We start from the raw sequence: 71790 nt of genomic DNA, 5'->3' as shown, positions 1-71790 counted from the left end.
TATTGTCCCTTGATCAGTAGTAATGGTTTGAGGAATTCCCAAAATGATAAACAATATGCTCCTCGACAAAATCAACTATATTCTTTGAAGTTACTATTTTCAAAGGAATGGCCTCAACCCACTTAGTAAAATAATCTATAGCTACCAATACAAACTTGTACCCTTTACTTGAAGGTGGAAAAATATGGCCAATCAAATCAATTCCCCAGCCTCGGAATGGCCATGGCTTAATTATTGGGTTCACAGCTGATGCAGGCAATTTCTGAACATTACCAAAACACCGACAATCCTGACACCCCTTGTAATATTCAAAATAATCTTCTAATATTGTTGGCCAGAAATATCCAGACCTACGAATAACCCATTTCATTTTATAAGCCGATTGATGAGCTCTACATATTCCCTCATGCACTTCTCCCATCAATACTCTTGCTTCTTGACTTAAACATTTAAACAAAACCCTATTGACTATTTTGTAATACAACAGATTATCCAACAAAATGTACTTAGTCGATTTATATCTCAATTTTCTGGTAACCTTCTGTGATAGATTCTAGAGGTAATCGGCTATTTCAACTCTCCAATCATTAGCCAAGGTCCCACTACTTAAGATTTCTTGGATCACTCGATAGCCTGACGCATTCTGAGCTATCCGATTGGCCTCTTGATTCTGTGCTCTTGGAATATGCTGAAGAGAAGTAAGAGGAAACCCCTCAAGTAACCTTCGACATTAACCATGGTATCCCTTTAGAATATCATCTTTACATTCATATAGGCTGATCAACTGATTAAAAACTAACTATGAATCTCCAAATATTTCAATTGACTCGGCCTTTACTTCTTGAAGAAGTTGAAGTCCCTTAACAATAGCTTCATACTCTACTTGATTATTGGTGGTCATTGGTTTGGTTTGAAAGGCAAACTCAAAACTTGCCCCCAAGGTGAAATAATACTAATACCAATGCCACTACCTTGCTTAAACGATGATCCATCAAAGAACAATGTCCAAGGCATAGGTTCCACATAGCCGATGCTTGGTTTATGATGTTGAGTAATAAAATCAGCCATCACTTGCCCTTTGACTGCTTTAGCCGATTCATACCACAAATCAAATTCTGATAATGCAAGAATCCACTTATCCATTCTTCCATTTAATATCGGCATTGATAACATGTGTTTGATCACATCAGGTTTAGACACAACTATACACTCAGCCGATAATAAATAATGTCGTAACTTAGTGCAGGAGAAATATAAGCACAAGCATAACTTTTCAATAGGAGAATATCTTGTTTCTGGATCCAAAAGTCTTCTACTTAAATAAAAACAATGCATTCCTTTCCTTCAGACTCTTGCATCAAGGCCGATCCAATTGTTTGGCTATCGGCTGACACTGTACAACTTAAAAGGCAAAGCTTGCTATGGAGGAACCAACACAAGTGGAGATTTCATATACTCTTTTATCTCCTCAAACACTTTTTGTTGTATGTCACCCCATTTAAATTCTTGATCATTTTTCAACTTCAACAAAGGAGAAAATGGTAGAATCCTTTCTGACATATTTGAAATAAATCTTCTGATGAAATTAATCTTACCGAGCAGAGATTGTAATTCTATTTTATTAGTTGGAGGCATTGCCTCATCAATTGCTTTCATACTTTTCTGACCAATCTCAATTCCTCTCTCGTGGACCATAAAACCCAAAAATTGTCCAGCTCAAACTCCAATGGCACACTTATTGGGATTCATCTTTAAACCATGTTTTCTTGTGCACTCTAAAGTCTCCTGCAGATTAGCCAGATGTTCTTTGTATCCTTTGGATTTCACCACCACATCATTAATATAGATTTCAACAATCTTACCGATCAACTTATGAAAAATATAATTCATCACCCTCTAATAAGTTGCACCAACATTCTTCAATCCAAAAGTCATTACAACCCATTCAAATAAGCCGATTGCACCGGGGCACCTAAATGTTGTTTTTGCTATGTCTTCTTTAGCCATAAAAATTTGATTATAACCTGCATTACCATCTATAAAACTAATTACCTTATGCTCGGCCGCTGCATCTACCAACATATTGGCTATTAGCATCGGATAACCATCCATCGGTGTAGCCCTATTCAAATCTCTGAAATCAATACAGACTCTCAACTTCCTATTTTTCTTATACACAGGAACTACACTCAATATCTACTCTGCATATCGGCAAGGTCGGATAAATTTTGCTTCTAGTAGTCTTTTAGTCTCCTTAATGTCATCAAGAACATTTGGATTAAATCTTCTTGGAGCTTGTTTAAATGGCCGATATCTAGGTTTGATTGGCAACAGATGTTCAACAATTAGATCAGATCTAAACCAGGCATTTCATAATATTCTGAAGCAAAACAATCTTTAAATTCCTTTAACAAATCTATCAATTCTTGTTTATACTCAGTACCCAACTTAGCACTTACATACGTCGGCCTAGGCCTATCTCTAGGACCAATTTCTATTTCTTCTAACTCATCGGCCAATGTAAAGCCATGTTCTAGTTTACTATCTGTACCATCTAATGGATTATCCATTAAAAAAACTTTTAGAGCCGACTGCTCGGATTGGCTGTTGGCCTTCATCATTGATTCTAATGAAGCCTCCTTCCCATCGCTTGCCAGAAAAACACTTAAAATCTTCTAGTTCCCAATATATTGGATCAGCTGTTGTTATACTCATAGAATCATCGGCATGAACTAGCTCAACATTGTCTCCATGTCACTAAATCAAGCATTGATGCATAGTCGATGGTACACAACAATTGGCATGAATCCAATCATGACCAAGGAGTAAACTGTATGAACCCTTTCCATCAATGACAAAGAATGTAGTGAGCAAAGTTTTGCTTCCAATTGTCAATTCAACATTTATTACCCCCTGGTCTTGGACGCATTACCCCCAAAATCCTTAAGCATCATGTCAGTCTCAATCAGATCTTCTGGTCCTTTACCAAGCTTGCAAAAAGTAGTATAAGGCATCAGATTAACAGAAGCACCTCCATCAACCAACATTTTACTCATCGGCTTCCTATCGACAAAACCTTTCACATATAAAGCCTTCAAATGACGATGCTTAATTAGTTTATCAAATATAGCTTGTTGTATCAATGTCAACTGGGCTGCCATCTCTTCATACTCCGATTCATCAAAATCTGAATAAACTTCTTGATCTACTGGAGCTTTAAATTCAGATGGTAAAAGAAAAGCCATTTGAATATTAACCAATGGTTGACCCTTATCGACTATTTGTTTAGCACACCATACTTGCGGTTTACTAGACTTTTGAGCCTGTTCTAATTCTCTGCTCCTTAGGCAGTTGTACTCTTCTCTTCTGACTTGTTAAACCTCTAGGGACACCATTACCCTTTCTGCCAAACATACTCTTCATCATCCTCTTCTTCATAATCGGCCCGCGTTCTGATCAACAACTCGCTTTCCAAGCCGATCATGAATGCTTCTATTTTTAAGCATCGATCCACATCATTATGTTAATATTCAATTAGATCATGGATAGAGCGGCGATTAACTTGAGATTACCTAAACTCCCAATATTTGTGACAGAACTGCCCAATTTATACAAGATCAAGTACGGTTGTCCCCACTAACATGTTGACACGCGCATACTCTCACTTATATAAACCTAGTAGTCCACCGAGTGTCACGCAGGACCTCGGTAAATCAACATCACAACCAAGATCGCTATGATTAAGCAAATACACATCACATACGTAGAGTTGAAGTGGAAATAATATTACAAATGGTTTCACAAATAATAGTATAAGTTTGGGTTTCAAAACCAATTAGTGAAAACAACATAGCTTTCAAATGATTACATTAATATAAGTTTCAAATACATTGCTAATATAAGTGACATCCTCAGATACAAGTATATGGATGAGAGATAACATAGAGTCACCGAGCCCACCGGCGGTTAGCCACCATCTTTAGCAGGTCAAAACCTCACCTGCAACATGGTGGGATAAACCCTGAGTACTCGAATGTACTTAGCTAGACTTATCCATCATAACCAGAATAAAATTGACTCCAAGGATCATGCAAGGCTGTATAAGTGGATGTAGCTTGACAACATTTTGCATAAAAAGCAATTAACTAAATTATACAATTATAATTCTGTTATCAAGTTAATTATGACTATCCATCTCTAAATTAGCAACTATCCTGTGCCAAACATGTGGTATATCATTTTAATAGCATACAATAGTAACCATAGCAGGTATTGCAATTCCCTATTCATTCGAACCATCATGTTCCACAATACAGTTACTACGATGTTGGAGCTAGCCAAGTTTCTCACTATCCAGGAGAGACGGCGATTCGAATCGATTTCAACCAGCTGGGAATTTATTCCTAACACAAACCCAGGTCTACCAGCCACGGTGGCCTTAGGTCACCTTTGGTACAACTCAGGTACACATTTCGCGGGTTCGTACCGTGCCGCACAATTGGGGATACCAAATGCCAGGACGTTCAGGACTACCCTACCCTTGGGCTCAGTTTGGCTCCCTGCAAGGAGCGCACAACAGAACGGGACCCGGCCTGAGTTGAGCTACTCAGCTTCGCGGTCAGAATGAGTTATCCAGGCCAGCTAAGTGATAGGCATGCGTTCAATCTTAGTCAGAAGTTCCAACAATGGTACGGTCCTTAACCAGCACAGACGGAATCACATGAGTCAACCTACACATAGACTCCGTCCGGCCTCGATTTACATCACCCTATGGTTCTGTTCCACGATAGCAATTATAGCCAACCGTGCTCCGGTATCCACCTATATCTCGCAGGTGACAGGAAATCACCCAACTTCTACCGGTCTAAGCATGGCTAAGCATATGTTCGATCTTGGACCTACATAGGGTTAACGGTGTATATGTCTGGACAAGGAATTTATATGCATCAAGTGGTTCCATTCAACTCTTATAACCTAATGCATCAATCATAAGGAACTCGAGTAATATTTTGTAAAACACTGGGAGACTTAGAATGCTCCTGGGGCTTGCCTGGAATCCAACACTAGATCAGGTGCTTGTTAGATGACACTCGCTTGGTGAGCATCCCCTATTCAGGCATGTACTCCAGGGATCCTTCCATCTTCGGGAAAAATCCACCATACACCGTCTTCAGGTCTGGTTCCAACCTCACATCCTTCACGTGGTTCATCTAGTGTACCTAGATGAGATGCAAGATGCAAGTGCATGAATATGAAGAATGGTAATATAAGATGCATCATATAATAGCATTCAAGGCAAACACAAGATTATGCAAGACATAGACACCAACAGCTATTTAACTAACATCACACAACTAACTATAGGGAGCAAGCACATCAAGCATGACACAAGTTTAACAAGGTCACAAGTATCATAACTTGACCATCAACAAGGGCATAAGCCACACTTAGCAACATATGGAGTAAACAAACACAACTAGCATCTGTCTATTTCTGGACTGCAAACAACCGCTTCATGTTTGGATCATAACTAGAGTTATACAAATCCAATATCCATGCAACGAGACATTCTGGAAAGCTTATGAAATTTTCTACAATTCATATTTAATCATCTTAGCATGATTCTCAAGTTAACTAAGTCAATTATACCCATTTACTAGAAACTGGTCTAAACAAGACAGAGAGCAATCAATTCTGTAACCCAACTTTAAACAGGCATAACTCACAAAATATTTGCCCAATTGCCAGGAAAATTTAACACAAGATGTTTAAGTGAGTTATCTACAACTTTCTTATTATCATCTAGGTGTGATTCAAATCCTAACTAGATCAAACACTAGCATCTTTCAGATCTGCTCCTGAATATAATCAAAACTTGACAGAAGACTTAAAAGTCATGTAACTCCTAAACTATCAGGCCTATGGTCATACAATTTGAACACAAGCAAGATTATGAAATTTGCTATAACTTTTGTATTCACTACAACCATAGCAACATCATTTACACCATGAAAATAATTGCACAAGCAAAACTGCACATGCAGCCCAATAGCAGTGGTATAGAAAACTGATAGAATCTTCAGAGAAGCATAACTAGAGTTCTAGACCTCCAACAAACATGAATCATAACTTTTTGAAAATCTTATAAAGTTACCTACAACTTTATTATTCTCCTATTAAGATGATTCTACAGTTAGCAAGGTCAATTAATCCAATGAATGAATCTCTATCTAAAACATGGATAGATACTGATATGCCACTTCAAACAGCTACAAATGGAGTTATACATGTCGAATAAATATGGTTCTAGACTTTTTAGAAAGCTTAGAAAATCCTAAACAACTTTGTTGTAAACACCTAAAGCTAATTCTACTAGTAAGAAGGCCCCACAGTAAGAACAAGGAAACCCTGTCTGGGTTTGGACAGAAACAGCCACAGAGATTTAAGCAAGTATAACTCAAGATCTACTTAGCCAAAAATCATGATATTTAACTTTTTGGAAATCTTAAGAAAAGTAATACAACTCATGTATTTTCATCAAGTCATGATTCATAACTTAACTGAGCCAATTAATTCAAACATGCAGAACTATTCAGAGTAGGAGCAAAGCATTATAGGGCATTTGTTATTTTTATAACTCTTAAAATATAAATCATAAACTCATGAAATTTTTACCAGAAAACAACAATCACCTGATGAGCATCCCATAAAAATTTCACATTTATTTGAGCAAAGTAACTTCAGTTATGAAAAAGACAAGACACAACTAGTATTACAAACCTAACTGCATAAATTTATTTTTACAGCAAAAACTTTAAACTAAATCATGCCATATTATAGATCTAGCGCATAGATAATTTCACAAGTATTCCAAAAAGTCCTCATTTATTATTTTACGAATTTCCTATGAATTACTATGAATTTTCAAAGTGGATCATTCAAATCTGCCTAAATCAAAGAAAAAGAGATCTAAATCTTGCATCGGGGACCCTGGAGTTTCCATAAATTAAAAGCAAACAAACTGATCCTTTCTGGCACTATTCATATGAGTCTACGGTTTGCAGATACACCCTTCCCATTTGTCGAATTTCTGTGCGAAGTCCTTGCCGTGGATTGGAGCAGAGGATGCGCAGGAGCTCGTCGTCGCCGACCGGAGAAGGCTCGTCAACGGCGTAGGAATGGCGGGGGAGCACTAGGGGGTCCATTGGCACCCTAAGGTTGCCGTGGATGGCTGGGAGACAGACTGTGCTTCACTGGCCATGCACGGCGGTGGCATGCAGCGGTGGCGGCGGCGGTCCTCCGGCCTCCTGGCCTAGGTTGGCTCGACGAAGGAGCGCACGAGAACGAGGAGAGGTTGGCGGAGCCGGTGGCGCACGTGGGGGAACACGAAGGAGCTCGGGGCAGCAGGGACGTTGCGGCGGCAAGTTTGGCCAGCCGGCCATGGTGGCCCCGGCGCTGGGCGCGAGCGGCAGTGCGAGGAAGGGAGCAGCAAAGCGAGTGGGGAAAGGCATGGGGCAGCTCTGGCGAGTGTTATGGAGGAGCAGGGCACAAGGAGGCGCGTGGCACTAAGGTGGGACGTGCGTCGGCCATGGCGGAGCGCACTCGGTGCATGGCGGCCACGCAGGCAAACCGTCGAGCACGTGGCGAGCGTCGGTGTGGGCAAGGTGGGCGCCGAATTGGGCTAGATCTGGGCCGATTTAGACCTCGAGCTCAAAACTAAGTTTGTTCACCTCGACATGCTCTATATTTCTCATTTAATTTGCCAAGTCATTAGAGCTCTAGATCAGCGGATAATTAGTGTCCCATTAGCAAGTGTCAATGCATTGACAGCGATTACCAAACTCCAAAAATCGATGGTCAAGACAAGGTCCAACGAGTGCCATCTTTATACATGCTCTTTGCCATCATGTACACTTCAACTTTTATCTTTGGACCAAAATGAGTTGCTTAACAAAATTTGGAGAACGCGAGATGTCAATGCCAATGTCGATGAATTTCTAGACTTAGAATATTTCTAAGTGCTGAAATCAGCAGCAGGTTCCAACTTTGAGCCACTGCTAGACTTGGTTCCAAGCCGATCCATGGTATACTCCAAAAACAAAGTTTCTTCTACATAACATGAGCTTCAACTTTTATTTAATGTCCAACTTTAAAACAGGTGCAGAAGCTATAGTTCTACTTTGACCAAAGTAGGATCACGATAAAGCTTAAATTATCCTTTGTGACCCATTGGAGCATTTTCTTAGCATTTGCTCAACATGAACCTTTCATGACTTTTGTTGTAAAGTTCATCAAGAGTCATTTGGGCAAGGTTGCAAGGTTTGGTTGATGAGCTAGAATTCCATTCGCTTTATAAAACAATTCAAGTAAGGACATAACTTGTCATTTCATGTGACTTCTTGATTCCAAACTTCACGAAACTTTTCCATGGATCAATATAGATGGATATTGATGCGAGACACATGAAACAAGTACATCCAGCATTACTCAAGCATACTTTTTAGAAAGGCAGTATGTAAGCAATGGTGCATGGTCTAAGTTTAAGCGGTGGCTCATTTTCATATGTTTGACCTAACGTCTCCATCACCACTTAACATGCCATGGTTGAGTTTAAACCCATTGCTTAACTGGTGACAAACACCTGGGGTGTTACAATATTATTCATTACATTCTAGGAAATTATTCCTAGTAGGCAATCTCAAACCTTCGTTCCAACAATGTCTGAAGAAAAGGCAATTCCAATATGACTCAGCTTGTTCTCTTTCATATCTCTCTTCTTCTTATTGATGTTGATATTCCTTCTCTTCTAACCAGCGCTGATAATCTTTCTCCTTCTACCATTGCCATTTATTCAATAGAATTCAAGATGTAACATGTGGTCTCATCGCACCATCTCTCGATGTTTATCCCTGCTCATATCGGCTCTTTTGTTGGTCACGACGCCTTTTGATTTCTCTATATTCATCAGCCGATATTTGCATCTCTAGATCAATTGTTCTAGTTTCTTTTGCCCTGGCTGATGTAAAAACTTTAGCTTTCCCTTTGAACAACTTAGCATCAACCATATTCTGATCCTTTGGGAAAGGATTATCATCAACTTTTATTTTCCGAGCTGTATCAAATTTAAGCTTCCCTTGTTGAATAGCCCTCTGAATATACTACCAAAAAATCATGTAATCATTAGTAGTATGAGAAGTAGTATTATGGTACTTGCAGAACTTCTTATTCTTCAATTGATCGGGAGGTAATATAACATGATTGGCAGACAATTTAATCTGTCCCTTCTCAAGCAAGAAATAAAAAAGTTTGTCTGCTTTTGTAACATCAAAATCATAACTTTCTTCAACTTATTTTCCCAAGGATTTGGAACCATCACTATCTTTTTACCACAACTCCATTCAGCTACGGTAATTTCCTCCTCTTCATCATCATCGACTAAATATGGATTATAAGCTTCAGCGATTGCAGCATTCTTCTGGAATCGGGTATCTCTGCGCATATTCTGGATTTGGCTATTAAGTGCTACCACCTATTGAGCTAATTGACCTAAATTATCAAATTCTTGTCCAAGCAACTTTTCTCTCCATGTGGGCAACATTCCTTGAACGACCAACGCAGTTAGCTAATCATCAATCAAATTCAACGAAAAACATAAGTTTCTTATTTCTTAGAACCTTTGAAGGAATTCAGCATCCGATTCATTAGTTTTTTGCTTTATAGTTGTCAAATTTGTGATCTTTCTTTCCCCTATCCCGATGTAGAAATATGTATGAAATTTCTTTTCAAGATAACTCCAATTGGCAATAGAATTAACCGCTAGTAATAAAAACCAAGTGAAAGCTGGTCTTGATAGGGACAAAGAGAAGAAACGAACTCGATGCGCTTCTTTAATAGAGGCTTCACCCAACTAAGTAAGATATCGACTGACATGCTTTATTGTTCTTGTGCTATCTTGACCAGTGAACTGAGCAAATTCTAGAAGCCTATAATTCGTAGGAAGGGCCACTAAATCATACCACTCTGGATATGGACGTTTGTATGAAAAGGTATGCCCTTTTGGTTTTAAACCAAACTGACTCTTCATTATTTCGGTTACTCTAAGCAACAATTCATTAGCATTTGAGTTTGAATTTCTTGGCAATTGCTGACCCATCTATAGAGTGAAATTCTAAGTGCCTTTATATCCTAGGATTTGGAATCATATTGAGGATATTATAATCTGAACCATAATGATATCCTTGTGGAATATCTATCTGTCGAGCCCCTTGCTAATTTACTGTTTGAAGTCTCTGATTAAAAATATTAGGATCTACATCTCTATGAATCCTTTGAACCGATGGTGCTATTTTTTGAGCCGATGGTGGTATTTGGCCTGATGTACCAAAATTAATCATCTGATTCTGAGCTTGCCCTATCGGTTGTTGCACATGCTGCACTGATGATCCAGGATTATATTGCATTTGATTAGTAGTAGCACCCCGAATTTGCTCAGATGAATTCTAAATTGCCTAGGCATCATCATTCTTAGCTAGTGCTACTAATTGATGGCTAGTACTGGCTTGATTTGTCCCCTGAGTCGACTGGATGCAGAATATTGTAATAAGCCGGTCCAACCTGATCAAGTGGAAATCCATGAAACACCTCCTTCATGGTATTGTGGAATGTATTCAAGAAAGCTGTATTATGATTCAGCATTGCATCATAAACAGATTTGTTGACAGCTTCTACAAAGAAATGTCCATCATCAGCTTTGTCTATATCTGACTGTCCATGCATCAAAACTCTCAACAGTGGATATTTCTGTACAACTTTATTGTCATGTGTTTTGGTGTATGACAACAAGCACTTGTTCTGAAACTCCTCTATAGCCTTACCAATGACATCTTTATCCTCATCAGGTAAGTCTCCATAAGGCACCATAAGAATGTCCTTGTTGTGAACCGCCATGACGATTGTTGTCCTACCAGGCGTGCCAAAAAGTGTGTTGACATAAAAATATGGCGATGTGATCAACACACAGCAAGCCGAAAGATCTGAGTGGAACAAGACCAGAGATCTACTTGGCTTCAACTACAGAACTAGCCGATTTTGAAAACCCAACAACATGCCAGTCAATTTGACCTGCAATTGACAAGGATAGAAAATCTTATCAGTAATTTAAGGTGGAACATGATGGTGTTGCACCAAACAGTTCCAAATGTATGGCTAGATAGCCGATTCAATGAGGCTATCGACTAAATAGTCGATATCCAGCGTATTCATGAAATGAAGATCTTTAAATCAAGGATCATTGGCTAATATTAAATGATAATGATACCAATCAAAATAACCGATGCTCATGGAACATCAGAAAACATCATCGGCTAAATGGAACATGATTGATATAAAGCATCGAGCTGATAAGTTTGATGAAAAGAGTATAACATGTGAACAGATCGACTGTCTAATATAAATAAATCTACAAATAGTTTTGAGTCTAATCTATTATCATCGACAGTGAGGTTCGATCAGATCGATGCAGCTATGATAATGATAATAAATTAAAGCCAAAGAATCTATAAAATGATCTATGTGTTGATAGATTCATGAAAACATGCTATACGCATGAGAGTATAGCCAAATTGGCTAAAATAGTCCGATGCAGTCATAGCAAACAAACAGAGTACATGTCTTGATCATGAATAAGACTACTAATCGATAATTTCTAATCTAAAGTCTTACTAGTGAGGTTCAACCGGATTGATGCAGCTTATGGTAGTGTCATTAGATTAGATCTCATTAACTAGTGAATTTATTCAAGATTGAAATATGTCTTTGGATGCATACTATGTTTTATTGGAATAGAGATAAAACAGCCGATCTAGCGGAATTAAGCCATCAATTATAAGATTTGTAGTGTGACCAGATCAGAGGATGACCAATTAAGATGGTATGATGATGATCTATATCTATCTCCATTGAGTGATTTTGTTATAATTAATAAAACATTAATTATAGCAAGATCGATAACTGGTGAATCAACCAAAAACAGCAAGGAAAGTCTTACTAATCTTAGCAGATTCGATAGCAGGTGATATTGTACTAAACAACAAGTTATTTAACACAAGATCGATAACTTTGATATATATTATGATTCATAAGAGATCAATCAGCTGATGTAGCCTTACAAACTACGATACATATCAATAACTAACTTATATTATGGCTCATAAAAGATCAATCAGTTGATGCAGCTTTACATGCACAATACAAGTCATGACGGCACTCACAAGCAAGCTAGAGGTCGATCTATCGATGCAAGCCCTATTTGCTGAAGAACTCGTCGAGATCTATAGTACTCCTACTCCTAATGTGATGGTGAAAGCCGAAAAGATTGTATTGATTGAGTGTTCATCCCTTTTTTTACAATAACCAGGGTCTAATATTTATACCCGGAACCTAAACATGAATCCTACTCAAATACGACTCATTACAATTCTTGGAATAAAAGAAAACTTCCTAACTTAATAATAACCTGGTAATGGAAACATGGATCCCGATCTTCTATTAGGTAGAGGTAACTATCGTTGTGGCGGAGAATGACACACCAATCCAGCTTCAGATCGAAAGATTGAACCATGCAATCTTAGCACCATAGCTCCTCTAGTTATCAACTAAGTCACGGACTAGGTTGACCTCGCCAAGAAGGCTAATCCCTGCCTACGCAATGAAGAACACAAGCAAGAACAAGAAAGAACACAACCAAATTGCAGATGAATGATTAATCTCACGAAGTTGGGGTCTCACAAACCGATGAACGGCGAAACTATTCTTGACAGAATAATCTAAGCAAAACCCAAACCCTAATGGAGGAGCACTGGCTATTTATGAACACTCTAGGGTTGTGCAAGACCCCTAGACGCGCCCCTAATGGGCCCAAACACAATACATGGTCCAACGGACCAAAAGACGGTATCACAGCACCCTGGCAGATTCTAGACGCTGACTTGTGACCACAATTCCCATTGATTCCTTATCAAATTAGCCTTCCATCCATATATGGATCGTCGAAAACAGAGTCCGGATGCGTCCTAGGTGACCAGTTTAAGGCAGACTGGTCCTGGAGGCCGAGGCAGACTCAAAATCATGTTGGATCGGGCCTCCAGTTTCTATTGGACGTCCTTGCTGGTCATCATTGCCTCCACCATGTCCTCTAAGTCCCTCATGACCCTCTCCAATGTTCCTAAGAAAAATAACTTCATTAGGTAGTAGTCTATTCTCAAAAGTATGAAAATGATCGCTTAAGAACGAGCTCACCTCTAAATTGAGTTGACGCATTCAAGCCTGGGTCATTGGACCTTGCATGATGGTTGGAGGATCAGCTGGTACATCCGAAGGAGTGATGTCCTCATCACCTGGACCCTATTTTTCCTTATTTGTAGAGTTTGACACATCTTCCTGGCGCCACTCAAGCATAGCCCATTGACGCTGTCTGCTGACATCATCCATAAAGTAGCCGATTCTGACATCACATCTAAATCAGCTGATACCAATTCACATCTAATCAAGTCCTTGATGACACAATCCTAGAAGCTTTGAGTTCTCGTGTTCTTCTTCCCCAAATTTTGGTGTAAACAGTTTCATATCCTGCCTGGGCGAAAAGGGACTCCCCTTCTTCAAGCTACTTAAAGCGCAAGAGAAATTCATCTAGTCGAAGGACGCTGACAAGGCATTCGCCGAGCTCAAGCAGTTCCTCCCCACACCTTCTGATCATGATCGCACCCTAAAAGGATGAGACCCTGCTAATCTACATAGCAGCGACCAACCAGGGTAGTCAGCACCGCCATCAGTCGTTGAGCGAGATGAGGCCAGCCATGCATACAAAGTCCAGCGCCCAATCTACTTCATCAGCGAGGTCTTAAACGAGTCTAAGACTTGCTACCCGCAAGTCCTAGAAGCTACTATATGCCATCCTTATCATATCCCAGAAGCTCCGCCATGACTTCGACGCCTACCACATAGCGGTCATCACAGAGTACCCACTCAGCGACATTCTCCGCAACAAGGAAGCCAGCGGCCAGCAACATCAAATGGGCGGTCGAGCTCAGGCACCTATACCATCGATTTTAGGCCACGCCACATGATCAAATCATAGGCACTCACTGATTTCATCGCTGAGTGGACTGATATGTAGACTCCTATCTTGGTTGACCACCCCGAGCACTGGACCATGTACTTCAATGGATCTCTCAACCTCGACAGTGCTGGGGTAGGCATATATTTCATCTCGCCATCAGGGGGATAAGCTTCACTATGTCCTCCGCCTACACTTCCCAGCATCTAACAATATCACTGAATACGAAGTGGCACTTCACAGTCTCAGTATAGCTATCGAGCTCGGCATCAAACACCTCTAGGTGTACGGTGACTCCACACTCATGATCAATCAGCTCAACAAAGATTGGAATTGCACCAACCAGAAGATGGATGCTTATTGTGCTGCGATAAGAAAGTTAGAAGACAAGTTCTATGGCATCGAATACCACCACATGGTTCAGGCCAATAATCGAGCAGCTGATTAGCTGTTAAAGATAGGATCGACCCTGAGCCGATGTTCTAGCTAGAGTGTTTGTCCAGGACCTTGTGGCTCCTTCCACCAAGTAGGGACAAGAAGCTATTGAAGACAAACCACCTGTCGAGCAGATAGTTCGCAGTGGTCCTTGCTCCTAGCAGTGATTGGAGACAACCTTTCATTAGGTATATAACCACTGCAGACAGTCCTAGCCGACAACACAGAGAGAGAACACCTTACCCGCTGTAGTAAGCTCTACGTCCTCGTTGATAGGAGGTTGTATCGCAAAAATGCCAAAGGCGAGCTACTATAGAAATGTGTCTCAATGGTAGAAGATGAGAAGATACTTAAGGATATCCACATAGGGACTTACGACAACTATGCCGCCTCTAGAATACTAGTTGAAAAGGCTTTCTGAGCTGGTTTCTATTGGCCCTTAGCCATAGCTGATGCTGAAGCACTTGTTCACCGATGTGAGAACTGTCAGTTTTTTGCCAAGCAAATCCACATCCCAGCTCAGGTCTTGCAAACGATCCCTGCATCATGGCCCTTTGCATGCTGGGGTTTGGATATGATTGGGCCATTCAAGCCTGCGCCGGGGGGTTTCCGCTGGGTCTACGTCTACAATGACAAATTCTCCAAGTGGATCGAATATAAACCCCTGGTCCAAGCTACAGCGAAGAAAGCAGCCGAGCTGCTCGATGACATAATCCACTGGTTTGGCTTGCCGAATAGCAACATCACTGACCTTAGGTCCACATTCATCGGCAGTGACTTTTGGGATTTCTGTAGCGACAGATGCATCTTAGTCAAGTATGTCTCCGTCGCACACCCAAGGGCCAACGGCCAAGTCAAGCGCGCTGACGGCATGATCCTAGATGCATTAAAGAAATGACTCTATGAGAAGGAATAGAAGCACCTGGGAAAATGGCTCAAGGAGCTACCGGTCGTGGTCTAGGGATTAAGGACCCAGCCCAGTCATAACACCAGTGTCTCCCCATACTTTATGGCTTTCGGCTCTGAGGCCATACTGCCTGCCCATGTTGCCTTTTGGGCTCCCAGGGTGGAGAACTACAAGGAGGAGAACTCTGACCATGCTCGCCTCGTTAAAATAGATAGCCTAGAAGAGGAACGTCTGGTCACCTGTGTTTGGACAGCAAAATACCTCGATGGCTTGCGTAGATACTACAATTGCTATGACAACGACCGATTCTTTGTGGTCGAGGATTTAGTACTCCATAGGAAATAGAGGACAGATGGGATGCACAAGCTCTCCTCACCTTGGGAAGGTCCCTTCATCATTAAGGCGGTCACCCGACCAGGTTCCTACGGATTGTGCGATATGGATAAAAGAGACATCCCAAACTCTTGGCACATCGACCTGCTTAGACGTTTCTACCCCTAAAGCATCCATTTCAAAGATATGTACCTTTCATATTTATGTATTCAATAAAGTTTTTTACACTGATGTTTCTCCATATTGTCTTCTCCACACTTTTTCGCTAAGCGATTCTGATTCTGTGTACAACATCTCAAAGATGACATGCCAACTATGCCTAATACCCAATCAAACACGTTGATGCTCGACGCCTCTAGAAACGACCTTGTCTCTGACTTCTCCCTACATGTGCATGAGCGTCCACCCTCTGTGTCATGGGTGGTTGGCAGTGGTTCCCTATTCTTTCCACACACACACGGCCCTAGCACCTTGCGTTATGGTTAATAGGCTAGCTAGGGCTAGGGACTCTGCTACACACCACTGATTGGATGGTTTATATCAAATATAAACATAAACATACCATACCTACAAGCATTCAGTAAAAAATGCCAAGTACCCAACACAAGTTTTTCTTAATCTATAGATCACTGCTCTGCCCCTCAACAAACAACTCAACATCTTTGGCCAACCTCTTCATTGGCTCCACCGCCTCGTCTTCTAGCCTAGCAATCTTCTCCATGTTTGTACCCTACGTGTATCCGGTTGCCACCCGTTGGAGATCCACCAAAGGGTAGTGTGACCTTACCTGCGTGAGTGCATGGACGATGGCTCCATGGGCCACGCTACGCGCGAACTCCTTGAAATCTGCCCACACTGTCCGACAATGATCCACGACCAATCGGTATGACCTATCACCGGGCAAACGTCCCCCTCGGGTTGCTCTAGACCGACACAGTCCAGCACGGGCAAGATCCCCATGATCATTGTCTCTAGCTTATCATCTCAAGTCTTTACCTACTCCATGAGCACTTGGAATTACGCTTGAGACTGATGTTAATACTCTACAAATGACACAGGTACAGGTTAAACGCATGCCTAAGGTCGCTTATGTTAAAACTACATGAAAAAACACTCACGGCAAAGGTCCTTAATGGCCTTCTTAGCCTTCTCCTTCACTTTCTCCTTCACCTCCAGAAGCTGGCTGATGTCTTCCTGGGACAGGCTGAGCACCATCTCCAAGGCTACACACAACAGACAGACGTGTCACAGCACTAAATAACAGCAAAGCAAAATTTCGAGCCAAAACTTTTTCCCGATCGGTGCTACGGCCAAGTTGCTTGGTCATCAACTAGCCCTCAGCCTCCATCTATTAGCGCTCCTTCTCCAACGCCACAACCTTCACCTCCAAGTCCTCCCTGCGGTGGCGCTCTTGGAGCAGGAGCGCCTAAAGGTCGACCACCGATGCCTGCAAATTCTTGTTCTCTTCTAGCACCAGGGCCACTTCCTCAAGCTGCCGCCGGCACTGCTCGAACACCTTCATCACATTCTGCAGTGAGCAAATAGATTAGCTGACCCTTCCTCTCTAAAAATCCCTCAAGCTTACTTCAATGCGGGCTAGCATTGAAGTCAGATCAGTCCTTAGCTTTTTCACCTCCGAGCACGCCTCCCTCTCTAGCATCTCAAACTCTTCACCATGCTGAATGATGGTGCAGAGGAGTTGGGGTGGTAGGGTGGGCTCCCGCACTATCTCTTCGAGCACAGTGACGATCGACGGCAAAGACGCCCTCCTTGACAGCCGCCATTCTTGGACAGGGCCTCCGAGCACCACCTCCGCTATTGACACACCCGCAGATGGCGCTTGTTCAGCAGCTACAGGCGGACCTTATGCCGCACTACTCAGCACGTCCCCCGTGAGCTCCATAGTTGCCCCCGCACAGCTACTCGATGTCGCCGCTACATCCCACATTTTCTCCACACCAGGATCGCCCTCGTAGTGCAACTCACCGCCAGGCGACACTAGTCTAGCTATCGAGGGCTCTCCCATGGCACGGCCAGTTGGCCCTATAGCTGTTGATTATTCCAAGGTAGGGGCAACTAGATCTGCTCTTGTCTACATTGGGTTAGCGGGGGGAGCCACCGACTCCCACGCACGCCTTTCGTCACTAGCAGCCGATGGCTATAGTTCCTCCATCGACTCCACGCTTCAACAAGAAACAATAAGTTAAAGAAGCAAACTACCATACCGAAGCAACAAAGCAAGTAAACAAGGTACTTACAACTATGACCCCCATTGCGTTGCTCAGAACTGACGCCCCCACCTGCTACCTATCGGCCCACCACCCAAACTGCTCTATGTGTCCATCGCCACCACCGGAGTCATCCGCGTGATCTTGGGGACTGCGGTGGTTGCTGCGCTGTTACCACATGGGGTGTAACCGTGATCTCGGAGGCTTTAGTAGGTGCTAAGGCTATTGACACTGGCATTGGTCGAGTCGTCACCGCTGACAATGCCCGAACACCGCCGGGCGTCGTGGCCATGGCTCACCACGTCCATCAGATCTCATGGGTCTCAGCTCCAGCTAGCATGGCCGGTGGTGGACACCTGTCCCTCAGAGATGGTAGTGCTACCAACCAATCATCATCTAATGAGCTTGAAACCACCATTCTCCATCTTTAGGGGTGAGCAGGAGCACCAATTTCCACCGGCCACTCTTCTCGATGGGGCGATCCCACCGTCTTCCTTCTCTTTAGGGACAGCTCCTTGCTAGTAGGCCATTTACCCCAAAGTTTTTCATGGACATCTGATGTCTGCTCACCCCCTACTTCATCGTCATCATCATCCAAGCCATCCCCACTAGCCCTCAAGCTGGCTCAACGTCGAGGACTGCTTGGCCAAGCATCAACACCCCTCGGCCAGTCCACCGATGGCATGGCTGGGAAGTATGTTGCTCGCTCCTGCCCATGAATTTTCAAGAGCACGAGTGAGTATACCGCAACAAAAAAGGAATTAGGCCAAACTAATACAAAGACTCTTACTGCTGGTGGGAGGTTCCCAACACTGAAGGCCCTCTACTAGTCATCAACCTTGCGATGCCCCATGAGGTTAAACAACACCCCAATCCACCGCTTGATTTCCTCTCGGGCAATCGGCTCAGGCACCTCTCGAGTCCCGTCAGTATCCCCTCAGAATTCATATGCGGGGTGTGCTCTCTCCTTGCTGGGCTGGCATCACCAAAAAGTAAAGTTCGTCACCACTATAACCCCATCTACTCTCCTTCGGTCAATCAAAGCCAGGAGCTCCCTCACCTACTCCATTCCACTAGCACCAGGTCTCTCCGACCACCTGGCGTTGCTCATGGGAATCTGATCAATGTCGCATGCCACGTAATGTTCCCCCTATGGTGTGTAGAACTATCGTTGTGCCCAATACTTCATGTTTGTGTTCAACGGGGTAGCGAAGTACTACCCAACCATCCCATCCTGCAGCTGCAAGTATGCGCTACCCACGACCCTAGATCCAAATCCCCCATGAGATTTCAAACAAAAAAGTGGCATAAGAGATCAAAATGTGGGAGAACGCCAAGATAGGCTTTGTAGAAATGGATGAAGACAGAAACATGAAGGATGGAGTTCGGGCCTAGATTACAAAGACTAATGGCGTAATACTCAATCAATCCACGGAGGAATGGATGGATCAGAACGCCAAGTCCACAATAGAAATAATCTTCAAACACGACCAATTCATCACCGTAGGGAGTTGGAAAGCTCTCACCATGAGCAGGATGCCATCTTGTTGGCACCTTATCCGGTAGCATGCCATCCACCACCAACTGGTTAAGTGTCGCCTCATTGTTGATAGAGCTCACCCATTCCTTGGCGCGATTGAGCTCGCGTAATGCCCTGCTCGAGCTGCTATGGCTTATCTTGGGCGCCATCTTGTAGATCTAAGAAATGGTGGGAGATTACAAGCTTGCAGTTGCTAAGATGGCGGAGCCATTGTCGGGTGATGTAGTGTGGGCGCGAGGAATAAGACGAAGAGGCAGAAGCAAGGTAGAGAATGCGCATCGGGCCTACAACACTTTATAACTGTTCGACCCCTGACCCTTTGCCTTCTAGGGATTTTGGGAACCCGCACCTGACCCACTACATTTCCTCCTGAAACCTCCGCATGCTGATGGGTTGCAAAGGCACAAGGTGGGCCACAACGTTAAATCGGGTCGAATGCGGAACGACAAAACGAATCTCCATACTCAGCGCTGGATCAATGGAATTCATTCTGCATCTTTGCCTAGATATTTTTCTTTGACCCCACCATAAGATTCCTTCATCATCTTCTAGCAGGCTCGGGGACTAAGTGTGTACACTTCACCGTGTGGTGAATGTACTGGTTCCCTGATTGCTCGATCTTTCGGTAATGATGGTGACCGCATATTTTTCTTTGACCCTACTATAAGATCCCTTCGTCATCTTCCAGCAGGCTCGGGGACTACATTGTGTACAATGCACCTTGTGGTGCATGTACTTTTTCTTCTTCATGGTGTGTCGACTTCGTCAAATCTCTGCCTATGCTCTACCCTGATGACCACATCGTAAGGACCATCGCAATTGGCACTTAAGTGTGTACACTTCACCGACCAAGACTTCAATATTTTTTACTTGAGCTTCTTACATCCTTATGGCAAACCATGACTTTCAGTGAGTCCAAGCTTGACGCCTAGTTAAACTGGTTAGACGCCTATCCCAGCGGCTCGGACACCCACTTTGATAGCTCGGACACTTGCTTCAACAACTCGATCCCTATTTGAACTGGTTGGAAGACTGATCCTAATGAGTTGCTGCAAGTTGGACAGCTTGGATGGACGCAAGATGGTGTTGCTTAGCAAATGCAAGGTGCTTGGGGACCAGCAGTGGGGGTACGACCCCTACCCGCAAGACTCTACATGGGCCGAGCCGCTAGGGGAGGCCTAGCCTACAAGACTATGCACGAGTCACGCCACCGCTCGGGGACCATCTCGCAAAACAATGCCATATGAAGTATGCCACAGGATGGCACTTCACAAGGCAATGTAAAGATTATCGGTGATCGATGAAATCTGCTCGGATATGATAGGTATTATACGATCTGTAACTTCCTATCTTGTAAACCGATCAGAATGGAAATATCTGATCTATAACCCTACCCCCCAAGCTATAAAAGGTGGGTAGGGACCCCCTTGTTTGGATCGAATCATACGCAATACAAACCACAGAGACATAGGACATAGGGTATTACGTCGAGTTTATGGCCTGAACCTGTCTAAATCACTGTCTCTTACGTTCTGTGTCACCATCTAGTTCCCTCATGCGCACCTCCACTGATTCATCTAGTACCATGAGTATATCCCTCGGTAGACTGCCGACCAGATTTCGTCGACAGAGATTAAAACCTCTATTCCAAAAGGGAAAGTATTTAGATTTGAGAATTGTTGGATGGCTCATGAGAGTTTCGTGCCTTTGGTTGCAAGTATCTATAATAGGGTTTATCATCAGGATGATGCAGCAAAACTGTTAACTGCCAAGTTGCTGGTATTTATTAACTTATCACTTGTTCTATGTCGCACTCGGTTTTTCAAAGAATACCAAGCGCTAACTATATGTGTGCCTAGGATGTCCACACAACACATATAGCGACAAATATGGAGAATATCAAGAACAATGCTTTATTTTATATCGAACATAATTACAACAGGATTTACAACTATTACAGAAGCATAACGAAAACTATTCTTAATCTTCTCTTTGGGACTCCATACTCCACAGGGATGGTTGACTGGGGGAAACACTCGCCTAGTACTCATGGACTCCACAAGAAACTCTTTACTTGATCCACCATCTGGTACCCATCCGGGATTTTTGTTGATTGTAAAGCAAGTGTGAGCGCACCATACTCAACAAGTATAACATGAGGGGATGCAAGGCTCAAAAGGCTAGACACGGTTGAACTGCGGTAAGCACTTTTAGTTGGTCATATTTTATTTGTTAAACCTGTGTCGCTAGGTTATGCTTAAGCTCCCAAGGTGAAAGTATATTTAACATCAAGGTTGATCATATCCCAAACCATCCATAGAACCATCTATCTTGAAAAGGATCCAGACCGCTCGTGTCTGTGAGCACGGCTGATATATTAGTTTTATACAGAGTTTGTACACTTTCACCACGAGTCGTGATTGGCCTTTGCCCGAGGTGATCAGCCTCTTGACTCACTTCCAAGATAAGTCGGCAGAGATCACTACAAAGCTTTTCACCAGTCGTTCTAATAAGTAGCAGTCGCTAAGGTTTCAGACGTATGCAGCCCTCCTCTAGGAGTGGCACTTATGGTCACGGCATAGTACACACCCTGGTAGGAAAAGAAACATACCAACTAGACCCTCCCTCTTGCCCTTTCGATAAGCTATTGATGAACTAGAATAGATCAAGATACTAGGCTACGACCAGAGCCATGTAGTTCTCGTGGCTATACGGAAAGTCCTGGTTTGCCACTTTAAGATTTAGTCCTTACGGAGGGCAGACTAGAGCACCCAAAAAGGCCCAATGCTCTAGCCCCTTCTGTCCATATTGCTAAAAAACATCTTTTAATACCATCTTGCATATATCTTTAGTTGTATTCTTTAGTCAATATTAGTTGGAGCAAACTGAGCATACTACCCACATGCAAAACCCATAGGTAAATTAAGGACATGATAATCAATATCAAGGTAAATAGACTTCGGGCGGTTCATTAACATATGCATATGAATTGAGATTGCATTAAAGTGAATAGGTAACAAGGAGCCTCATATTATACTTGCCTTAACTTGCTTTTCCCCCAAAGCAATATGCTCAAAAGCCTTTAGTATTCAACTTTCAATCTTCTGCTTCTAATTCTCAGCTTCTAGTCTTCAGAGAACAGCTTCTTAATCACCACATAAACCTCACTGATTGACTGAACCATATATCACCACACAAACATCCATACATAGCATACAAACAAGAATATATGAGAACAGTACACCAACCAATAAACTAACCAAAACGGCGTATCGCTACAAACACACAAACGCAAAAGACACGCTATATGCGATTCAACGAAAAAGCGACTATCGAAGGATTTTTAGTGCAACGGAAAATAAAACCTATCCATTTAACTTATTTTAACTCTAGAAACACATGTAAATATTTTCATTAATCAACTTGATTCTTTGCTTAAGAAAGAGCATAGTATAAAACCTATATTGACTTTATATTCCAAAAATGATGCAATGATAGTATTAATACAATTAACTTTTTAACTGCCAAAACACATTTGAGTAACATAAGAACCACTAACGCCACTGCGTAGAACACGCCGATAACAAAACTATGGTACAAAAGAAACAACTACCGGAGTTCTATATTATAAAAGAAAAGCCTAAATGCTTGATTTATTTTAATAAAGAAAAACCATGTGAAGGTGTTATTAATTTGGATTAGTTAAAACATAATTTAATCCGAAGCCCGAGTTGAAACTACCCATGTTTTATTCCTAAACAATGTCATATAATTTAATCAAGTTAAGCTACATCTTTGCAAAATAAAGTATATGTGAAAGCAACTAAATGAGTTTATCACATATGCAACATGTTTAACCAATCAAATTTTATTTATAAATATCTCGATACCATTTAAGCTAATTCAATTTTAACTTGCAAATACAAGTTGACATGTGAGAGCACCTAATCGAATTGTATATGACATATTGTTAAACTAAGCAAATTATATTTTAGAAACATATTAATATCATCAATTAATCATATTGATATTATACATAAATTACCGAGATATAAAACATATATTACTTAATTATAAAACTATTTGCATGCATATCTAATCATTTCAATATTTAGCTACAAATGGAGAAACATGTGACATGTAAAACATGGCCACTAACATATAGTTCACGTCAGCACGAACCAAACGCAACTTAAACGGTGCAAAACAGAATTAGAACTTAAATTGCTTTTAATTAAAAAGTTATTGAATAATCATTAATCAAATTAATATTTAACTTATAAATTTCCAAGATGTGAGACATGTTAAACATCGCTGCTAACACGTATCACACATTGCAATGAAACTCGCGCAATTGAATCGAAATCAAAAACTTAAATCGACTTTAATTAAACAGCGATTAATTAAATATAAACACAATTAATATTTTAATAAAATAAATTCATAAACATGTGATATATAAACTAATAACTCTACTGCGTAGATCTTGGCGACATGAATCTAACGCAACTTGAACCACTTAAAACGGATAAACTTAGGAGTTTACAAACTAGTGGCAAAAACGTAATTAACTACATCTTCTACCTTGGTCTTCTTCTCCATCCATACGTGGCCATGGTTGGGGGCTGCCGCTGCCCGCGTGCAAGGGGACCGGTGACGGCTGGCCTGGCTAGCCAATGGCGGCACATGGCTGCGCAGCGGCGCGCTGGACCCGCCTGGGTGCGTGGGACACACGGCCCCCACGGGCGGCCATGGCAGCACGAGGCGCCGGCGGCAGCACAGCTGTTGCACGCGCGAGTGGAAGGGGCTGCGCGCTGGGGGCACGGGACGGGCGTCGCAGGGCCACGACGTGGGGCCTACCGGGTGGCAGCGAACAGGGCCGGCTGTAGGCACAGGATGGCCGGAGAACTCGAAGAAGAGGGCCTGCCATATAGTTCACGTCAGCACGAACCAAACGCAACTTAAACGGTACAAAACGGAATTAGAACTTAAATTGCTTTAAATTAAAAAGTTATTGAATAATCATTAATCAAATTAATATTTAACTTATAAATTTCCAAGATGTGAGACATGTTAAACATCGCTGCTAACACGTATCACACATTGCGATGAAACTCGTGCAATCGAATCGAAATCAAAAACTTAAATCGACTTTAATTAAACAATGATTAATTAATTATAAATGCAATTAATATTTTAATAAAATAAATTCATAAACATGTGACATATAAACTAATAACTCTACTGCGTAGATCTCGGTGACATGAATCTAACGCAACTTGAACCACTTAAAACGGAATTAAAACGGATAAACTACGGAGTTTACAAACTAGTGGCAAAAACGTTATTAACTGCATCTTCTACCTTGGTCTTCTTCTCCATCCGTACGTGGCCATGGTTGGGGGCTGCCGCTGCCCGCGCAGAAGGGGACCGGTGACGGCCGGCCTGGCTAGCCAGCGGCGCGCTGGACCCGCCTGGGTGCGCGGGACACACGGCCCCTAGGGCGGCCGCGGCAGCACGAGGCAACGGCGGCAGCATGGCTGTTGCACGCGCGAGTGGAAGGGGTTGCGCGCTGGGGGCACGGGACGGGCGTCGTAGGGCCACGGCATGGGGCCTGCCAGGTGGCGGTGAACGGGGCCGGCTACAGGCGCGGGATGGCCGAAGAACTCGAAGAAGAGGGCCGGCCATATAGTTCACGTCAGCACGAACCAAACGCAACTTAAACGGTGCAAAACAGAATTAGAACTTAAATTGCTTTTAATTAAAAAGTTATTGAATAATCATTAATCAAATTAATATTGAACTTATAAATTTCCAAGATGTGAGACATGTTAAACATAGCTGCTAACAAGTATCACACATTGCGATGAAACTTGCGCAATCGAATCGAAATCAAAAACTTAAATCGACTTTAATTAAACAGCGATTAATTAATTATAAATGCAATTAATATTTTAATAAAATAAATTCATAAACATGTGACATATAAATTAATAACTCTACTACATAGATCTCAGCGACATGAATCTAACACAACTTGAACCACTTAAAACGGAATTAAAACGGATAAACTACGGAGTTTACAAACTAGTGGCAAAAATGTAATTAACTGCATCTTCTACCTTGGTCTTCTTCTCCATCCGTACATGGCCATGGTTGGGGGCTGCCGCTGCCCGCGCGGAAGGGGATCGGTGACGGCCGGCCTGGCTGGCCAGTGGCGCGCTGGACCCGCCTGGGTGCGCGGGACACACGGCCCCACGAGGCGCCGGCGGCAGCACGGCTGCTGCACGCGCGAGTGGAAGGGGCTACGTGCTGGGGGCGCGGGACGAGTGTCGTAGGGCTGCGGCGTGGGGCCTGTCGGGTGGCGGCGAACGGGGCCGGCTGCAGGCGCGGGATGGCCGGAGAACTCGAAGAAGAGGGTCGGCCATGGAGTTCCTCGTCGGAGAAAAGGAAGATGGGATGGTAAACGGGTCAAACAGTGGCGAATTTGACAAAACGAGTATACCACGACATAGATAACGAAGAGATCTACCTTGTGGTGGTGGTGGTTGACGCCAGAACACGACGGTTTTGCCAGAAAAGCTCGTCGGAAGTTCATCGGAAACCTAATTTTTCCAGACTTCGGCGTTCGATCTGCGGGGCTACGAGTGGCGGCTTGAAAAACGAGGTGTACTTCTGGAATTAGCGCGTTGAGACCAACATCATCATATATATAGGTCTAGGGTTGAGAGATTTTAGAAATTCGATATATTTTAGGAATTATTGATTTTCAGAATTAAATAATTATAGAAATCAGGAATTACTATTTAGGCTCTGAAAAATATCTCTGAGCTCCGAAAAATACTATAAAAATTCCTAGGGATAGATGAAAGGATAAGGAACACAACCAAAGTGGTTTTAGCTCTCAGAAAAGACTTTTGGATTAATCGAGAAAAAAGACAAGGCTCCAAGAAATAGGAATTTAATCCCGAAAAAGGTCAGAAAGATTCCTGGAAAGAGAGGCATCATTCTAACGCGTCTTAAAACCTTTTCCAAGCCTTTGGATTTTGAAAACAAAGCATCTTAACTAACTTTTGTTTTTGCAAGTTTTCAAATTTTTTTTAAACCACTGCATGAAAATAATATTTTGAAGATTGGGATTTGAATTTATTTTCCAAACCACTCATCACAAAAGTACCAATGCAACGGCATGTATGCGCAAACATGTTGCTACCCTTATGTTGGATTTTAATTTAAAGAAAATTATATTTTACCTATGTTTTTATGAGCACAAAACAATTAATAGAAATCATTTTACTCTTTTTAGAAAGTAGCTAATTTTAGGGTATTACATTTTAGTAGCCACCTATTATAAACCTATATCTCCTAACATTACTTTACTAGGTTGTCATCCCTAGTGATGATGCTAGAGATGCTTATTGGTACTACATAGCATTACTACTAGAATAATACTAAGCAGTTCTTTATCATTTTATGTGACTAGAAAGAATATATAAATATATAAATAAAAAGGATCTACAAGCGCACAGATAATATATCATTGTAGCACTTCACTCGAGAGTATTCTAGGTATCGTTATTTATATTTTTACCAGAGGGAAGGTCTAGCATGGACATGTATTAATAACTTATACTATTGATGGAGAAGTAAACCATAACCAATATTCTACTCATAACAGGGGTAAGTCATAGGATAAGATATATATATATATGATAAGTATTGATCAATGATAATGATAAATCACTCAGAGTACTTTTTTCTATGGTATTAGCATGGTTAGGTAGAATATTAGAGGAATAATTCCTAAGTCATTCTTAATTACAAGTCAAAGCATACATTGATTAGTGCAATTATACCTAGTAATCATTGCTAAGATCATCGTCATATCTATACATAAGGGATATTACCAAGGAAGATTAAGAACAGAGCTTGTCTTCCTTCATAACCGCATCCTACGTGCACCTGCATTCGGGGAGTGGACTACAAAGGACTCAACGGGAGTGTCACGTCCATGATCTACCACATGACCCAGAATATAGGGTGTATCCGCAAGTAAACAACATATAAGCACCATGCTTACACAATGTCGACCACCCACCCATAGATCCTTAGAGTGAGCGCTATACGAACTTATGCATGAACCTAATGATAATCCAACTATACTAAGCATATAATCAAAGTAGACGATGAACATTATAATGAAGAACATAAATGAGATGAATATTAATATTGTCATAACAATTGTAGCAAGCATATAAAAGTAATAGAGATACAAAAGAGTGGGGTACAAAGATTATACCAAACCACGCTCTTGACATGATCAGGAATCCAAGCAAAGCCTGCTTGCCTCCCTCTAGACCTAGCCTAACTAGCTATGCCCTAGAATTGATGGAGCTCTGAGAATGATTAGGGCTTCTGTCTTCTCATATGACTTATTTATATATGCCTCAGGGGATGCCAAGGGATGGTATATATAGACCGGAGCATCCAACATGAGCCCTTGGATCAAACCGACTTAAAGGACAGCGTAGATGTAACCTAGGAGGCGGTGGAGAACCAACATTGCGACGCGGAGGCTAACAAGTGGGCCTAGGGGCCAGGCGGCCTGCAGGTGGGGCCGGGTAGCCACTCGGGCTCCACCTTGGTGTGGAGTCCTCTCGAGTCTTCTAGAGTCTTCTAGTGTCTGTTTCGCTGTGGATAAGCGCGATTAAATCTGACATGTAGGTCCAGCTTGATGGTTTTCTGGATAAACCCTGCAGAAAATACACATTCACCAAAACTCGTGAAATTTGTTAGTTTAAACCCCTAGACCTTCATTGGTGATTATATTTATGCCCTTATGCATGTTATATTGACGGTTTATAATGGTTGTTAACTACCATCAACACAAGTTCAAATCCCTCAAAGGTGCTCTCAGAAATCGGCAGGCTCAGCTCTTCAATCTTAAGTCCACTATTGCAAATGTCAAGCTAGTTATCTCCTTTTTGGATTCCATTGAGAAGTGGAGAGACCTATCTCTGCAAGAGTGGAATTTTAGAGATATCCTCAATGTCAAGCTCTCTGGTCTCCTTCATTAACAACAAGTTTACTAGAGACAAAGGGGTGCAATCAAATGGGTAAAGCTAGGTGATGAAAATTCCAAATTCTTTCATTCCATTGCAACAATCAAACATAGAAGGAACCTGATTACCTCTCTTATAGGCCCCTCTAGGGTGCCTATCTATGATCATAATTCTAAAGCCGAGTTAATCTAGAATGATTTCAAAGAGAGATTAGGCTCCTCCAACTTTGAGGGTATGCAGTTTGATTTGGACTCTCTCCTTGCCGACACCATTGATCTGAACTCTCTTGAAGTACCTTTCAGCTCCCAAGAAATTGACAATGTAATCAAGCAACTCCCTGTGGACAAATCTCCTAGCCCTGATGGTTTCAACAATGAGTTCTTGAAAAAATGTTGGCCTTTGATCAAGCAGGATTTCTATAATCTTTGTAATGCTTTTTTTCTTTAGAGATGTTTGTCTTAGGAGCATCAATGGCTCCTTCATAACCCTCATCCCTAAAGTTGATGGGTCAGTCAGAATAAATGAGTATAGACCTATATCTTTGCTTAATTTTTCTATGAAAATCATCACAAAGCTCCTTGCCAATAGGCTCCAGCCTCTGATTACAAAACTGGTTCATGCCAATCAGTATGGCTTTATTAAGTCTAGATCTATTTAGGACTGCCTTGCCTGGTCCTTTAAATATCTGCATTTGTGCCACACTTCCAGAAAAGAGATAGTAATCCTAAAACTAGACTTTGAAAAGGATTTTGACAGTATAGAGCATGGAATAATGTTGGAAATAGTGAGGAAAAAGGGATTGGTGATAAGTGGATTACATGGATGGAAATGATCTTTAACTCTGGCACTTCATCAATTCTTTTAAATGGCACTCCAGGGAAGGTGTTTCACTGCAAAAGGGGAGTAAGGCAGGGTGATCCTCTTTCCCCTCTCCTTTTTGTTTTAGCTGCAGACTTGCTTCAGTCTATTATTAACAAGGCAAAAGATCCAGTGCTCATCAACCTCCCAATCCCTCTCCAATACACCAGTGATTTTCCAATTCTTCAATATGCAGATGATACATTAATAATCATGGAGGGATGTGCAAGGCAGCTTTTCATTTTGAAGGCTCTACTGAATACTTTTGCTTCCTCCATAGGGCTTAAAATCAGTTTCAGCAAATCAATGATGGATCCTATTAATCTGTTAGAAGAAAGACTACAACATCTCTCTGCCACCTTTGGATGCTTAATTGGTCACCTTCCTTTCACTTATTTAGGTCTGCCCCTAGGCCATACCAAACCAAAAGTGGAGGATTTTTTGCCCTTAATCTCTAGATGTGAGAGAAGGCTAGTCAGTACCTCCCCTGTTTCTTTCTTAGGCTAGTAAACTCCAAATAACTAATTCAGTTTTCACCTCTCTTCCTACTTTTTTCATGAGTACCTTTCAGCTGCATACCACTATGAGATAGTAAGTGGATAAGTACAGGAAGCACTACTTGTGGAGAGACTCTGATGATAATAATAGGATCAATGTAAAAGCAGCATTGCCAATGGTTACTAGGCCAAAAGAAGATGGTGGTCTAGGGGTTCTAGACCTTAAATCCCAAAGTGAAGCCCTCCTGTTGAAACATATGTATAAATTTTTCAACAAAGCTGATGTCCCCTGGGTGCATCTAGTTTGGGAGAAACACTATACTAATGGTAAGCTTCCAAGTCATGTTAAAAAGGGCTCCTTTTGGTGGAGAGATATTCTGAAACTTTTGGACAAATTTAAATTGTGAGCTTTGTTCCAGTTTATGTGTTTCATGAGTGTCTTAATGTGTGACAAGGTTAATGTTGATTGTATTGTTAATGCCGTGATGATTTGGCACTACTTTGTGATGTTCTTTTTCGTCACTATGGTTTGGATCTGGGCTTGGATATGGGCTGGTTATAGGATATAGACAACTAATTCATGACGAACACAAATGCCAATCTGTTATGGCTCAATTCGGTCCAGCAAATGTATGACGCGAGATACATGATGGTTTTCTTGATCATCATGGCAAGTTAACCATGATGCATTTTTGACTATCTGTGACCAAAGTAAACCGTCATGTAAAGCCTTAATTCTTGTAGTGAAAGGTATGGCTTCAGTCCTAGTGGTAGATGGTGCCTCATGCTTTCTCTGGGATGATTGTTGGCAAGGCCCACCATTGAAGCTAACTTTTCCTGAGTTATACTCTTTTGTCAAGAAACCCAACATTTCCCTCAAAAGTGCTATAACTGTCAATCTAGTCTCCAGCCTCTTTAACCTTCCTTTATCTGTTGAAGCCTTTGATCAATTCCAACAGATTGAAAGCACTCTCCAGAATTTTTGACCTTCTGATGGTTTTGACACATGGTTCTATATTTGGGGTAGTTCCACTTTCACCTCTAAGAAGGCTTATCGTTAGCTCTTGGGAAATAGTTGGACTCATCAAATCTTCAAATGGATTTGGAAATCATCTTGGCAGCATAAACATAAGGTATTCTTTTGGCTACTGATTCAAGACAAGCTTAGTACTCGCAATATTCTGAGAAGAAAAATATGCATCTTGCCTCTTTCAACTGTGTGTTATGTTCCTTGAATACTGAAGAGACAATTGAGCATCTATTCCTAGAATGTGACTTGGCTAGAGCTTGCTGGGGTCTTATTGGACTGACTGTCAATAGTGCTCCTGACCCTTTTCAAAGACTTGAGAGTTTCAGAATGCAGCTTAATGTTAGTTTTTTCATGGAGGTAATTATCATCATGTGTTGGAGCCTTTGGACAGTCAGAAATGATGTCATCTTCAAAGGAATCCCTGCTAGCAGTCTACACTGCTTAGAGATCTTCAAAAGCATTTTGAGCAACTATTGTGGAGAGCTAAGAAAAAAATACTTTCCTGCTATTGAATCATGGCTAGAGCAAGTAGTGTAATTGCCATGATCTTCTTTGTTAGTTTTTTGTTTCTTGAGCCCCTTCTCTGGCTCTTTTTCTTCTCTTCCTTTTTTACCGTTGTTTGTTGTTGGCGGTCCTTAACGACCAAATCTGACCATCAATTAAGACACAAAAGAGGAGAAATTAGCGAACTTATGCACATATATATGCCTTTACTATTAATCAAGTTCCACATGTATTTGGAGATTACTATTTTGTAGGACTTAAACACGAATACAGTGGAAAATAAACAAGAAGGCACATTCCGGAAATGCGTAATGTAGATATGCGCAAAGGAATAATAAAAAGGCCCATCTACCTAGATAATTTGGGCACGAAACCACCCAAGGAGTGGCCCAAGCCAAGCCAGAGGCCTGCCACATGAAGGCAGTGGCCCGCTGGGCCAGCTAGGGTGCAGTCGCACCCTGGGTGCGCCCGCATCCCCACCACCGCCTCTCGGACGAACCTTCGTTGTGGCAGTTCATTCAATGCTCCTAGGACGGTTGCATGTGGGATCTCTGAAGAATATGCTCTGCAACCACCCTTCACATTAGTATAAATAGATAGGGAGAGGGGACTCTCTCAACACGCACCATTTGGAGCAACACCTCAATTCCTCTCTTGTACTTTACTTTTAGTAGTTGTTTAGAGCAAGGCAAAGCTACCTTGGAGGGCTTGACTCCTTGGAGAGAGATTTTGGTATGAATAAGATGAATCATTCCTTCAAAGTCTTGTTCCCTACTTATCATTATAGTCATACTTATGAACTAGAGTATAGTCTTTATGTTAAGATCTTAGCATATGAACTAGCATATAGTTTCTATGTTATGATCTTGACATATATGACTTTATGCTTAATTATCTATATAACTTATATGATTAGAAATAGAGCTAAGTTGAGGTGGCGGTTCATCGTGCCTTCGGGTGTGTCCATGTCCTATGCTTGTCGATCCGTAGGGTCGGGGTCCTGGAGGGATGTGGGTAGTTTCTTTGTACACGAGCGTAGTGCTCGAGTATGTAGGAACAGGTGAATACATTTCCTACTCCACAACTAAAGGGTAGACAGCAGGTGGTGACAACCCTATCCGCCCCCTGTAATTTCTCACATTCGTGTAGGGTGTAGGCGTCTAAATTGTCACATGAGGTTGCTGGCAGACCAGTACTCAGTGGCCTCCCAACCTGTCTTGCAATTAAGTCTAACTCTGATTATGTAACTTGTATGATTATCAACTATTCTTTGTATGATTATATTAGAACAAGCCTACTCTATATAGGAACATTCTTTTATTCTTTATTTCTACTTTTATCCTTGAGGTTAATCCAATTGTGTGTCCACTATCTTAAAACTATCATGTTTACCCCTGTTATAAACATTGGTTCACTTTACAGAGCATGTTAACTTGTTCATATCTATACTAGTCTTGATCAATGTGTCTTTCTTTGGGAAAATATAAATAGCGATACCATGAATACTTCCGGGTGAAATGCTACAACGATAGATTCTTACGTTTGCGGATAAATATCTAAAATTGTTAAGATCTATCATCAAGACTTTTCCTGTCGGCATTACTAATTCTAGTAATGTCGTTAAGAAATTCCAACATTTGTTTTGTAAACCTATTTTGCTCTGTAATCATCTTGGTTACACCTTAATAAAATTTCAGTAGAGGCCCCTGGGCCTCTCCTGTTCCTCAAAAAAAAATCAAATTGATGTTGGAATATCTAGCTAGAGCTACTATAACATGATTAAATAAATGAATCTCCGGAAATCAAATGTCGAAATATTAGAAATCATCATTTACTACGGCATCACAAAATACCCCTCCAACATATTTCGGTGAGAGGAGCACCACTCCAGCCCTAGGCGTAGCGCTCACCTCCTCACATGCTGCTCCTTTCCATCCTCCTAGGACCATGAGCTTCCCATCGCCTCTCGCTGGCATTGGCAACGCCAAGGACCTTACCAAGGGGCGAGGGGCCTTCTTTCCACAGTGCAATGCTCCTTCCCGAGCTGTCATGGCGGCCAGTGGTCTCCTACTGTCGTCTAGCCGGCCTAGGCGTAGGAACCGCCACCCCCCATTAGCACCGATGACACGGCGCACTACTTCCACAGTAAGGCGTTCGAACTGCGAGCGGCACAAGTCCGCAAGAGGATGATATGGTATGAGAGAAACATGAGGACTATGTGGAGCGGGAGCGTTTTCTCCATGGAGACGGTGAAGGCCAAAGTGGAGGAAAATACTCCTCCCGCCCTAAAATAAATGCACATCTGGCTTCTCGAGAAATCATCTTTTATTAAATTTGACTAAAAATATAAAAAATAATATCAACATTATTTATATCTCAAAATAAGTTTATTATAAAAGTACATTCCATGCTCAATCTAATGATAACTATTATATTGTATATATTTAGCAAACTTTAAAAAATTTGACTCCTCAAGAAGCAAGATGTGCATTTATTTTTGAACGGAGAGAGTACAAGCTAAGCTAGAACGATGGATAAGAATGAATGAATATGTGCTAAAAGGGTGAACCGGTGGGTCCGAAGGGTAGCAGTTTAAACAACAAACATGCCATTATGGGTGTGTTTGGTTTACTGGCCAACTTTAGCCTGGACAGACTTAGACTGCTCCCACCAAGCCAACCTTTGGTTGTTTGGTTGTTTGTACTGTGTTAGCCTGACTAGCCCCAGGGTGTGTTTGGTTGCGTGGTTTGTTATGATACAGTCACATCTTCTCTGAATTGGTAAGGTTACCCCTTTGGGTGGCGTTTGTAGTGAGTAGGATTGGGAAATAGATATGTGCTGGGTTATACAGAGTTGGGTTAAGGATCAGGAAATTAGGATTAGAACCCAATAATCCATCGTTTGGAGCCATCTACACCTTCTTTGACTTGCCTTTATTTTTTGTACCTGTTTTTTTTTTTCATGGCTTACCATTACTGCTAATTTCATCGGGATTTTATGAATCTGTTAACATCAATAGCAAGTCTGAAGAACAGATATGATGCCTTTCCTAATTATCGTTCTACACTATCAGAGGATTTCTAGTAGAGCATCTAGAGAGGATACTCCCAGGCATTATTACACAATAAGGGCGAGCAATCATTAGACCCTACAAATCTTTTTCTTAACTCTGCATATACTGAACCATCACATGAAAGGGCCTGAAATCTTTTTTCCACGATATACAGACATGCAATGGATTAACTGCTTAGCCCAAGATACTTAACTGAAACTGTTTTCTTAACTCTGAATACGAACTGTGAACCTAACTCAACATTGAACTCTGAATTGAGCACTGACCCATGAAGAAAAGTTGTTAAGACCGCTCTAATTGTTTATGCCAAAATCAAGAGAGAGAGCAGGTTTCAACTGAACTCGTGCTCAGTTAGCCGCCGGCAGCAGCAACAGCTCAGCTACGTGTACGCGCTATTCAATGGCGACCTATGCAGACGTTGTGTGAGTTGTTCCCTGCGGTTGACGACGTAGGTGCGCGTAAGCGGCACCGCCGCCAGGCAGCTAGGGCATAGGCCTCCTTGCTAGAGTCACAAATTTAGGTCAATCTCTGTCCAATGTAACAACCTAGCTTACAGTACACTAGAGAGGGTCTGATTTTTCATGTAAATCGACCCTCTTAGGGCGCCCAAAGACGCGTTGTATCGAACTTTTTCTCTATCTTAATACAAATACGCATAATCCTTTTGTGTTATCGAGAAAAAAATATATTTACGTGTCGAAAACAATGTTTCTTTTTCTATATATACAGACCTCGGGCACGATGTATCTTTATTTTTGTGGGTCGTAGGTCTAGTCTTTATTTATGGACAAAAGAAGTCCACCTGGACAGCAGGATCTTCACAGGAAATCCAGGGCCCCAAGACTCCAAGGATTGCATTGCATTTGCATGGCCCAGACTTGGATGTTCATTTGTGTGGGTGCTATCTGTGTGCAAGAGGGGGTAACAGGTGGCTTTGGCTAAGGGTAGGTTAGAGCTGCTTTGACACTAACCGTTGATCGCCTAGCCATGGGTTGTTTGCTGTTGTATGTGTGTGTCTTACTGTCGTCGGGGAGTGTTTTTACAGGTGTGTTCCATGTTGTATTTAACTTCTTTTCTTCTTAATTGAGCGGCAGAGTTCATAACTTTCTTTAAAAAAAAACTAGGATGTTCAGAGTGCAGTGCTCCGAGGAAACACGCAAGTGGGTGAAAACGAAGGCAACACCCGTGACGAAGATATCACGGCTATCAGATAACTGTACGTCGTTGGCAATGGTTCTATCAAGTTTAATTTGTTGCTACCCATTGCTGCCCAACCGAAACACTAATTAACTGCCCTCTCAAAGGATTAGCACAGGTTCGTTTCCTGTTGTCACTCAATGTCAGTACTTCAGGACCAAGCAGTTACAGACACATGCATTTGAGAACTACTCCGTAGGTTGCTATTGACACTGACAATCTCAAGACAAAGAATAAAGTCTCCCACTGAGCCTTACAGAACTCAGAAATCCGCAAATGATTTGACGTGCCATCACATCAGTATTATTTATTATACATGAATACGACTCGCCTGTTGAATAAATAAATAAATCTTGATGCCCATGGTCAATGGCCAAACCGAACAAATGGTAATAATATTGCTCTGAGGGATCCGAGCAGCAGCCAGCAGCTCCAATGGCTTCTCATTCCCAGCTCTCCTCCATCGCCGCAACCGCTGGCCTGTGCTTGCTTTCAGCTCTCGCCGTAGCCTTGCTGGCGATGACCTTCTACATCATGGGTGTTCTTGTGTCCTTCGCCGTCTTCTGCATCAAAGAGTTTGCTTGGAGTCGGAGAGCTCATGATCGACCACCACTCGTCGGGACTATGTTCCGGATACTCAAGAATTTCGACAGGCTCTTCGATGAGCATGTGGAGTACGCGCTTGCCCATCGGACCAGCAGGCTGCTCTTTCCTGGGCACAGTGAGCTCTTGACCTCTGATCCGGAAGTCATTGAACATATCCTCAAGACCAGCTTCAGTAAATACAGCAAGGTAGTTTTCCTTGCCTGATCATCTTCCTTCTCCCCTCACAGCTACTATTCCATATACAGTAAGGTAGTTTTCATGAAAGTATTAGTAATTTTAGTAAGTAAAGCACAAATTGGATATTTTTAGTGTTGTGTTTTCACGTTCAAGTTAGTCAGATCACTTCTATTTGTTAACCATGAAAAAAAAAACAAAGGGGTAAACTGAATACCTCTGGAGAACTTGAGCTTGTGCACACTTCTGATACTGACAGTTTTCAAACAAATCCACAGGGCGACTTCAGCACTCAAATCATGAAGGATCTCTTTGGAAATGGAATTTTTGCAACCGATGGGGAGAAGTGGCGGCACCAGAGGAAGTTAGCGAGCCATGAGTTCTCAACCAGAGTGCTTCGCGACTTCAGCAGTGGTGTGTTCAGAATAAATGCTGCAAAATTAACAGAGAAGATCTCATCTGCAGCAGCCAATAGAACTTCCATAGACATGCAGGTACTTCTATAAGTATGATCATAATTCATAAAAATGTAAAATTACAATAGTTACTTGTAGCTGTAGCCTATTCTATGTTTCCAATTAGCTAATTTACCTAGAAGGCAAAGCAGAGCCAAATCTACATCTAATCTGAATTTAGCCTAGCTGTTCGTGGCAGAAAGATGGAGCAAGCATGTAAGACTGAGATATCGATGGGTTCTCTGAACCAGTAAACAAACATAACGATTAATTTTAAACAGATCTCGTTGTTTGAGGAAGTAAGCTTGTTCCTGAGTATCTTGAACTTCAACAAGCTCAACTACATGCTACTAAAAAGAACTCAAGTACAAAAAGCTCAGATACTTACTGTTAGTTATCCTTATTTCTACCCATTTGATTGCAAGTTCTCCTTATCTTTACCCCTCTGATTGCAAGTCAAGTTACCATAATGCAATTTTTCTCAGGATCTTTTGATGAAAACAACTATGGATTCAATCTTCAAAGTGGGATTCGGTTTTGAGCTGAACACACTATCTGGTTCAGATGAACCTAGCATTCAATTCAGCAAGGCCTTCGATGATGCAAACTTTCTTGTTTTCCACCGATATGTTGATATATTCTGGAAACTGAAAAGGTTTCTTAGTATTGGGTCAGAAGCTAAACTAAAGAGGGACATTGAGATCATTGAAAACTTTGTAATTCAGTTAATCCATCAAAAGAGAGAGCAAATGAAGAATGGACGTGACCACGTAAGGGCTTAGAAGCTCAATCCATAACTTTTTTTTTTTTGCTTAATTAGTGATACTTCTTTTAGCAAGGTATAAACATTGAGTTTTACCTCTAAGTTCTAATGTTATCTCCTCTTTGACACATGCAGAAGGCCAGAGAGGACATAGTAACAAGATTTATATTAGCAAGTGAAGAGGACCCTGAAACGATGAATGACTGTTACCTGCGTGACATAGTCCTCAACTTCCTAATCGCTGGGAAAGACACCACAGCAAATACCCTCACCTGGTTCTTCTACATGCTATGCAAGAATCCCGTGGTGCAGGATAAGGTTGCCCTTGAAATTAATGAGTCACTTGAGTGGGCCAAGGAAGATAACAGCATCGAAAACTTCACTGAAAGATTGAATGAAAGTGCTATTGAAAACATGCATTATCTCCACGCTGCGATCACCGAGACACTACGTCTGTATCCTGCTGTTGCACTGGTATGAATAGCTTCAAAGGATATTCCTGTGCATCAAAGACCCAATTAAATTTTGGACCTGGCAATGAGAATCTACTTAATCATGAACATGTTAGATAATCGCATATAGATAATCATGGGGCCAAAGAGATAGCTTAATTTGTTGGATTAGCATACTCGATATATGGTAACATGATAAATTAATAATCAGACCTGTGGATCTTAAGCAATAAAAAGCTTGGTTCTGAAAAATTGATGGGGATGGTAAGGGTTGTAGGGAGGAATTGCAGAAATTGCTGACAGGTTTTGAATAAGGAAATATCAGAAATTCAGAACTCAACCTAATGGAAAGAGGGAATATGCATTCACTGTCACATTTTCAAGATTCTTGAATCAAATTAATAATACAATGACGAGAATGGCATTGCCATACATAGTAATATTTGTCTGTGGCATGCTTCCTTTCAGGATGGTAAGATGGCAGATGAAGATGATACCCTGCCTAATGGCTATAGAGTGGTTAAAGGAGATGGAGTGAACTACATGATTTATGCCATGGGAAGGATGACATACCTCTGGGGTAAGGATGCTGAAGAATTCAAACCTGAAAGGTGGCTTGTGAATGGAGTTTTCCAGCAAGAGAGCCCTTACAAGTTTCCAGCTTTTAACATAAGTATCTCCCCACAGGTTTAAAGGTCCCTTTTACGATATAAACATATCCCCGCTCTAGTTAGGTCAATGTCAAGCACAGACCAACTCAGCACTGAGAATTAGAGAGAACAGTGAAAAACAGCAACAGCCAGTGGTATTCAGGTGTTGCCTTGTGCTGCTTGAGTAGAAATAACAAGTGCACAACATTGGATTACTGCTGAAGTAGATGACATGCTACCCCATTGTCAGTAGTGAAAAATGACACATCATCGATTCAATTACAGAACGAGTAGGGAAACAAAGACAACCTACAATACAAATTCATGGAATTTGTTATCAAGTTACTAAGACCACCAAGACAATTTCATTGTGTTTTAGACCACCATTAGTTGAATTTAACAAAGCTTCTTCCTTCCATGATCAGGCGGGGCCCCGCATCTGCTTGGGGAAGGAATTTGCATACAGGCAGATGAAGATCATGGCTGCTACCCTGTTACATTTCTTCAGGTTCAAACTGGAAGATGAATCCAAGGAACCGACATACAAAGTCATGTTTACCCTCCACATCGACAAAGGTCTTCACTTGTATGCATACCCACGTTCAGCATAGACCCCAAACAAGATATTCTTTGCTGATGTACATATTCCACAAATAATAGTGGTTTCCCCCTTTTGGCAAGTCAGTGTGAGTACATAAAAGAGCAATGAAGCAGCATGAGCATGGGTTAATGAATTGGCGTACTCTAACTAATTACTATCCCAATAGGATTAGCATGGGACCAAACATGGTCCACATATTAGTCTTTCAAAAAAAAAAGATGTCGACACATTTATAAACTACCCATCGAATGAGAAGTATACTTTATTTCTTCTTATAATTAATCGCACGATACCCATCGCTAACAATACTATGAGGATCCAAGCAATTAATCTCTGCACATGAACATTACAGTAATAGAAAGAAACTGCAAAATGCAAGATACTCCGTAGTACGCTAAGCGGCGCCACTCCCCCACCGCCTCCGCCACCGGCCAACGAGAACAGAAGGGACGAGAACGAGAACGTGTCCGCGAGAGCGCGGAGTAATCTACGCTGACGCCTGACGGAGAAGAGGTATTGCAGATTGGGATTCGAGGAGGGGAATTATTTTGCGGCAATTTTGGTGGGTTTTCTGGTGCGCCGTATGATATACACCCTGTTTGTTTTGGGTGGCTGATAAGCAGCGTTCGCTGATTTGACGTGAGATAAGTCCAAGCAAATAAATGCGATAGTCGGGGAGGGTTTTGTGGGCGGATCGGGTTTGCCATTTTTTTTTTTTTTTTGCCTCTGTCGTTGGGCTGTGTGCATGGGCCAACCTTGATGTTCGTTGGGCTGAAGGTAATTACGTTTCGCGGGCCAACACTGGATTGCTATTGGGCTTTTCCGTAGTTAGTCCAGATGGGCCACGACAGCTGCATCTTGGTATTGAGAAGCCCATACTGTTCGTGTGCATTTTCTGCTATACATAGCGCAAAGTCAAACAGACGACCGGTCCGCGCGACACAGGACGGCCCACGCGCCCACGCCCGACTACCCACGCACCCGCACCGGTGGCCAACCGGAGACGAAGATGAGGATGCCGGCAGCTAGCTAGGGTTCTGGCATCACCGGCGGCTCTAGAAGGGAGTTTGGGGGAGGCAGACGCGACATGACGGTGCTGACGGGTTGAAGGGCGGCGGGGGCGCCACCGAGTAGGAAGTGGGGGACAACCGGTTGGGTGAGATTGGCGGGAGGGAGTCGCGGCGGTGCTTGTCGGCGAGCTGCTATCGTTGGCATGGGTGAGTTTTCAAGGGTGGGGGCAGGTTGTGGGTGGCACGGCGAGGCGGCTCACCACCGGCCACCGGTGGTGGTTGCGAGGGCGAGAGGGGGGTAGGCGGCGGGGACGAGGACAAGTATTTAGGGTGGGCGGGGTCGTTGGGCGGCGGCACGGCTGGCGATGAGGAATAATTAAAGTAACAAGCGTGTAAGTACTTGCTATTATGTAACTTTCGAATAATTAAAGCAACAAGCGTGGCCAAGTACTACTCTTACCTGATGACGTTAGTGACGTGTTATGTCCTATCTCTGATATATACATAATAATATAGTGATGGTTACCAAGAAAAAAAAAACCCTTCTCTAATCTAATATATAAATATCATAGACAGGGATGCTAAGAAAATAGTCTCTGGAGTTTTTAATCAGAGACGTTACACATTTATATATGTTCTCGTATAATTAATATTTTACACAGATTAGGGTCATGTTCGCTTGAGCTACTTTTCAGCCATAGAACAGTATTTTTCTCTCACAATATTTCAGCATAAGCATCAGCATAAGCGAACAGGACGTAGCTCTTTCGTAGCTCCTTGAGCTAGCTAGCGCCTATAGCTTGGACACACGTGCACGACAGGCGGGGCTGGCGCACAGTAGTGGAAGGGAGAGGCCAAGGCAGGACGACGGTTGCGCCGGTGAGCAGGCTAGGCTAGCTCTAGCGCAAGTCGCAGGACACGCCGCAAGGCTAGAAGATTTAACGCGTCTTTGATATAAGGATGTACACCAGAGACGGGTCATTGATACATGCCGTTCACTCACAAAAATAACCATCTCTGAAGTATATGACACATAGATGAGTAGGTGACGTGTGTCAAAAAGTCTCTGCATTATCTCCTAAATAGAAGGGCTTCAAAGAAAAGCGAGGTCATCCGAGACGGGCATGGGGCTTGCGTGTGGCTCTGGATATCCAAATTCAGTGTACGGGTGACATGGTTCCACGATCCTTAAAAACCTTGTTGTCACGTGTGTCCATGCGTTTTGGATGCCAGCCGAGAGGAGCTCAGCTCGCGTATGTCGCGGCGTCAGATGCCGGATCCACGGGCTACTGTACGGTGACTGAATCACAATATTGTGCAAGCTTCTCTCCCCTCGTGCAAAAAGTGCTTCGACAATCGACGGGGCTTTCCAATTGAACTGCAAAAATATTTATGCTTAGGAGACAAATAACAACTAAAGCTAACAAATTAAGATAGGTTGAAGAGTAGGAACCTTCTTATAACAGTGGACACCCTACGCGGCACGAGTCTGCTAGTCTTGGAACATGACCCAGGCTGACATGGTTCAAACACTCACAAATTAACTCACCATGTCAGAAAAGCTTATTAGTGAGGCGTCAGACAGTCATTAGTGACACGGAAAAACACATCACTTATATTGCGTCCCTAATATGAAAAGATCAGTGACGCCGTAAAAGCGTGTCACTAATGGTGGTCAGCAGTGACGTGTATAGCCAAAACGCGTCTTTGATCATGTGAGTCATCAATGGCACGTATAGCCAAAACACTTCTCTGATGTGGGTCACCAGTGATGTGTATAGCCAAAACTCGTCTATGAGGAAACCACGAGTAATCAATTATTGCAATATAACATGCACCATCTACGGAGCAAACGTGGTGACACGATGTTAGTGAGTTTATGAACATGTGTCCATGAAATTACCCCTTGCTCAGTCGTGCCACGTAACCACATTCTCTTAATTTCCACTCGATTTTCGCGTTGCCTGTCGCTGCTGTGTATCGCGCTCCACCACCTTCCACCAGTTCGCCAATCGTGTCCCGCCACCGGCTATCTCAGCTGCGGGAGGTGCCCTTGGCATGTGGCTTCCCCCGCCAACAACATGTGGAGTAGTAGCTACACACAACAAAATTTGTGTGTGTCAGCCCCACACACGGGGCATTTCAAAAAATTTCAAACAGCCTCCCCCTCTCGCGAAAACCCTCTTAGTAGACAACAGTGATGAGGGAGCAGGGAGGAGAGGCAGGCAAGCCACCATCGCCCCATCCCAAGCCCACGCCATCATCGATCTCGCCGCCACCGCTATCTCCACCTCCACCGATTAGAGCAGCTTCTGGTTGCTCCCTCCAAAACAAAACAGAGCCCAAGACGTTCGCTAGCACTGGAGAGACGAAGCCTCCACCGACTAGAGCCGTTGCGATGCCAAGCACCACGATGCCCCATCCCACCAAGGCGCATCCGCGTGCTCACCCGCTCACACCATGGAGGAATCAAATGGCTAGATCGCTTTGTCCATCCGCCAGGGCACCTCCGCCTCCATCCAATAATGGGTCTGCCCCCACCAACTCTGCTCCGAGTCAAGTCGAGGCGCTGGCGTTCCCTACCGCTGGAAGATCTAAACATTAGCGTGCCTATTCTGTCTCCGCTTCCTCCAGCACTTGTATCGCCACCCCCATCACACCAGAGCATTGTCGCCACAGCCACCGCCCCATCATGCCGAAGCTCTGCCGCCTCCGTTCAATGAATCGACCACCAAAGCCCCACGCCGAATCATGATGAACGGCCGGCTAGAGCGGCTCTCATTTGCCCCCTCTATTAGAAAACTTATATAAAGCCGTTCGCTGGCGTCGGAGAGCCACAACCTCCCCCAACTGGAGCTTCTGTGAGGCCTAGCACCACGGTGCCCCACCCCACCAAGCCATGTCGGCGTGCTCGTTCGCTGATGGCATGGAGGAATCATCTTAGCTCCTATCCAAGCTGAGGCACCATCATTCCCCACCATGCCGGCTCTATCTCCAACCAACTCTACTACACATCCTCTAGCATCAGTAGTCCCGAAGGGTGCCCCGTCTCCAACTAATTGTAACTGACGATGTGCTTTTGTGCCCTCTTCAGCACTAGCACCTGAACCGTAGGTATGCTATCGAGTGCAGCCCATGAACATATTAACATTTGCCTTAGTTACTAAGTACATCGTGTTGATAAGGTTTTCTACTCTATTCTACTATAAGGTTTTCTACTCTATTCTACTATATATTATGCTAGGCAATCCTAGAAGCTATGTATAAGTACGATCTCTCCTTCTGATCAGAGGAGACAATATTGAAAGAACAATACACTTTGGAATCCGGAAGGACTTGAAATTGGTTTGGAAAACAATCTCCTTTGGCTCATGTATGTCGTTGTGGTACTTGAAAGGGACAAGTTATTTAACACACTACTCGACAATAATTGGGGTGCAACAACTAATTTGATAGGTTGTTTATGATTAATTCCCATAAAATTAAAACTAAAGAGGAGAGAAGTTGTGGTCTTTATGGGCACTTTTTCATTCATCACTGGTGCTCTTGTAATACTTCAACTCGACCCCGTCCGAAAGCGCGGAAGGCATTGGAGTACACCTTTGGCAATGCAGCTCTAGGTACCTTGTTTGGAGCCATTGTGCTCAAGTCATTGATTTGGTAAGTTGGTTACACTATCTATGAACCGTGTGGTCATCATTTGGTCTCTACTATCAGGAACTAACTCAGTTTTTATTTTAGTGGAGAGCACCAGAGCAAAGGCAACTGATACCGGCTCTATTAATAGTGGCACCGAATATATTGTTTGGTATGATCCAATTTGTAGTCGCCACCCAGACTCATAAGGACCATAAAGTCATCTTGGTATGGAAATCTTTTCATTTAATTAGAAGTTCTATCTCCTTTAGTTTCTCTAAATATTAACTCTGTGTTACTTTTAGTATTCATCGCTAGTTAATGTTATTTGCTACATCTTATAACTGTTGTTGATGCTAAGTGTGCACCTTATCTTAAAAAAGCAATAAGTTGTTCTAAAGAGAATGAATGCTTTCAAACGCAAAATCACTTGAGCTGCCAACCCTTGGTAAATATCTTGTTTTTAACATCTAAATTGAAAACGATAAATGTAACACGGATCAAAAATAATTCTTTTCTCATGTGTGAATTTATGAGATATCGAGAGTTAAATAACTAAAGATGATGTAACTTTGGACTCTGGGGATGGCCTAAATTTTATCCAAGCTAGGGTTTTTTATATATATAGTCACAAAGGACTTTAGTGCAATTACAATTACGAAAGATCTGGAAGGAAATCGAGGCAATTGATACCATGTAAACTAGAATTGGGAGAACACCTCACACCCCTTGGGTTGGGTGGCTTTCATACATATATATAGTCACAAAAGACTTTAGTACAATTAGAATTAGACCCCTAGATATATACATATCTAACAATTATGATGACAATTGGGACCTCGATGAGGAGGATCGGATCTGGCAACTCCCAAAGGATGCGGAGGTTAATTCACATCACTTGCATGAGTAAGTGGGTTCCTATTTCCTACATGGTTCTTTTCGGTGTCACGATGTGTATGGTTGGAATGCAACTAAACAAGATTAGTTGAGAGTTTGTGGCATGTAACCGTGGAATTCCATCTTGGTTGATAGATTATTCCAATTATAGGTGTTGAGTTTGATCTAGGTTATGTGGAATGTTAACTAGGATTAGTTAGTTGTTGTTAAATTATAGTTTGTTTAATACTGGCTATTAAGAATCTTTGCATTTGGGCCCGCCTTAAATTTGGAATGCAGCCTAGTTTAGTCTAGTTGGCTAGCCCAAACCTGACTTTGAAGTGAATGAAATTGTAACCGATTTTGGCACATTTTGGAGCCTGTGTTTCCTGGTTCTCTACAACTAATGAAAATGGTTAGCTGTTGGATGTGCCATTCCGAGCTAACTGCTAACCTTGAGGCCTTGAGGTAGTATATTCTAGGAAGTTTCATGCAATATATGTACCACATTCTCTCTCCGGAGTGGCATGTATGTCTTTAAGGACCTCATTCTTGCTCATATCGTCATGTTAATGTTGGGTTGGAATTGCTGTTTGAGATTTGCTGACAAAATAATGCAAACTAGTTGTTGATGAGATTTTCTTTGAAGACTTACAAATTCAAGCTTTTAAGAACTTCTGCGGTGTAGTCTTAGTGACGTTCCATACTTCCATTAATTAGCGATACTTCTTTTAGCAAGGTATAAACATTGAGTTTAACCTCTAAACTCTAATGTTATCTCCTCTTTGACACATGCAGAAGGCCAGAGAGGACATAGTAACAAGACTTACATTAGCAAGTGAAGAGGACCATGGAACTTAGCAGCAATGTTCCCACAAGGAAACGGGCACATGTGGAACAGGAATAGGAACTTGGGGTGTTATTTTATAACATGTGAACGTAAATGTTCCCAAATCGAAAACTTTGACGTTCCCGGAATGACATTCTTGGAACGAGGAATGTAACCATGTTCCACGTTTCCGGCTACTATGCCCTGAAACGATGAAATGATCGTTACCTGCATGAGTGCGTGACTGTAGTCCTCAACTTCCTAATCTGGGAAAGACACCACAACAAAAACCCTCACCTGGTTCTTCTATATGCTATGAAAGAATCCCGCTGCAAGATATACAGCATGTTCGGCAGGCCGTAAATGATCGTGGATTATTTACTGCTGGCTGGTTTGGTGTGAGAGAAAAATATTGTTCCAACTTATAATCCACGATCATATACGAGCAAGCGAACAGGCTGTATCAGGTGTTGCCTTGTGCTGCCTAAACAACCTAAGCTAATTTCATTAGCCTTCACCTAGGGGGGCGTCTGTCATTTCCCCGTGTCAAATTTTTTTAAGGCAACCATTTGCATTTAACAAAGCTTTCTTCAATGATCAGGCAGGGCCCCGCATCTGCTTGGGGAAGGAGTTTGCATATGGGCAGATGAAGATCATGGCAGCCACCCTGATACACTTCTTCAGGTTCAAACTGGCAGATGAATCCAAGGATGCTACATACAAAACAATGTTTACTCTCCACATGGATAAAGGGCTCCAGTTGTATGCATACCCACGTTCAACTTGAAATGCCAAAACAAGTTTTTTTTTAATCCTTTGTTACTGTTGGAGACATGTACATATTCCACAACTGTACTTTGGGGAGGTTGGAAAAAAAACTCACCGTGATGCCGAATAATGAGTTTATTATGCTCCAATTGCCATCTCAAAGAATGGACTAGAACCAAATATGGACAATTTTCCGAATCCAAGCCACGGATCAAACAGTCAGTATCTGCTTTCGTAATCACATAATACCCTGTTGGCAAGAACGCAACATTGATCCAATTGGAAAAGCAAACACACAAAAGAAGAGAGGAATCCAGACAGGAATATTTGTTTCAGAATTGCCTACATGAGAGTACAGATTACATAACTGATACTCTAAACTTCTCTGATATAAACAGTGTTTGTTAAATAATGATATAACAAACAGAAAAAATATCTATTGTGATAAGAATGTATTTTCTGCTAGTGTTGGAAGCTGGAGCCCAGGCCTTGATGTCCATCCTTTGATATTTCTGTAATTCTCAATCGCCTCTTTCCTTAGCATCTCACGAGAAGCATCTAAAGCGCTCTTCACCTAGAAAAGTATAGAACCAGCGATGTGTAATCCAGAATATAGATCACAAAAAAGGAGTTCATGTAGAGCAATGTGGAGAAGTAAGTACCTTCGGGAATGACAGCTTTGGTGGAGCCTCAACAACTTCACCAAATTTGACTTTCTCACGCCCAGGGAAGTCTGGAACAGTTTCTGCCTTATTGCCCTTGCGTTTCTTTTTCTTCTCATCCAGATGTCTGACATCCATGGAAGGGCATGTTACCATTGTTTAAACCTTCTAATAAAATGACATAACAGTGGAGTTTAGACCAAATGCATAGGGCAGTACTAGAGAACTCACTTTTTCCTTCTTTGCTTCTTCGAGATTGATATGTTCTTGTCCAGTTCCTCGAAACGAAGGTCCTTAGCCTTTCCCCTCTTTCGCTTCCCCTTACTTCCCTCTGCATTCACATTCTCATTGGCAGCTGAACCGTCTTCACTGCGTTTAATCTCTGATGCTTTGCTATCAGCAGGAGCCTCCAATGTCTGCTTCTTAGTTTTCTACACGAACACCATAAAAATTGAAGAGAGAAAATGAGAAGTTAACACATCACATTCTTAACAGCATCATATTGCACACGCAACTGGCAGGCAACCACGAACCAAAACAACACACGGTGTGAATCAGCTGAACTGGAGTGAAGTGCGGGATTGGGGACAAGCACGGCCGAGCTTTACTCTACTCTACTCTACCCTGGAAGGCTGCAAGTACCTTGTCTGTTGCCGGCTTGTTCTTCCTTAATCCATCGTCTTGCTTCCCGGGAGCACCTCCTGTGCAGCCAGCAGCAGCAGCAGCACGCGCACAATGTCAAGTCAGGGAGTAGAACAGGAGATTGGGCAGATCATCTATGTTCTAATTGCGCCGCCTGGTAGAGGCTAGGAGAATAGGCACCTGAGGACGCGTCAGCGTTGGCGTTGTGCTTGTTCTGGAAAGCGATGAGGCGGCGGAGTTTGGAAGGGATGGCCTCGAGCTCCCGGTGCTTCGGCGGCGGGGGCAGGCGCGTGTCCCCGCCGTGCGCCGCCCGGTAGTTCTTCTCCCTCCGCCGCTGCCCCTTACCCGGCATCTCCTCCTCCTCCTCCTCCGACGCCGCTGCCCGCTCGCTCTCTCGCTCGCTGGTTAGTTCGTTGCAGCAGCCGCCGCCGTCTGCGCCGTGGTACGGCTCGGTGCACGAGACGAAACGAGGGCAGAGCGTACTCATGGGCCTGTAGTGGGCCTGCGTCGGTATTGGGCCCATTGATCGTTGTTCTCAAGTGAGCCCAACATGATGGGCCTATAGCCCTTTTGCGTTTTCAGCAGGTCAGTTCCGTTCATCAAACACAACGACCAAAATGGCGACACAAAGCCCCAGAAAGAGCAAGATCATGTTCATCTTGTGACTGAAAATGTTTCTTTAAGATAACTGAAGGGCTAGCACCGTCTGGACGTCCGGCCGTTACTCCCACACCTACGATTGCATTGCATCCCACGCCTCCGCGCCCTTATCCCATCCCACGGCAGCTCCTGCGACCGAACGCAGCATCCTTGAGAACCCCCACCCTAACGCTAACGCCAACACCGAAGCAAGATGGAGGGAATGGAAGGGAGGGGAGAGGAGGGGAGAGGAGAGGAGAGGGCGAGGCGCGAGGCAGGAGCCAAAGCCCTGCAGGCTGTTGTCTGTCAGCCACCGGTGCCATTACAGCATGTACAACACTCGATCTACTTTTAAAACATTCAGATTAAACATTTGCAACATACGTCTAAAACAGATGACACTTAAAACATACAATTGAAACATGCATGTATAGCCATTTGCAACATGTGCAACACCAAGATCTACTTTTGAAACATCAAGATAAAACACATTTGCAAAATACGTGTGAAAACACATGAAACACTTGAACACATAGACTTATAACATGCGTATTATGTTATTGCAACATATGCAACATCCAGATCTATTTTTTTAATATCCAAATCTAATTTTGCAACATCCATATAGAACACTTGAAAAAAGTCGAAACACCTGAAACACAGTGTTCGCCACGTGGGCATGGCCTACCTGGTGGGAAACTGCAGTATAGATCAGCGAGGAGGACAGGAACAGGATGGAGGGCGCCCTAGTGGAGGCGCTGGAGTGGCAATAGCGAGGCCCATTTGCGACCTTGGATTCCTTTCCTCTTCCTCCTCCACCACATTGGCTGGGCACTTCGGAAAGTAGGTATCAGGAACGGGGAACGGGCGTTGATCGAGAAGGGGCACTGCGAGTAAAGATGGCAACGGGCATGGTGCCCGCAGATACTATCTTCTTACGCCTGCGCCTGCCAGCTAAATCTCTCGCCCGCGCCCGCGCCCCGCCATGGGCAACAAACCACGCCCGCGCCCTCCATCCGCGGGCATGCCCGTGTGCCCGCCAGTTTGAGCATATATATAAATCATAGTGCATTACAAGAGATACGAAGATACATATTCACAACAAATCGTGTATATGTACATATATTTGCTTGTAGGTCCCACATGTCAGACCTGTGGAGCGGGTCTGGCGGATAAGCGGGCGAGGATAGCAAATTTCTTTGCCCACGAAGAACTATCCTCTGGGTTTAGGATGGTGCCCGTGCCCGTGCCCGCGGGCAAGAAGTGGTGCCCGTATCCTTGCCCATCGGGTTCCATGCCCACGGGCATGCGGGCATTCTATGCCTGTTGCCATCTTTAACTATGAGCTTCCCCATCTCCGCCTTGCCACTGACTGCATACGAGCTACGACCTTGGATTCCTCTCGTCCTCTCCCTCTGCTGCATCTGTCAGGCAGTTGAAGAAGAAAAGGCTGGCACCACACTTGGGGAGGGAGAGCTGAGGTAGGAGAGAGAAAAGAGCAAGAGCTGGGTGGGGTGGGTGAGAAGAGAAGAACATGTTATTTAATTCAACGAGGACCCATCCCTAGATATTTCTGTGTTCCACCCGAAGTGTCCGGACATAAGCTACGTCTGAACACTCTAACTAAAGCATTATCGTTAAGATAAACTCTCTCTCTCTCTCTATAGTGATCGGGAAAATGGGCCTGTTCGCTGCAGCTTCAATCTGCAGCCGCACCTCTTTAGCTGCTGCAAAATACTGTAGCTTGGCCTGGAAACACCGCAGCCGCTGCAGTGAACGGACCCGGTGGGTAGAAAGCGATAGGCCCCCAAGTCCGCCGCTCCGACGCCTTGGGAACCGACCTGGGTAGAAAGCCTTGTGGGCTTAGCCTCCATGCTCTTTCGGCCGGCCCATCGAGATTTGCAATTGCTCCACGTGCGGAAGCTTCCAGAAACTTGCTGGGCCCCCATGGCATCGGCGGCCGCGAGTGCGCGTGCGCAGTGTCTCCTTCGCTTCCGCCCCCGGTCGCCGCTGCTGCGTCTCCCTCTCCCTTACCCTCCCGCGACCACACGAGCAGCGTCCCGCCGCCGCGGCGTACGCATGGCCTCGTCGGACGGCTCTGCCGGGGCGCCGCCCAGCGCTACCGTCGAGGTGCCCGGCGCCGCGGCCCCCGTCCTCGTCGTGGGCGCGCCGGGACTCCCCGAGACGGAATTCAGGTCAGCGTCTGGGGTTCCCTTCTCCGGTTTCGTCTGGTTCAAAAGCTAGCTGATGTTTGTTGGTTGAGTGCGGCTCTGATAAGCGCAGGAAGGCGATGGAGTCCTCGCTGTTCAAGCAGTGGCTGCGGAACCTGCAGTCGGAGAAGGGCGTCCTCACCTACGGGAGGCTGAGCCTCACGCGGGTCCTCATCCAGGTGAGCTGCATTTGTGCAGCTGGCTCGGTCGAATTAATTGATTGTATGACATTGCTCAAATTGCTCTCGTTTGCGTCTGAATTTGCTATGCAGGGGGTTGACATGTTCGGGAAACGAGTGGGCTTTCTCAAGTTCAAAGCTGACATCGTGGACGAAGAAACCAGAACCAAGGTGATTGGTTGGAATGTTCCTGCTGGTATTGTTGTACATTTGTTTGGATCGTAGAATGGTCATTTAGGACTAAAAATGATGGTCTACGCAGTCCAAATTTCTCATCAGAGTTTGATTGATAGTAATGTGAGGTGTTTCTCCTAGTAAACATATGCATATGTGATTGTACTTTTCCTTTCTTTTCCCCTTTACAATTGATAATGTATTGCTGTACTGGTGAGGAGCTAATGAATAGAGATAGATGGGTGCAGCAAATGAGTAGAATAGATGGGTGCTTAGGGTGGATGTGGCCCAGCCTTTGCTTATGCTGAATATATAGGCTGAAGCACACTTTAGAAGTGTATCTTCAATTTTGTGATGACTTTGCTTTTCAGCCTTGACTATGGCACTGAATGTTACATGTACCATAATAGTCTGAAGTATGCTTTCCATTGTGTGCTTATTAAAATCTTTGTGTGATATACTGATATCTTTCTTGCATCCACTGATGAATTTTTCGCCTTTAAATCGACTTACGGGGTCTCTACTCTCTAGCACTAGCAGGATGATGGTTTAGTTCATACCATCTTTTGACAGTATATATAGGTTCCAGGAATTGTCTTTGCAAGAGGGCCCGCGGTTGCTGTGTTGATTATTTTGGAGTCTAAGGGGGAAACATATGCTGTGCTTACTGAGCAGGTATAGTGTATCATGATTTAGAGCACATGGTTTGATTCAGTAAGCAAATTCACCTATTGACTGCCATCAAAATTGTAGGTTAGAGTTCCTGTTGGAAAATTCCTGTTGGAGCTGCCAGCTGGGATGCTAGATGATGAAAAAGGTGATTTTGTTGGCACTGCAGTCCGTGAGGTTAGTATCTTGGCTTCTGAATACAGCATGAACTGAAATTAGCCAGCCTTGCATTGATCCTGTTTTTGCCTGGTTTTGATTCAGAATCTCAGATTGCACAAGCCGTAATGCATTTCTGTTGTAGTCAGAATTTTAGATGAATCTGTTAAGTACCAATTGTTGTATACAATATTCTTGTGGCGCTGATCCTTAATTGCTGGCAGGTGGAAGAAGAGACTGGTATAAAGCTGAATATAGAGGACATGGTTGATCTTACGGCACTGCTGGACCCTGCTACCGGAGGTCGAATGCTGCCATCACCGGTAACTGGCCAACATTTCCCTTAGTTTGCTACTGTCTGCCAAAACTTCTGTTCACCTGGTTAAACTTAATCACTATTTCCCCCCTGAAGAATCAGATTTCTGTACACATAAAAAGCATCAAAGTCAATTTAACTGATGATAAAAGCTGCACAGAGATCTAAACCAGCGCTAGCTATTAGTACTTCATTAAGGACATGTACAACAATGTTGTGACTAGAGTTCGAACAAGTGATGGAGACACGGATGACTTCCCGATTAGGATAGGACTACATCAAGGGTCAGCTTTGAGCCCTTATTTGTTTGCTTTAGTGATGGATGAGGTCACAAGGGACATACAAGGGGACATCCCTTGGTGTATGCTTTTCGCGGACGATGTAGTGCTAGTTAATGAAAGCCGGACAGGAGTGAATCAGAAACTGGAGTTATGGCGGGAGACTTTGGAGTCCAAAGGTTTTAGACTTAGTAGAACTAAAACTGAGTATATGAGATGTGACTTCGGCACTACTACTCGGGAGGAGGAAGATGTTAGTTTGGAAGGTCAAGTAGTGCCTAGGGAGGATACCTTTCGATATTTAGGATCAATGCTACAGAGGGACGGGGATATTGATGAAGATGTTAGCCATAGAATCAAAGCAGGGTGGATGAAGTGGCGGCAAGCGTCTGGTGTCCTATGTGACAAAAGGGTACCACAGAAGCTAAAAGGCAAGTTTTATAGGACGGCGATTAGACCTGCTATGTTGTATGGTGCAGAATGTTGGCCTACGAAAAGACGACATATTCAACAGCTAAGTGTCGCGGAAATGCGTATGTTGCGTTGGATTTGCGGTCATACAAGAAGGGATCGAGTTCGGAACGATGATATACGTGAGAGATTAGGGGTAGCGCCAATTGAAGAAAAGCTTGTCCAACACCGGTTGAGATGGTTTGGACATGTGCAACGGAGACCTCCAGATGCACCGGTGCGTAGTGGAATCCTAAGTCAGGATAGTAACGTGAAGAGAGGCAGAGGAAGACCGAAGTTGACTTGGGTAGAGGCAATAAAAGGAGACTTGAAAGGATGGAATATACCCAAAGACTTAGCCTTAGATAGGAGTGCTTGGAAGACAGCTATTCACGTGCCTGAACCTTGATTGCTTCTGTTGGATTTCAACTCTAGCCTACCTCAACTTGTTTGGGACTTAAATGCTTTGTTGTTGTTGTTGTTGAAGAGCAGGGCTGGCTGGGAAATAGAATAAAGTATGCAAGAACCTGGGACTTGCCGGTGTTCTGAACTCTGCTGTTGGAAACATTGCTGCATTCTGATTCCTGCTAATTCAGACTGATGCCTCTGTACGTTACTAGGGCGGCTGCGACGAAGAGATCGGCCTGTTCCTGTACAGAGGCTGCGTCGACGAGGAGACCATAAGATCGCTCCAGGGGAAGGAAACTGGGCTGCGTGACCATGGCGAGCTGATCAAGCTGCGCGTGGTTCCGTACAACCAGCTCTGGCGGTCAACTGGGGACGCGAAAGCACTCTCCGCGATAGCCCTGTACGAGATGGCCAAGAGGGAAGGCCTGCTGCCGCAGCCGACACCGCCACCGTCGGCCAACTTGTAAAGACCTGCTAGCACTGCACTGTGCTGTGCTGTAACAGATGCGATGCCCTGATGCGTAGTTGCCTGTAAAATTGAAGGAACGACATTTGTGAAACAAAATCATATACGTAAACATTCAGTTTGGAGTTTGGAGTATGGAGTAGCGTGGGAATATTGGCGTACGCTTGTGCATTGTTGCTGTAGCCTGTAGCGGCGGTGTGGCTGATTCACTGGTCATTCCGTGCTCGAACTTCGCCGGACGGCTTTTATCTTGGTTGGTACGACTCAAACCACCACTCGGCAGCTGCCCATGCCCGGCCGCGAAGCTGTGGCCGGTGGACGGCAACTGGAGCGGCGTTGCGCGCCCGGCCGTCGAGTCGATGCTTATGCCTGGTCTGGGCTAGGCTTTTGCGTTGGCTTGGCTGGAGCGAAGAGACCGGGACGCGGAACACGGCGTCCTGTCAGACATGTGCATTGGGGCATCCCTCCACGCCGGGCGCCGGCAGCGCCGCACAGAAGCAGCAACACCCTCCTCCGTCACAAAATATAAGGGGCTATCTTTAAATTTATTTCTTTTATAAATATATATAATTTACGGCAACAAAATTTTGATAATTAATTAGTAGAAAAGTATTGTCGGTGTTTCGAGTTACTACCGACGAGTAAATTTCTAATATTGCGCGTCTGGCTCGGATGGTGTGCTTTAGAGGACACGAGGTTTATACTGGTTCGGGTAGAAAGTCCCTACGTCCAGTTCGTCGCTGCTGCTCATGTTACTAGCACTGAAAGTTTATAGTAGGGATTACAAACAGACGAGAGAGGGAAATGATCCCAAGTCTCTGGTGGAAAGAGTGAATGGGTACTGAGAGCTCGATCGCTGCTCAGCCATCTGTTCGTATCGTGCTCTTGTGCAAATCTAGATCCGATCGGGTCTCGATGAGTCAATCCGGCTTGAATCAGATCTCCTTCATGGGACGCCCTGCTTTCCCTTTTATAGGCCAAGGGAAAGCGCGGGTTACAGCGGAAGAAAAGAGAAGAAGGCATTCAGTATCGCCGGGTCCTTCTTCACGCAGGTCCCGCCGATCATGTAGATTTCAACAGGGACATCTCCACATCGCAGCCCTGTTCGTCACTGGCGTCATGCGCAGGCGTCGTCTACCGGTCATGACGTTCCATTCCGTCCTGGCGGACGTCGTGGTGAACTGACACGCCTGTCAGTGTTCATACGAGGGTTAGACAGAACAACACCGGCACGCCCGACGCTATTCTTGATGTGAATCCTCAGGCATGACCCGTCATAGCCACGGGTTACATCGAGTCGTGCCAGTCTCTTCCCTGGTGTCAGAGTTTTGACCCAGGCCCATACGTTTGGACCTGGAGTGGTTGGCGGCGGTATGGGTCCCCGTCGGGCGAGACGGAGCCCGCGGCCTCGATGTCGTGCGAGAAGGACCCCGCACCCGAGGGGTCGGGGCGAGATGGAGCCTGCGTCCTTGGGGTCGGGCGAGGCGGAGCCTGGGCCTTGGGTGAGACCCCCGTGGCCTTGGGATCGGGCGAGACAGAGCCCACACCCAAAGATCGGGCGAGGCGGAGCCCACGCACCTGGGGGTCGGTTGGAGTTGTATTCGTGCTCTTGATTGCTCGGATGAATCAATATTGATGACCATTAGCTCCTCCTCTTCGGGTACTCTAGTATTGGTTCCCGACAGTATCCCCCGAGCCTATGGAGAAGTAGAATACTCGTTCGGAGACTTTTCTGAATGGAAGGACTCAGAGGGCCTTGGCCTTCTTTTGTCGCCCACGGTGTATCCTGGGGACGACAACTCCCTTTCGTTGTGATCGCCCCCTCGGGGGTATTGCCGTGAGATTTGGTGGGTCGAAAAAGGTCTTTCCTGATTCTGACCCTTACGGGGGTCTATCATTCTACGACCGCGCGTTCGGTCTCCTTGCGAGTCCAACTTTCCTCGAGCCCCTGCCTATAGCAGGGGTCCGGTCGTGGGTCGGCTCGTCTTTGTGATCATCTTCCCTCAAACGTTTTTTCTAATAAAACGAAGGGGCTGAGCCGTGCCATGATTTTCCTCTATGGACGAATCATGGTGCTCGGTGAGTTGTTAACGGGCTAGTCTGAGTGGGGCCCCGGCATCCCATTCGCGAGGGTCCGACTTGGGTCAGCTGGTGACCGACTTCGGATTCTCAGCGGTCAATCCATATAGTTCTCAGGTCCATTTGTCCGGTCCCGAGGGCTCTCTGCCTTTCTTCGAGGAAAAACCATCGATCATATCCGGCCGAGACTCGAACGTGGGCCGAGATGCCTATGGCGCTCGTGCGCCTAGGTACTGGCCACTAGCGGGCCCATCCCTTTCCACCCCTCACTCTAAAGGTGCCCAGAGCGATTGTCAAACCCATCGGTGAGCCAACCTTCGAACTCCTAGGCCTAGAAGGGCCGTAGGAGCGTCTTTAGCTTCGTATCCCTCTTACCTATGATGGGTCATGGCCCGTTCGGGGAGGCAAAATGTCCGACGCATTTTCTGAGGGGACGGCCATAGGTTGCGTGCGCACACCTCGCGACGAGACATGGTGATAGGTCATGGCAGGCGCGGAGATCTAGGCGAACGGTTGGTTTCCTCGCACCCATCATCCTTATAAAACCAAAGGGTTAGCCCTCCGTGTTTCATACGTACGCCTACATCCTTACCTCCGTAGCCACGCCGCAGCCGCCAACGCTTAGGTTTTCTGCCTCCGCATCTCCGCCGTCGTTGAGCTCGCATCCATCCGCCCCCACCTCCAATGGATCCGTGGTGTCGTTCCAACATCACCTTCCAGCGCATGGAGGGCCTCATCTATCGTGGTCTTCTCCACGCGCGGACCTCGGTCGAGGGGTGGTTGCTACCTAGCGATGATGATTCACCGTCGCCGCCTGACGGCTATGTGGTGTCGTTTGCCCACTTCCATGAGCATGGGCTCGCGACCCCCGCCCACAAATTCCTCTAGGGGCTGCTGCACTTTTACAAGATTGAGCTGCAACTTCTCAATCCCAACAGGATCCAGCACATGGCAGCGTTCGTCGCGCTGTGCGAAGGATTCCTGGGGATTGTGGGGGTATTAACCCCTATACCCTTACGGCTGGGCTTGGGCCGGCCCGGATCAGGAGGTCTGGTCCACTAGAAGACGACACATGGCCTGGCCAACCTGTTCGGAATCCCATGCAAGGAATCAAGGCAGATTTGGAGATCAAGCAAGATTCTGGTTGGTTAGAATAGGAATCCTTATCCGACCACCTATGGAAATTATAACTGGCTAGGATTAGTTTCTAGATCTGTAACCCTGCCCCCTGGACTATATAAGGCGGGCAGGGGACCCCTCTAAAAAACATCTCTCGTTGACATACAGCAATACAATCAGACGCAGGATGTAGGTATTACGCCTTTATGGCGGCTGAACCTGGATAAAACCTTATGTCTGTCTTGCGTAACCATCTTGTTTGTTGCTTGCGCATCTGTCTACCGATAATCTACTACCTTGGGCATACCCCTAGGTAGACTGCTGACCATATTTCATCGACAGTGGCATGCCAGGTAGGGGGTATGCGTACTGCTCTCCAGGCGAACAAGATGGTCATCATCCCCGGTTCCATGGCTACGTCGAACGGCCTCACGTTCACCATCGGCCAGATCACTTGGACCACCGGCTTCGACGACTTCATCGCCATGACCCCAGAGGAGGTGCGGGTTCAATCCGCGCCGACCACTGCTTCACCTGCATCGGCTACGGCTCCGACCACGGTGGATCTGGCTTCGACCATGGTGGATCTGGCTCCGACCACGCTAGCGTCGTCTTCAGCCATGCCGACAACCCGTTGTCCGCTTCCTCACTACAAAAAGAGGCAGATCGACAACACCAACTTGCTCGACTCCATCGATCGGGTCGGCACCAAACTCGCCGAAACCCTGGCTCTAGTAAGTTTGATTCAAAGTCAACCTAATGAGCAGGTAACTATGACCCACAACAGATCTACCCGACCAGCTCAGGCCAGTCGTCCTGCATGACTCGGTACGGATCTCGTGGTCACATCTACTCCTGAAAGGCGCTCCATCCGTCGCCGACCAGCCCCTATGACAGGTCTCTAGCTCTCCGAGTATGAAACCCCGATGGAGAACCACCAGGTCCAGCCCTATGGCCTGCTCAACTTCATCAACATGGTCTGAATTGAGGATTATCAAGAAGGATTGGTCCACACAGTTCAAGAGGGTGGCTCAAGCTCCTCGTCCGGCATCGCATCTAATGCCTCCGTCCACATCGAGCTCCAGCATCATGACGATGAAGGCGTTGAGTACGATCTGGGTACCCCAGACCATGCCCCAAGGTTCCCACAATTCCTGTCCTTTTCACCAAGGCGAGGAGACTTGATCAATGTCGTCAGTAATGACGAACCGCCGGCGGTCGGCGAAACAGAACAAGAAAGGATAGCGCGCGAAGCACGCAACATCGACCGGTTTAATCGCCGACAAATTGAAGTTGAGGCAGAAGAGGAGGCCTGACGCATAAGGGTCTAGCCATATGACCTTAACAATGCTTTTGATAGGGTGGGGGACAAGCAGGTCTTCAGGACTCCAAGCGCCAATGTAGCTGTTGCTATGGCGATAATGCAACGACTACCCAACACCTTGGAAACATAGGTAGTTCGTGATGATATACAAGCTTACCTGACGGCTGCTATGGCCTAGACTGCAAAGATTGTAAATCAAGCCCGGGCTCCATCCGTCTCAATCAAATCAAGCCACAGTCGCCAATACTCAAGTCACTCACAGCCACCCAACCAACGTGGCTCGCGCAACAACGACCCATCAGACAACCGTCAAGGCGGAAACGGTGGCCATGATGGTGGTCGAGACGTCAACCACCGTCGGGAGGACAATCGTCGTGACGTTCGGGACGACAGCCGCCGAGACAACCGCGATAATCGCCGCGATAACCACGGTCGCAGGGTTAATCTGGATGGCAACCGAGATCGCCGTGATGGCAATAACGATCTCCGCCATTACCTCGGAGGACATGATCTACGCGATCGCATCAACCAAAGAGCCAACGATCGTGCATCCCACGAAAGCTATCACTGTATGGAATATGATACTGCTCATGGCCCTCTGGGTTTGAAGCAGTTTACTCTACACCTTCGCCAAGTCATATGGCCCAAGAACTTCAAGCTCGAAAAACTTCAGAAGTACGATGGCAAGGAGAACCCCGAATTATGGGTCATGCTCTATGAAACTATGTGCAGATCAGCCATGGCGGATGAGAACATCATGTCTAACTACTTCCCAGTCGCTGTTGGCCATACAAGTCACCAATGGCTGGTCAGCTTGCCGGCGAACTACTTTGATTCTTAGCAAGAGCTCAAGCAAGCCTTCATCGACAACTTCATTGCTACTTGTGAGCAACCCGGTAACAAATATGATCTGCAGCGGATTCGAGATCAGAAAGATGAGCCACTGCGTGAGTACATCCGGCGTTTCTCAGAGATGTGCATCAAAGTCCTGTCAATCTCCGACAACGAGGCAATCGAAGCTTTCATCACTGGCCTCCACTTCCACGATGCCCTAAGGGACAAGCTCCCCCGCAAGAGACCTGAATCAGTCACAACGCTCCTGGCCACTGCTAAGAAATATGCGGACACCGACGATGCCAAAAAGATAATTATCGAAGAAGCAACAAGGGTTCCACACTCCGACCACCCCCACACCGCGATGACTACCATGGCAACCGTGGTCGGAACGATAATTTTGACCGCCGCAACCAGCGCAACGACTCCCACGACCACCACGACCAACATAATCAGCGGCGTAACCGCCATGACGATTACAGGGGCAAGCGTGCTCGGGAAGATGACGGTGAGGTCAACACCATTAAAAAAGGTGGCGGACGTCGTAACTACGAAGAAGACTATGCCAAAGCATTGAAAGGGCCCTGCCAGCTACACCCCAAGTCAAACCATACCATAGAGAATTGCCGTGTTCTCAAGTCTATCTACACGCGTCAACAGGCTCCGGATACGTCCGACAAGCCTAACGACGTAGGGGAACAGCGCAACGAAGACAACGATGATGAAGACGCAGATCCTCGTCACAAGTATGTCAAGCCAACTGATCGCGTCCACACCATCATTGGAGGCAAAGTGTCCATTGAGACCAAATGAGAACACAAGCTTCTCGCCCGCGCCTGCTTGAATGTGGCCAACACCAACAACCTCGTCGCTGATCCACGGCTCTCTCCTTGGTCTCACCGTGAGATCTCCTTTAGCAAAAAGGACCAATGGGCGGCAATACCTAAGCCAGGACATTTTCCCCTGGTCCTCGATCCTTGTATCAACAAGGTTCAGTTTGATAGAGTGCAGATTGACGGTGGTAGTTCCATCGATATACTGTTCAAGAATAGTCTGCCAGCCCTAAAGATAACCCAGGCGGATCTCAAACCATACGAGGCACAGTTCTGGGGTGTTCTCCCCGGTCAGAGCTCTACGCCTCTCGGGCAGATCACGCTACCTGTGTAGTTTGGTACTCCGGACCACTTCCGCACCGACTACGTCAACTTCATGGTCGCTGACTTCGACGGCACCTACCATGCTATCCTTGATCGACCATCGCTCACCAAGTTCATGAACATACCTCACTATAGGTATTTGGTGCTCAAGATGCCTACCGAGAAAGGAGTTCTAACTCTCAGGGGCAACGTATATGCAGCTTACACCTGCGAGGACGACAGCTTCAAAATAGCAGAGGCTCACAACCTCTCTATTCGCATGGCTGAGACCATGCTCGACGCCAAGAAGACCTCAGCCGACCACCTGGAGATCCCAGAGCTTGAGGCTCCACGCAAGAACATCAAGTCTAAGGAGCACAAGGTGATCCAGCTGGTCGACGATGATCCCAGCAAAACGGCCCTTATCGGGGCTAACCTGGATCCCAAATAGGAAGATGCGCTCGTCAGGTTCTTGAGGAGCAACGTGGATGTGTTCGCTTGGAAACCTGCTGACATGCCCGGTGTACCTCGGAACTTGATCGAGCACTCCTTGAATGTCAACGGCAAGGCCAAACCTATCAAGCAGAAGCTACGACGGTTCACTCGGGACAAGAAGGAGGCAATTAGGGTAGAAGTTACACGGTTTTTGGCAGTCAGATTTATCAAAGAAGTGTATCATCCGGAGTGGTTAGCCAACCTGGTTCTTGTACGCAAAAAGAATAATGAATGGAGAATGTGTGTTGATTACACTGATCTCAATAAACACTGCCCTAAAGACCCCTTCGGCTTACCTCTCATAGACAAGGTCATAGATTCAATCGCTGGTTGCGAGCTGCTTTCTTTTCTTGATTGCTACTCTGGTTATCACCAGATCACTCTCAAAAAGGATGACCAGATCAAGACATCTTTATCACGCCTTTCGGTGCCTACTGCTACATGACCATGTTGTTCGGGCTCAAGAACGCCGAGGCTACCTATCAACGCACCATATAGGCCTGCCTCAAAGACGAGATAAAAATGACCTTGTCGAGGCTTATGTTGATGATGTAGTTGTCAAGACCAAGGAAGCACATACCCTTGTTGACGACCTGGCATGCACCTTTGCGGCCCTTAATACATTCCAATGGAAGTTAAACCCAAAGAAGTGCATCTTTGGTGTTCCTTCTGGTATACTGCTTGGCAACATCGTCAGTCATGATGGCATGCGCCCTAACCCAGAGAAAGTCAAAGCTATCTTAGACATGAAGCCGCCCAAAAAGGTGAAGGATGTCCAGAAGCTTACTAGATGCATGGCTGCTCTCAGTCGTTTCATATCAAGATTAGGAGAGAAAGGACTACCATTTTTCAAGCTGCTCAAAGCATCTGAGAAGTTTGAGTGGTCAGAGGAAGCAGACGCTGCCTTCACATAGCTGAAACAATACCTTACATCACCTCCAGTCCTCACTGCTCCTAGAGAAGATGAAACTCTCCTACTTTACATTGCAGCAACTAATCGGGTGGTCTCCACTGCCATGGTGGTCGAGCGCGATGAGCCTGGCCACGCCTACAAGGTATAGTGACCAATCTATTTCATTAGTGAGGTACTCAATGAATCCAAGACCAGGTATCCACAGATCTAGAAACTGATCTACGCCATACTGATAACATCCCGAAAGTTGAAACATTACTTCGATGAATATCGTGTGGTGGTCATGACCGAGTACCCTCTGGGAGACATCATTCGCAACAAGGATGCGAATGGGTGCATCATCAAATGGGCAATGGAGCTATGCCCTTTCTCCTTAGAATTTGCAAGCCGTACTACAATTAAGTCTTAGGCACTCATCGATTTCATCGTCGAGTGGATAGACTTAAGCACACCTACCTCTCAGGGGCCCGATGAGTATTGGAAGATGTACTTTGACGGCTCTCTCAACATTGATGGCGTAGGAGCAGGAGTCCTTTTCGTGTCACCATCCAAGGAGCAACTCTGGTACGTCCTCAAGATTTATTTCCCAGCATCGAATAACGCTGCCGAGTATGAAGCATGCCTACATGGTTTGCACATTGCGGTCGAGCTCGGTGTCAAACATCTCTATGTCTATGGAGACTCAGCTCTGGTCATCAACCAACTCAATAAGGACTAGGACATGACCAGCAAAAAGATGGATGCGTACTGCAAATCGATCAGAAAGTTGGAAGGCAAGTTCTACGGCATCGAGTACGCACACGTGGTTTGGGACAAAAATCAAATAGCAGATGCGCTGTCAAAGTTAGGATCATCCCGAGCCAAAGTCCCACATGGCGTATTTGTTCAAGACCTACTCACGCCTTCCATCGAAGAGGAAGATCCCACGGTCGACAAGCCTCTAGACCAGCTATTGGTGGCTACGGTTCCGGCGTCAAGCACCACCGAGCCACCTCCGACCACCAATGAGTCCGACTGGAGAGTACCTTTCATCAAGTACCTGACAGATGGTAGCGGTTACACTGATCGGATAGAAAACAAACGCCTGATGCGTCGCAGTAAGCAATACCTACTCATCGATGGCAAATTATGGCGCAAGAACGCAAAGGAGGAAATCTTGATGAAGTGTATAACCCAGGAGGATGGCAAACATCTCCTGGACTAATTCCACTCTGGCTCCTGTGGCAACCACGCGGCCTCGAGAACGCTGGTTGGCAAGGCTTTCCGAGTAGGGTTCTATTGGCCATCAGCTGTAGTCGATGCAGAGAAGTTAGTCCGCCATTGTGAGGGTTGTCAGTTCTTCGCCAAGAGAATCCACATACCAGCACATAAGATCTAGACAATACCAGCCTCTTGGCCCTTCGCATGCTGGGGACTGGATATGATCGGGCCCTTCAAATCGGCTCCTGGGAAATTCACATGTGTCTTTGTGCTGATTGATAAATTTTCTAAGTGGATAGAGTACATGCCTCTGGTACAGGCATCTTCGGAAAAGGCTATCACGTTCATCGACCAAGTCATCCACCACTTCGGCATACCCAACAGCATCATCACTGATCTGGGTACTCAGTTCACCGAGAACGCTTTTTGGGACTTCTGCGATGAAAGGAGCATAGTAGTAAAATATGTCTCGGTGGCGCATCCCAGAGCTAATGGACAGGTTGAGTGGGCAAATGGTATGATCTTGGACGCACTGAAGAAGAGGATGTACAGAGAAAATGACAAGGCTCCCGAAAGATGGCTCAAAGAGTTACCAGCCGTGGTCTGGGGCCTCAGAACCCAGCCCAGTCGCAATACCGGCGTATCACCATACTTTATGGTTTATGGCGCTAAGGCAGTGCTCCTAGTAGATATAGCCTTCAGATCAGTACGGGTAGAGAACTTCGACAAAGGCAAGGCCAATGAAGCGCGGAAGCTAGAAGTGAATAGTGCAGAAGAGAAGCGGCTCGATTCTTGCGTACTACAACAAGAACATTAAGGAGCGGTTCTTTGTGGTCGGGGGTCTGGTCCTAAAGTGGAAGACGAATCCAGCTGGTGTCCACAAACTCGCAACTCCATGGGAAGGGCCCTTCATGGTCAAGGAAGTTACGCGACCTACGTCTTACAGGTTAGCTCACCTGGATGGTACAGATGTACCCAATTCATGGCACATCGACAAGCTTAAGCATTTCTATGCTTAACTGCTAAGATATGTACTCCTCTTGTACTTTCGATTTAATTCAATAAAGCTACTATGGTTTCTCCGACCACTCTAATGTGTCACTTCAAAGTCCATTATTATTTTAACTTAACCAGTCAAAACTGACCACCATTCCTTCCTAGGTTTTCAGAGCAGGCCCTGTCTCTGGTTCCTCCCAACACATGCATGGGATCTGCTCTCTACGCTGCGGGTGATCGGTAGGTCCCCTCTGGTTTGATTTGTCTGCGTCTACGTGTGCACAGGCTATGATCCTCACACTCTGACCACAAGACAAACCAGGGCCATAGAAACCTATCAGGATGATGTGTCGACTAAACTGGTACAACTAAACAGAATGCTAACATGTTCTCACTTAGTTACACCAACGTGAGATTCAAGCTTAAATACGTTTTCCACAAAACAAACAAGCTTATGATGATATACAGTTATGTTATTACAAGCTTGCCTGAAAAGGTCTAAGTTTACAATAACACAACTACATCTTCTTCTACAGCTATAGCCTATACTATTGGCTGGTCGGGTTATGCGGCACCTGCTGCTCGCTGGGCCTGACATCGTGCTCGAGTCCCGAGGACTCTTGTACTGGTTGAGCTGAAAAAGATGGCCCTGTCGATCCCTGGCTGGTCAAGACCGCAGGCTTCGCCGGTTGGCTCAAAACTGATGGCATTTCCAGCTAACTTGTTGATGGCGTACCCTATATAGGTGCTGTCCCGCCTTCACACAAGTTAATGTCGCTGATTATTTTTGCCGACAAGTCTAGCTGGGTCATCCAAAGCTCCTCAGCCCTATCTGGATCTACCTCCTTCGGGTATCCAACCTCCAGGCGCTTAAGATCGATCAAGGGGTAGTGAGCATGTACCATGCTTAGCACATGTGTGCCTATGTACTCACCTGCCTCCTTCACGAACTCTTGGAACCATCCCCATGCCTTTTGGCATCTATCGACCAGTCCAAGCTACGGTGTCCTTGGCACTTCCTCTGTAAGCGCTGGGTCGATAAGGTTGAGGATCGGCAAAATGCCCGTTACCACATCTTGGCACCGGTTTTTCCATGTGTCCCAATCCTCGGTGATTTCTTGGCATCGCGCTTCGACTTGTGGAGGTATTTCTTCATCATCAACCTCCAGAAGAAGAGGGAGAAGGGCGATAGGTAGGAGCTGCACATGCTGATAGGGTGCGCCGACATCCAACTTTGGAACAATTGGGTCAGCGAGTACCCATCCATGTGGCTCTCGACGTCCAACAAGGGGTGGCACTCATAGTGGTTCTACCTCAAGAATGATGCCATTGCCCCTCTACCAGAGTTCATTGGGCGCCTGATCGAAGAGGCCCCGAAGTAGTGGAGGAAGTGGGGCGTCCTAGAGAAGGACAAGAAGAAAATCTGAGACCACATTACTGCCATCCACATCCTGAAGGAGAATGGCCTAAAAGGGTCGGGCATCATCAGGGATTACCACGCAAGGAGGTTGGCGCTGTTAATGATGCACGCGCTCCCGTTATACATGATGGCGCCCGAGGCATCGTTCAATGGAACAGCGCTCACCGAGGGAACGCTCCCCAACTCCAAGATCGTGCAACGCATCAAGGAGGTGATGGAGCCTTTGTGGGATGACATGGGTGCCACCCTCGACTTCATCTACCCGATGCCGGAGCATCCTCTAATGTGGTCAGAGCCAAGCTACGTTATCTTCGTAAGTTTCCCTTTCTCTTGCCTTCTCTTCAATTGATTTCCTGACCTTGTGAGACTAACTTTGAGAGGGGTGGGACCAGCCGAGGGACCTCATTCTCATGGTTCACCCAGCGCCGCTACCGAGGGATTTGGTCGTGAGGGTGGCAAATCACGCCGAGGGTGAGCGACTGAGGAAGGCGAAGGAGGACAAGAAGAGGAAGAAGCAGCGGAAGCTATGGGCATGGGAACAAGGGAAGGACACTGGCGATGATGATGACGACGATGATGGTGACGACGGTAAGGTGATGGTGGAAGAAGAAGCGGTAGCCAACGATATTGAGTGGGACAACATAGAGAATGAGGATGCACTGATAGGCGTTGGTTCGTCCTTGCAGGTGTCAGGACCCTTCCCATTCCATGGAGGGAAGGGCATGTCTAGGGAGCCGACGGAGGCAGGCTGTTCTGATGATGCCCCCTAGGAACCGACGGAGGCGGGACATACTGTCAGACTACCCTAGGAGCCAACGGAGGCGGGCGGCTCTGCCGTCGTGCTCCAAGAGCCCCTCTACCTAGGATGGGGGTCGGGCTTGAAATGGCCTTGTTCCGATGAGGTGGAGCAAGGGTCGGGGGGTTCGTCCCCTAAATACATCTACCATCTACCACCCGACGGCGCTGAGGTGAGTTATCAATTCCTTTGTTTTTCTTGTTTTAGTCAGATTTCATCGTGACTTATATTTTTTGTTCCATGCAGCGTTGGTAGGCATCGGAATCCTTTGGCGCTATTGCTAAAGAAGAGCATCGCCCTCTAATCGGGGCAGCAGCCGTCAGCTGGTGTCGCACCCATTTCGGGCAGGAGTGGCGCCAGTGTGACCGTGTCGGTGGCCAGGCGGGCACTGCCCATGGTGGCGCTTGTGCCCTCGGCAGGACAGATGAACATAGGCGTTCAAGGGACATCTTCAGAGGTCGTGGAGCAGCTGGTGATGGTCGCGATACCGCTGCCAATGGCGGGGCAGACGAGGCTATCGACCACACTCGTGGCGTTGACCATGGCAGGCATGACGTAGCCGGTCATGATCTCGCCGACGCAGGTGGAGGTGGCAGCGGTTGTGATAGATGGGTCACAGTCGGGCGCAACCACAACGTCGCCTGAGGCATTGGCATGACCCATGCCATCGGTGGCCCAAGCAACGGCACCTGACGCAGGTCAGATGAAGGGGGACACGACCGAGGGGTCCTCAAGAGTCATGGTGCTAACAGAGAGGTTTGCGTCCACACCGCTGACCCCTTCCATCGCCGGAGGGGGCGTCTCGGCAAGGACATCACGTTGAGAGGGGTTGGCGGCACATGGGGCCGGTGGGGAGTTGTCCCTGACTCTAATGTCGGTGGGTGCTCTAGTGGGCGGATCCATAGGATCCGACGTCGATGCTTTTTACCCGTGACGATGCTGTAGAGAGCATGGAGCGGGAGAGCCTCGACGTAGGGATTGTGTCCATGCTCGAGCCCCTAGACCATGCCATGGGTGCATTGCGTGACGTTGTTGTTCCCTTTGGCTGGGTATTGTTTGGTCCTACTTCTTGCCCTTTTCTTCCTCTATATACTTTTTGCATCCTGACCATTGTCACCCTACAGTCCCTTATAGCTCACAGCCGGGGGAAATCTCGGTTCCTTCATCAATAGAAGGAAGCCTAGGACTGCCTTGTTGAGGATGCATGACTATGTGGGGAGGTGACAGCTTAGCTTGTTGCCACTAGTAGAGGGTGGTTGAGCTGACTCCCCTCGCCGAGGAGGCGGCCAATCTTCAGTCATAGGTGGCCAAGGGCTGTTGGGATGCTAACGAGGTCGAGAAGGTGTTCGAGGCCCTATCGATGAGGTCATAGAAGGGTGACGAAGAAGCCACTAGGGTCAGGAAGGAGTGAGATGAGTTGCTCTAGAAGGACGTCGAAACTCACCAGCGGATCCTTGGCCTTCTGGGCGAGGTTGAAAAAGAAAGGGATCTAAAGCTAGGGGCCGAGGAGAAGCTTGCGACCCTAGAGAAAAGGGCGAGCCTAGATGCCGTGGCAATCGCTTGGCTGCACAAGGAGTAGGATGAGCTGATCCAAACCATAGAGAGGCTCTGCTCAAAACATGGTGCGGCTCGCAAGGAGTGCGACCAGGCTTTCTGAGAGCATGACCAGGCCTACCAAGAGTGCAATGACGCGCAACAGAAGGTTAGCTCCCTCTAGGCTGAGCTCGAAAGGGAGATGACCCAAAAGCTAGAGGCCGAGAGCATTTCTGTCGGGCTGGCTGTGGATCTTGCTGAGGTGAGGAGAAATCTTTAGGCGTAGAGTGACGAGCTCAGTATCCTAAGCGCCACCCTCAGAGTGATCTGCGATGACCTTGAGGTGGTGCGGTCAGAGGGGACCAGCTCGCTCACTATTCGTGCCGTCGAGATCATGGCTCGGGTGCACTAGCTCGAGATGAATGCCCTTCGCGCTAGGGTCAATTAGTCCTTCGTGATTACTTGTTCTCATTATGGGGACAACATCGATCTGGAGGCGACGAGCCATGGCTACGCGCCCAGTTATGAAGTCCACGAGCTGGAGAAGATGGAAACCGCGGTGGCTCACCTTTCACAGGACCTGATGGATAGGATAGAAGGCATAGTTCTCCCCTAGAGGGGCTAGTTAGTTAAATAGGTCGTGCGGTCATTTTTGTAATCAGCGGACAAGTTCTGACCCTTTTGTTTAAACAAGCTTGTTATTTTGGTTGAACAAATTTTTTCTTTCTCCCTTTTTATGTGAAAAAAGGTTAATGTGTTCCGACCCTTCCTATTGTTAAGACCGTAGAGCTCGAGGTGTGGGAGGAAAACTCTGGTCACACTGGTAAGCAAGAGTGCCATAGCTGCTAGGGTGTAGGTTTCTTGTAGTCCGGCCAGTTTTTCTCGGCGTTCATTTCTGCAAAACCTTGCCTCTAGTTTTTTAACATGAGAAAGGGTTGGGCACAGCGATTGTTTCGGAAAGGGTATATATATGCCCTTATCAGCCCCTAAGTGAGACCCGACCCCTTGCCGTTGCTGGGGTCAGGTTTCACTAAAGATCGAGTAGACAATAACGAAACTAGTAGGAGAAAGCGTCTCTTGTTTTTAGAAACGTTATTCTTAGTTTTCATATGTATCCCCTCCCTAGGATCCAAGCCATCATTTTGTGACCACGCATTCGGTATCCTTGTGAATCCAACTTTCCTCGAGCCCCCACGTGTAGCGGGGGTCCGATCGAGGGTCGGCTTGTCTTTGTGATCGTCACCCCGTCTATGGTTTCTGAAACCAAAGGGGTTGAGCTAACGTCACTTGCCTCGATGGCTTGAGTGACGCACTCGGTGAGCTCGCTAATGGGAATGTCTGAGTGGAATCTAGGTCCATCGTTCGTAATGCTGTCGGCATAGTCCTCATGTGGCATTCCACTACTCCTTAACCTGCCTCCCGACTGATGCCCGAGTCATTCCAGAGACTAACTCAAGTGGCCCACTAGCCTCCCCTCGATGGAGATTCTATGGGCTTGGCTCGAGGTTAGGATCGAACGAGAAGGTCGAGATGACCCTGTTCACTTCTGAGTGGGTCGAGCAAAGGCCGCTGGGGCTCATCTGTGTTTTCTCCCTTGGCTCTGTTCGACATGAGGCGGCCTCGAGCCCTTCGCAGGCCAGCCTTTGAACCTTGGTTGGTCAGATTCCCAAGTCAGGGTTGAGCGGCTTGAGCCCCCAAGCCCCATTGGGCTCGGTAGGGGTTGACCATGTTTTATGCATCACCTCGTTCGTGGTTTCTATGACTAGAGAGGTTGAGCTAACGTCACTTGCCTCAATGGCTCGAGTGTCGCGCTTAGCGAGCTTGCTAATGGGTATGTCTGAGTGGAATCTAGGTCCATCATTCATGATGGGGTCGGTATAGCCCTCATGTGGCATTCCACTGCTCCTTAACCCGCCTCCCGGTAGATGCCTGAGTCATTCTGGAGACCGACTCAGGTGGCTCGCTGGCCTCCCCTCGATGGAGATTCTATGGGCATGGCTCGAGGTTAGGATCGAATGAGAAGGTTGAGATGACACTGTCCGCTTATGAGCGGGTCAGGCAAAGGCCGCTGGGGCTCATCTGCATTTTATCCCCTAGCTCTATTTGATGCGAGGTGGCCTCAAGCCCTCCATGGGCCGGCCTTCGAACCTTGGTCGGTCGTCGCTTATATCGAATGAGATGACTACCACTTTGTGACGCGACACGAAGCATTGTGATGCAACAATTGCATATGCGATGCTTGGATGTATGAGAATGGATGAATAAATGCTCATTCACTGGGAAAGTAAAGTGGGGGTTGGTAAAGTTACCTCGATGGCTCAAGTAACAGGTTTGGGGAGCTCTTACCAGATATGTTCGAGTGGAATCTGGGTTCATCGTTCGTGATGGAGTCAGCCTAACCCACATGGGGCATCCTGCTGCTCCTTACCCATCTCTCGGCAGCGGCCCAAGCCGTCCGATCGACTTGGGTGACCTACTGGCCTCTCCTCGATGGAGATTCCACCAGTGGGCCCCTCCAAACCCTTCCTAGGAATGTAGAGGCTAAAGCTCGGGGTGTGGACAACTAACTCTGATCACGCTGGTGAGCAAAAACACCATAGCCACTAAGGCATAGGTTTCTTACGGTCCGACTAGTTTGATTCAGTGTTTGTTTCTACAAACCTTGCCTCTAGGTTTTTAACGTGAGAAAGGGTTGGGCACAGAAAATGTCTACCGAATAGATATACTCATACCAGCCCCTAAGTGAGGCCCGACCCCTTGTCGTTGCTAGGGTCGGGCGTCACTTAGAGATCGTGGAGTCGATAGCGAAACTAATAAGAGAAAACATACATAGATTAAGGGTGACCCATCTCTTGGTAGTGGCCCAAGCCATCCGATTGACTTGGGTGACCTACTGGCATAGAACTTACCTTGATGGCTCGAGTGACGGGTTCAAGGAGCTCTTACCGGATATGTTCGAGTGGAATCCGGGTTCGTCGTTCATGATGGAGTCGGCATAACCTGCATGGGGCATCCTACTGCTCCTTACCCATCTCTCGTCACCGGCCCGAACCGTCCGACCGACTTAGGTGACCCGCTGGCATAGGACTTTCCTACGGAGATAGAGGATGAGATCATCCTCCCCAAGAAATTAGTTAGGTAGATAAGCCAGGTGGCAAACTCATAATAAATGGACAAGCTCTTAAATTTCGTTATGGCCAAATAAATTTTTAGCCCTTCTTCCCTTTTTGTAAAAAAGGTTCATGTGTTCTGACCCTTTCTGTTGTTAAGGTTGTAAAGCTCGAGGTGTGGGTAACAAACTCTGATCACTCTGGTGAGAAAAAACACCGTAGCCGATGGGGCGTAGGTTTCTTCCAGCCCGACTAGTTTTACTCAACGTCTATTTTCACAACCCTCGCTTCTGGGTCTTAACGTGAGAGAGGGTCAGGCACATAGAATGTTTGCTAGGTGGATATACTCTTAGACGCGTACCGACTCTTTCCGTAGTTAAGGCTAAAAACTCGGGGTGCGGAAAAAACTTTGATCATGCTGGTGATAAAAAAACACCATAGCCGCTGGGGCGTAGGTTTCTTGCAGTCCGACCAGTTTACTCAGCATCTGCTTTCCCAACCCTCGCTTCTAGGTCTTAACATGAGAAAGGGTCGAGCATAGAGAATGTCTATCGGATACATATGCTCTTATTAGCCCCCGAGTGAGGCCCAATCCCCTATCGTTGCTGGGGTCGAGTGTCACTTAAAGATCGAGGAGTTGATAGCAAAACTGATAAGAGAAAGTGTGCGTAAATTTAAGGGTAAAAGCGATGTAGTTGTTCGATGTTCTAGGTGTTGATGAAGACTTCGTCGTCAATGGTCTTGAGCTTTTAGGTGCTTGGTAGCACCTCCGTGATGATGTACGGTTCCTCCTACGGTGGAGAGAGAGCTTGTGGCGATTCTTGTTGCTCTGGATGAGGCGGAGCACTAGGTCCTCGACATTGAAGGCCCGACCCCACACTCGACGGTTGTGATACCGGTGTAACACTTGCTGGTACTTGGCCGAGCAGAGGAAGGCAACATCATGTGCTTCATCTATGAAAGCATCTAGGCCCCTAGTTGGGTTTCGG

The 71790-nt window shown here is 45.4% G+C and overlaps 3 protein-coding genes and 1 long non-coding RNA gene across 6 annotated transcripts; 2 read left to right on the top strand and 2 right to left on the bottom strand.

Moving 5' to 3' along the window:
• Positions 1 to 35956: 35956 nt before the first annotated feature.
• On the top strand, positions 35957 to 39557 carry LOC136526808 (cytochrome P450 704C1-like). Of its 2 annotated transcripts, none has more exons than XM_066519397.1 (6): positions 35957 to 36569; positions 36836 to 37051; positions 37498 to 37782; positions 37911 to 38249; positions 38696 to 38807; positions 39303 to 39557. In XM_066519397.1, exons 1-6 carry the CDS (start codon positions 36213 to 36215, stop codon positions 39401 to 39403), a joined length of 1410 nt encoding a protein of 469 aa, XP_066375494.1. In that variant the 5' UTR covers positions 35957 to 36212; the 3' UTR covers positions 39404 to 39557. The 2 variants fall into 2 exon arrangements, with proteins under 2 accessions (XP_066375494.1, XP_066375493.1); XM_066519396.1 differs by having other exon boundaries at positions 38696 to 38896.
• On the bottom strand, positions 36477 to 38124 carry LOC136526810 (uncharacterized). 2 transcript variants are annotated; one of them, XR_010776590.1, is made up of 4 exons: positions 37986 to 38124; positions 37401 to 37652; positions 36775 to 36989; positions 36477 to 36613 (listed from the first exon to the last, which is right to left on the bottom strand). It is a non-coding gene; the product is annotated as an uncharacterized lncRNA (long non-coding RNA). The 2 variants fall into 2 exon arrangements; XR_010776591.1 differs by lacking the exon at positions 37401 to 37652 and having other exon boundaries at positions 37986 to 38123.
• A 7224-nt stretch (positions 39558 to 46781) lies between the features above and the next one.
• LOC136529483 (uncharacterized) lies at positions 46782 to 48535 on the bottom strand. Its single transcript, XM_066522559.1, has 5 exons — positions 48082 to 48535; positions 47902 to 47960; positions 47491 to 47690; positions 47260 to 47386; positions 46782 to 47171 (listed from the first exon to the last, which is right to left on the bottom strand). The coding sequence occupies exons 1-5, from the start codon at positions 48422 to 48424 to the stop codon at positions 47034 to 47036; spliced, it is 867 nt and encodes a 288-aa protein (XP_066378656.1). The 5' UTR covers positions 48425 to 48535; the 3' UTR covers positions 46782 to 47033.
• Positions 48536 to 50397: 1862 nt separating this feature from the next.
• Positions 50398 to 53981, top strand: LOC136527411 (nudix hydrolase 14, chloroplastic-like). Its single transcript, XM_066520131.1, has 7 exons — positions 50398 to 50735; positions 50824 to 50929; positions 51023 to 51100; positions 51686 to 51778; positions 51857 to 51949; positions 52153 to 52251; positions 53593 to 53981. The coding sequence occupies exons 1-7, from the start codon at positions 50413 to 50415 to the stop codon at positions 53845 to 53847; spliced, it is 1047 nt and encodes a 348-aa protein (XP_066376228.1). The 5' UTR covers positions 50398 to 50412; the 3' UTR covers positions 53848 to 53981.
• The last annotated feature ends 17809 nt before the right edge of the window (positions 53982 to 71790 follow it).

Source organism: Miscanthus floridulus, chromosome 19 (genome assembly GCF_019320115.1).
Source record: "Miscanthus floridulus cultivar M001 chromosome 19, ASM1932011v1, whole genome shotgun sequence".
NCBI lineage: Eukaryota > Viridiplantae > Streptophyta > Magnoliopsida > Poales > Poaceae > Miscanthus > Miscanthus floridulus.
The sequence above is the reverse complement of the archived record's forward strand: the minus strand, read 5'-3'. Positions and strand labels throughout refer to the sequence as shown.

What these genes read in the sequence shown, in the direction of transcription:
- LOC136526808 (XM_066519396.1), top strand. Translation starts at nt 36,213, where the DNA reads ATGGCTTCTCATTCCCAGCTCTCCTCCATCGCCGCAACCGCTGGCCTG. An exon ending in GCTTCAGTAAATACAGCAAG is followed by an intron (nt 36,570 to 36,835) that starts GTAGTTTTCCTT and finishes ACAAATCCACAG; the next exon opens with GGCGACTTCAGCACTCAAAT. An exon ending in GAACTTCCATAGACATGCAG is followed by an intron (nt 37,052 to 37,497) that starts GTACTTCTATAA and finishes AATTTTTCTCAG; the next exon opens with GATCTTTTGATGAAAACAAC.
- LOC136529483 (XM_066522559.1), bottom strand. Translation starts at nt 48,424, where the DNA reads ATGGGCCCAATACCGACGCAGGCCCACTACAGGCCCATGAGTACGCTC. An exon ending in ACAAGCCGGCAACAGACAAG is followed by an intron (nt 47,691 to 47,901) that starts GTACTTGCAGCC and finishes GTGTTCGTGTAG; the next exon opens with AAAACTAAGAAGCAGACATT. An exon ending in CAAAGCTGTCATTCCCGAAG is followed by an intron (nt 47,172 to 47,259) that starts GTACTTACTTCT and finishes ATACTTTTCTAG; the next exon opens with GTGAAGAGCGCTTTAGATGC.
- LOC136527411 (XM_066520131.1), top strand. Translation starts at nt 50,413, where the DNA reads ATGCTCTTTCGGCCGGCCCATCGAGATTTGCAATTGCTCCACGTGCGG. An exon ending in TCACGCGGGTCCTCATCCAG is followed by an intron (nt 50,930 to 51,022) that starts GTGAGCTGCATT and finishes TTTGCTATGCAG; the next exon opens with GGGGTTGACATGTTCGGGAA. An exon ending in ACGAAGAAACCAGAACCAAG is followed by an intron (nt 51,101 to 51,685) that starts GTGATTGGTTGG and finishes CAGTATATATAG; the next exon opens with GTTCCAGGAATTGTCTTTGC.